General features: G+C 39.7%; 1 protein-coding gene across 1 annotated transcript; it reads left to right on the top strand.

Moving 5' to 3' along the window:
* The first annotated feature begins 27,988 nt into the window (after window positions 1–27,988).
* LOC144370105 (dynactin-associated protein-like) lies at window positions 27,989–47,068 on the top strand. The gene is made up of 5 exons (XM_078030689.1): window positions 27,989–27,992; window positions 28,198–28,277; window positions 28,495–28,560; window positions 32,784–32,948; window positions 45,916–47,068. Exons 1-5 carry the CDS (start codon window positions 27,989–27,991, stop codon window positions 46,297–46,299), a joined length of 699 nt encoding a protein of 232 aa, XP_077886815.1. The 3' UTR covers window positions 46,300–47,068.
* Window positions 47,069–72,089: the final 25,021 nt, after the last annotated feature.

Raw genomic sequence — 72,089 nt, 5'->3', positions numbered from 1 at the left:
CTCCCCGAGAATCCCAGATCTGACAATTCCATTTCAGCCCTGGGATTTACCAGGCCTTGTCTGTGAGCTCGTTCATCGCCTCTGATAGTTTGAGGATCCCTTTTACGTTGCTCATGAGTATCCAGTCGATTCCTCCTTATTTCCCAAGAGCGCTTGAGACCTTTCTTTGTTCTTTAGGCCTTATCTCTGGAGGCTGAGTCTTTTTCGTGAACTGCAGCTCCAGGGCCCAAGGTCCCGTGGACTTCTGGTAGACCTTGACGAAGCACAAAATAGCAGGGCTCTGGGTGGATTCCCGATTCCTGCACTCAGTGGGAAGACGGGCTTCTGCAATGGGGATGTTCTGGAGCTGATCATCTGTCTAAATCCCAGTCAGAGATGGTAGCATTTGCTTGGATGGGAAGCCTGGCATCCTCAACTGGATTTGTTCAGTCGTTGCTGTTACCTAGAGCGTGGACTCCTGCACCCAGGCCCCAGAGGATGGTCTGTTTTCAGTCCTTGGCATCTTGCTGCCTGGTCTTTATTTTTTGGCTCCGAGGATTGAACTTAGGGTGTTTAACCACTGAGCCACATCCCCAACCCTTTCTAATTTTTAATTCGGAGACAGGGTCTTGCTAAGCTGCTTAGGGCCTTGCTAAATCGCTGAGGGTGGCCTTGGACTTGTGATCCTCCTGCCTCAGACTCCCAAGTTGCTGGGATTACAGGTGAGTGCCACCACACCCAGCCAGGGGTGCCCAGTCTGGTTAAATCTTTGTTATTACCCGTGTTTTTATTACTCTGAATTATTAGCTGTGTTTTTAATCCTTTTCAATGTTTTTTTTTTCAGTCTCTTTTAATGGCTGATTTCTAAATACATCCACTCTACTTCTCCGATGATCTCTCCCTATTATATTTTCTCGAATAATAGCTTTTTAAAGAGATAAGCCACATATCATAAACTTTCCCAATTTAAAGCTTACGACTTCTCTCGTCCTATTATATTTAACAAGATTCTTAAGTAATTACAGAATGACTTTAATTAAATGATGGCTGGGCTAGTGACTGGGCAGCCTGAGACACACACTATGCTTTGCTTTGGACTCTTTGTTTCTTTAAGGTTCGTGGTCTCATGGACAATAACTCTTGTTTATTGTTTAGACAATAACTCTTGTTTCTTAGAGCGGGCGTGAGGACTAGATGATGGTCAGGGGGCGCCCAGAGCTCACCCTTCTGCACAGGAGTGTTGGTAACAGGGTTTGGCTGGCTGGCTGTGGGGCAGGCCCTGCCCAGGGCTGGGAGCCATGTAGGAGACTGCAGTGACATTTAGCACCGACAGATGGGGCTGTTTGTTTTCTCACCTGTCTCCTAAATTAAAAAAAAAAAATGATGATCAGACTCAGGTGAGAGTCAAACAGCTAATCTTTTAAGAAGACCCCCCCCCACCACCCCCACCACACACACACACACTTCTTTGTTTTTAGAAGTCTCGAATATCGAGGGACATAGTTGTGATGGCAAAATAATTAACAACCATTATTTAGAAGAAGAATTTGATTTACTTTCCGTGTCTCTCTAGAAAACAAAACCGCGGCAAACAGGTCAAAGTTACCGAGGAAAAGCCTTGGATTCAACCTAGCGAAGCCTCACAGACAATGTTGAACCTCAGGAAGCGAAGGGCTCATGGCCCCTGGATCCTTGAGTTGCCCCCAGAAGCTGAAGAGTAGAATTAATTCACTTCCATTCACTGAAGTTTGACCTCAGCGTCTCGAGTCCTCGTATCTCAAATATCATTGTATACATTGACAAACGCAAGGGGGCACGATGCGTGAGCAAAACGCAGTGACTGCTATTTAAATTGATTTAAACGTTTACCACCCAAAGGCAGGTAATACAGCATCACCAACTGCAGTCAAACCAGAATGCAGACTCCAACAGGAGAAGCACCTAGCTCTCTTCTTCGTTGCTGTGTAGATCCCCATTGTCCTGAAGGACGTCTGATGTTCACCAAGTGAATGAAAGAAAATAGAATTTTACTGATAAAAATACATTTGGCATTTTTAGTAGACTCAGCATGGAATGTAGTGTAACATGGGTTGGAAAAACCGCTGACATGGATCTAAAGGCGTTTTTCAGCCGCTTATTTCTACTTGAGTGGGACTAATTATTACTATCATAAGATGTTATCTAACGAATGCTTCATTAATTTTAATCTTCTGAAATTAATCCTGTCATAGATATTAGGAGTTAAATTGAATAAAATAGAGAACCACTCATCTTTTATGATAATTACATCACAGTATATAAAATTCTTCTTTTTTTTCCCGCTCTCCATTTAATGATCTTATTCAGTGCACTAATTGAATTAATACCAATTCTGATAAGACTTTTGAAAATTTCTTTGCATCCTCTGTGTATTTTTATAATGATTTTATGCATTTAAATTAATTGAGTGATACTGGAAATATAATTATCATTAACAGCACTATATTTTTAAACTTCTTGTCTGGCTTATTAGTTACTGTATCAATCAAGCCATGCAAACTCTTTGCCTCAAAATTGTCAAAAATCAGAGAAAGGGAGCTGTCGTACTGGTTCAACCAATCAATGATTCAAAGGTATGGTAATTACCATTAGATCATAGTCTATTGATATCTGCTAAGGAGTGTTTTTTTTTCCTTGTGTGTGTAGATAAAAAGTGTAGCAATTTTACATAGCACTAAAAGATGAATCTGAAAGATACCATTGCATTCTTTTGAATTAAGAATGGTCAAATAAAAGGTAGCAGAATACAACAGTCACTAATATGCCATTATGTAAAAATGTGAGTATGTAACAGAAGTGAGTCTGCAATTTGTATTTGGGGAGTTCAAAACCCAATTGAGTCAAATGTATGAAAGATGATATATCATGAGCTCTGTAATGTTTTGAACAATCAATAAAAAAATGAAAATTAAAAAAAAGAATGGTCAAATAAACACTTATTAATTAGCAATTTTTGTAAATTTTTTTTTTTGTCTAAAAAGTCCACTGGAGGGAGAGCATGTAACAGTGAAGACAGGAAGACATACAACTGCAAGGGGGCTCTTTTTACCATGTAGGATGCCAAAAGTGCCCCCCGTGTTGGGTGAATCAATAATCCTGGATTTCCCCATGCACATTCTATTATTTTGGGTGCATTCTACTTTGTTTTGTTGAGCAATGTAGTATAGCTACATAAAGTGTTTTTTGACAAAGTAAGGATCACATGAATTTTACAATAACATGTATCCTTTAGTACTTTGTAATCGGATGTTGCAATCATTCTATCAATTAGGCATTTTGAAAGCAAAACATTCTAATGATTGCACAAGTATCAGAAACCCTTTATTCCTCCGTAGGCTATTAAAATAAGGTTTAATGCAAATGGACACCTTTGAAAGTTTATCTACACTGTGGTTATGATGCTCCAGGGCCAAATTAAGATAGTATCACTGTGCCATCATAAGAACACTGTGTGTCTTACTAAGGGTGTGATTCAGCTGTTGCAGAACACGTGGGTGCTGCAGTAGTTCTCCAAGCTTTTTAAGATCCAAACTTCTTCCATCTGGATGCCCTGCCGGTCCTAGGATGTTGCCCTTCTCTCTGTGTCACCCACTCCCTTTCCCCTTTTGCATTCAAGCAAAAAGGAAAGAAAAAAGGAAAGGAAGGGAACAATCTGGAAATTACACTCATCCATACATACCTTTCTCCTTCATGCTAAGGGCTGGACCTTAGTTATATGGCTACAGATTGTTTCCTAAGGGGCTGGGCAGTGCAGCCTTTATCCTTGGTGGGCCATGTGTCCAGTAAATACCGAAGTTTGCCTTCTGTGAGAACAGGGGAGAATGATTGGGGATTATTAGTAGCATGTCAGATATGAGGCCAGCTTGAAAGAAAAGCCCAACATATTGTCCTTTCCAGCAGAATGTCATTTATTTGCTGCTGTTATGATGAAAATTTTATATTATATAAATTTTGATGACTTCATCATCAGCGGTAACCCTTATTCTGAATTTTATCACCATGGATTGGCTTTTCCTGTCCTTTATCTTTACACTAGTGGACTCACATCATATATACGCCTTTGAATATGGCTTCCTTCTCTTAACAAAGGGTCCATGGCATTTATTTGTGGATAGGAATTTTTAATTATCTAAATATAATTTTGACTTTATTTTCCAGCTCAAAATGTAGCTATTTAGTTCATCACTTTTGCATAAAATATCAAAGGTCTCTTACTGTCATTTAATTTCTATTTCCATATAAGCATGTGATATATCTTTCTGATCTCAAAATAGCCTGTTGTGTACACAAACCTTCTGCTGTCCATCTTCCCTGATGCTTTGTCTTTTTGTTGTTGTTGTTATTGTGCTGCAGTTTGAAAGCCTGGTCTTTTTTGACTCTTCCTGAAATGCTCTTCTTTTTCTCCACTATCAGTCATGTCTATCATGAACATTAAGAGCTAGGTCAGAACTTGCTAGGGCCAGCCTTAAACCATTTCTCACTGCCTTTACTTTTTAAGAACATGACTTAGGACCCATTTATAATCAGTCCCAGCCAATTCTCCTTGATTGAGCTTTCCCTGGGTCTTCTCCATTCAATCCACTGAATCTCCTTGACTCAACCCACAGCCCTAATTTCTTCTTCAATTCCAGATCTATCCATGACTGAGAAAGGAATCACATCACAATGACAAATCCTAAGGCACATCACTAGAATCTTTCTGGTGTTCCTTTCTGGTTCTGGTTTCCATTGTTGTAGATTTTTAAAAATTATTTTTTTATTCTGATTTGTTATACATGATGATGGAATGCATTACAATTCATATTACACATATAGAGATCGATTTTTCATAATGAAAGCTCTGATTGTACACAAAGTATATTCACACCATTCGTGTCTTCATACATGTACTTTGTATAATAATGATCATCACATTCCACCATCATTTCTAACCCCACGCCCCCTCCTCTTCCCTCCCACCCCTCTACCCTATCTAGAGTTCGCCTATTCCTCCCATGCTCCCCCTCCCTACCCCAGTATGAGTCACCCTCCTTATATCAGAGAAAACATTTGGCATTTGTTTTTTGGGGATTGGCTAACTTCACTTAGCATTGTCTTCTCCAACGCCATCCATTTTCCTGCAAATGCCATAATTTTATTTTCTTTTATTGCTGAATAATATTCTGTTGTGTATATAAGTTTCTGTCCCCAAACCCCAACCTCAGATTTAACCTCAGATTCATTAAGCTTGGGATAGGAACAGAAATCTCTACTAAGAGCAATTGCCAGCAGGGGTATTTTTTAATGCTGAGAATTTAATTCTTGCATTTCTTTGCTTTCCAAAGGACCTGTTATTGATATTGATACCCACTCTACTAGATTTCTCATGAAATAGGAGATATGGGAAGGGAGCTAGACCAAAAACGAACGTTCTCTTTGATATATGGATGCTTATTCACCATAAGGGTGTGTGTGTGTGGGGTGGGGGTGGTGGAAAGACAAAGGGGAATGAAAGGAAGAAAGAAGGGATAGGAATAGGAGAGACCGTGCAATGAATCGGACATAACTTTCCTTTGTACATATATGAATATACCCCTGTGAATCTCAACACCATGTGCCTACAAGGCCTGGATCCTAATTAGAATAAGATCTATTCCTTGCCTGTATAAATATATCAATACAGATTCTATTGTCATGTATAATTAAAAACAAATAAATATAAAAATAGTTAAAAAAACATGGGATACACTCAACAGGGATTCACAGTACATGTGTAATGTTATGGTTTGGATATGAGGTCGCACCCAGAAGTTCCTGTTAATGCAAGAATATTCAGAGGTAAATGATTATATTTGAGAGCTGTGACCTATTTGGTCCATCCTAGTTTGAAGGGATCGTCTGGGTGGTAACTGTGGGCAGGTGGGACATGGCTAGAGGAGGCGGGACACTGAGGGCATGCCCAGGAAGGGTGCATCTGTCCTGAAGTCCCCCCACCTTCTGCTTCCTGACCCTTGCACGAGCTGATAAGCTTTCCTCCACCGGGCTCTTCCCCCATGATACGTTGCCTCACCGTGGGCTCAGAGCAATGGAGTTGGCCATCTATGGACTGAGACCTCTGAATCTGTAAGCTCCAAACAAGCCTTTCCTTCTCTAAGTTTTTCTTGTTGGGTGTTTTGGTTACACCCGTGAAAAAGGTAACCAAAATAGGTGGTGTTCCTTTTCTTTCTTAGACTTCAAGGTCATCATCTCAAATTCACTTGCAGCTGTCAGTCTTCTTTCCTGTTTTTTTTAAATTGAGGGATGACATCCATAAAGTGCATTAATTTAATACATATGCCCACGCACGCTCATACGGAACTGTCACTCAGATCAAGACGTGGAGCACTTCCAGGACCTCAGACATGCCTTCGGGTCTCTTCCCATCAGCTGCTCTCTCCCCTTCTGACGTAAACAACTATTTTCACCTCTCCTGTCATCTGGTTGCTTTTGTTCAATCTTGAACTTCATAAACTGGCCTTATCCATGTGTCTGATTCTCTCACTAAACATGGTGGGTGAACAGGCAACATTCTGCCTGTAGTAATGGCTGATGTTGAAGTGTATATTTCTGCCTTTATTTATTTAATATCATTTAGCATTCTATTGTATGAATAGAACTTTCTGTTGTGGATGTTGAGATCATTTGTAGTCTGTGGATATTGAGAATAAAGATGTGGACATTCTTGTGCATGCCTTTCACACACTCAGTCCACGTGGGGTTATACCGAAGGGTGGAATTGCTAGGCCACAGGGCAGGAGTGTTTTTAACACTAGCAGAAACTGCCAAGCAGCTTTCCAAAGCAGTCTCCACTCCCACCAGAATCCATGGGCCCTCCATTTGACCCACATCTCACCAACACTTGCAGCGTTAATCTTCTCATTTTAGCCTGTCAGGGGGTAATTTTGATCTGACAAGTTTGATGGATGTCTAGACAATGAATGATACTGACAGAAGCACTTCACAAAAAGAACAAAACTAATTTGTCTTGATTGCTTCATTTGCATAGTGTTACTTTTGATTACATAGATACATCTATTTGAAAACATTAAAATATTCTAGTGTTATTCTTGAAAAAATTCAAGCACCTTTTTGTGCTAGTTTTATGTAGGGTCTCCTTGGACATTTGTGTTTGATTCTGCCAGGTAGATTTTCAATTCAGTAGTTGGCTTATTTCTTAATTCCTACAAATGCCTCAATAAAAAAAAAAATTCCAAAGTGGAATCAAAGGGTCCTGCAATCAAAAGAAGAATTTGGAATGAATACCTGCCCAAATATCCTATATATATTTAATTTTTTTTTAGTTGTTGTTGGACAAGATGCCTTTATTATATATTTATTTTTATGTGGTGCTGAGGATCGAATCAGGGCCTCCTCGAATGTGCTAGAAGAGTGCTCTACCTCTGAGCCACAACCCCAGACCTAACTACATATTTTTTAAATGCCAAAACTACACCAAAAAACTAAAGGGTTAGTTTTTTTTTTATATATTATTCTGCAAAAACAATATAAAAGAGAAACTTCACAAATTCATTAGTAGTTATTGATTTATTCAGCTATGTTGCTCTCCCTTTAGCAAAGGGTTGGATATAAGAAATCATATACTGTTGAGAGCCACAGCCAAAGGGGCCCCAGCAAACTTCCAGCTGTCAGCAAACTTCCAGCTGCCGGCTGATGATTGGCTCACAGCAGCCCCAGCAACATCTAGCTGATTGGCTCCTCTGCTGTGATGTTCATTGGGCTGTTTCCCTGCCCTTCAGACCACAGAGCTGCTCATTGGGGGACTTCTTTGGCTCCGCCCACACGACCCAGCCAATCGGTCTCAAGAGCAGGAGGATTGTGGGAGGTGGTGAGGTTGGTGTGGGAGTGAGAGGCTTGTGGAAGCCGGTGGTGGCAGTTGGGCTCTGAGGGTTTTTTTCCCTGAGGAGCTGTTTTGCTTGGCATTTGTAGTTCTAAAAATAAAGTTAGTTTCTTTTGACAAGTGGCTCCTGAATTGTGCCCAGCCAGACTGCGGCAATACACAAGGAATTTTTCTTTGCTAGATGCTGGGACCACTGGAGTGGAAAGTTCAGAGCATTAGGGGCTGTTGGAGTCAAGGCCTTGGATGTCCCAAGAGGTGGTACCAGCAAGCAGGGAGAGATTGGTCGTCTTAGTTTGCAAAAGAAGCAACTGAAAAATTCAACTGTGTCAGTATTCTATCACAGACTAGCCCCAAACTTGAGGAATGGGTGTCTTTGGAATGAGGGGCAGAGGGGGAGAGGAGGAAGTATTAAAATTAGCACAGTTTGCTTCTGCAAGGCAGGTTGCTGAGTGGAAGGCAGCTCAGGGATTGGATTTCTTGTTTCTTAGTGTAATTAATGAATACTTCTGACTTACGGTGGGCCCTCTGTTGAAACTGATATTTAATATGTGATTTAATCACTTACATGGTGCATTTTGGTCAGTTTGCCATCCGTCAACTCAAATATTACTCAAGGTTGGAAGTATAAAGTGAATGACCAAAAAGAAAAACAGGGCTGAAGGTAACTTTGGAAACTGGCAGCTCAGGATGGATGGAAACGTGGGAAATATGGGGTACTACTGAGCCTTCTAGAAACCAGTTTGTGAGTATCTGTTACATTTTCGAATCATGCCTATATGGATCTATTTCTGGTTTTAAGAGAAAACTCTGTTGATTTTCTTTCTTTTTTGGTACTAGGAGTTGAACCCAGGGGTACTTAACCACTGAGCCACATCTCCAGCCCTTTTTATATTTTCTTTAGAGACAGGCTCTTGCTAAGCTGCTTAAGGCTTCCCTAAATTGCTGAGGCTGGCTTTGAATTTGATCCACCTGCCTCAGCCTCCCAAGCCATTAGGATTACAGGCATGCACCACAGTAAGCTGGCTGGATTTTCTTATAACATTATAGAAGTAATGCTTATGTATTCATGACAAAAAGCATATAATTATGATTGTTGAGGGAAAAGCAATGAATTAACTTTTCAACTGTTGCATGTTGTAAGTCAGAATTATTTTTATTTTCATGTCCTATGGTACTAAAAGAATAAAAATTTATCCTATGCATCCATTAGCCTAACATGTTAATATTTTTGTAATATGATTTAATAATGAACTAAAACAATAAGGTACAGTGGAAACCATGCAATCCTGGCTCTAGTTGCCTGAGCATTGTGGTGGCCCAGTTTCAAGGAGCCAATGTGGTGCTTGGAAAAATCAAGGCTCATGACACAGCTGGAGAAGGATACAGCAATCAAAAAAAAGTTAAAAGGTCAAGCCCGAGGTTCTCATTTCAGCCAGGGTGAGTTGGAGGGTAAGATGGCAAATAAGCCGGCAGTGAAGGACCTGGCTCTCAAATGAGACTCAGGTGGAAGACAACATTGTCTGCTGCGTCCCATCCCCAGAGCCCTGCTCTGTGGGAATCTGTTCTTCCCTCCCACTTCTGAGCCTTGCTGTGGTCCTTCTCTTTCATCCTTTAGTCCTCATGACTTGGTGCCTGGATTCAGATCTGCATTCCTGACTGCATAGTACCCTGGCTTCGTATCCTCATGTCCGAGTCCTTGCACCCAGGGAGGAATAGGATTTTGACTGATTGCTGAGAACGCCGGGCTGTTTAGTTGAGTGTTCTGGGCTCCAGCATTGGCCACACCGAGTGCTCCATCCCTGCTCAGAGGCTCATTAAGGAGGACCTGAGCTTAGCTCTTGATGTAATGTAAAAATTCTTCTATTTCATATATAAGAGAAGTGAAGAATGACCTTGATCTGGTGGAGTTAGTTCAAGTGTTCTTGTTTGAAAATCTTATTTACCGCTGAGCAGGAGATGGTAGTCACCATCTGGTCTTCCAGTGTTTAACAGATGGAGAAAATATCCTTCTGGAAGGCCTATAATTTTGCACAGATTCATATGTCTAGTTAGTGGTGGACTCGGCCTTGGAGCTCAGTTGTGTTGCAAGGTTCCAACCTGCCTGCCCTCCAACCGGCCTGCCCTTCTATTTCTGTTTTTGACACATACACAAATAAAAATACTGCTTATTCTGAGTTGTGGGGGCAGCACTTATTATGCTCTTGCTACAAGCTTCCTTTTGTTAAGGCACAGACACCTTGGCCCTTGATGCCCACGAATGCCCCTTGTTTCCCTGGCCTTGGTGATCAATGTCCGCTTCCAGTTCTGACTCTCCAAGAGCTACCACCTGGGCAACCAAACAGGGTTCCCCAAGACCAGGACTCTCATTTTTTAGCAGTAAGACCTACCCCATTCTTCTCGAAGATATCAGTTCTCACTCCCCTTTCTTACTCCTCTGAACTCACAAAGAATGACTTTGAGCTTGTCAGTGATTAGTTTCAAAACTGTCAAGCATTGTACCAAGTGCCTTATAGACATTATCATTTGGCTTAATCTTTACCATTAGCCTTTGACATAGGATAGATTTTCTTATGAAGAAATAGAGGCTTCACCTGTTAAGGAAATTGCCAGCTATTTTAGTCTGCTTACAAATCAGATAAAATGAACCATCAAAATCCAAGCTCCTGATCATTATGCTGTAGAGTGCTCTAATTCAGGCAAAAATGAGATAAAATTACAATATCTTTTAAAATATTTCATGTTAAGAATAAGAAAATTGAAGACTCAAAGGGGTCAGGAAACTCACTTTACGTCTCAGAGGTTTGGGATTGAAACTCAAGTTCATTGGATTTCTTTTTTGTAGTCCATGCTATCTGCCCAATAAATCCAATAACCTTTATTTTACAACACCTGCCTCATCTCACAAATATCTATATAGAATTTACTACAGGGAAGAGGTGCATTCCACCTTTGCATACATAGTCCTATTTGAGTCTTACAAAAGCCCTGTGATATAAGTTCTGCCATCATCCCAAGTGTATGGACGAGGACTTCCAGTGACAGGGACGTTCATTCAAAGCTCACCCCATGGTCTGGCTCAGTGTCCATCACAGAGCTCTAGCAGTCCCCAGGCACCGTGCTTCATAAATCACGAGCTATTCTATTGACACTAATCTTTATGTGATTTCTGTACGTCACGTGTTTTTATTATCAGTATCTTACATACGATAAAACCGGTTAAACGATTCTCCAACTGAAAATAAATCACAGGAGCTGGACTCCGACAGGAGCAGTCTCAACTCAGTATCATGCAGTTCAATAGTGACCCGAGTTGAAACACTAAGCCAGAGAATGTGTCGGGCACAAGACCCAACCTTGTTAAAACGCACAGCGCCGCGAGGCTCCTAGGGAACCTAATAGCAAGCACCTTCAGAAACTGTCAGGATCAGAAGGGAGGGGATTTTGGTCAGTCTTCCAGGGTTCTCCAGATGTAGGGAGGCCCCTGCCCATTTCCTGATTTCACGACGGCTACATGTAAATGTTCAACCAATTTCTATCAACTCTTGGTTGATTTTTAATGCGGTGGTCCAGGTACAAGAATATCTGAGAAGTTGGTGGACATTTCCTCCTAGTGTTAGGCAAAGCATAAGACCAATCATTTCCCAGGATGAAAGCTTAGACATCAGTCTCTAATATGTATTACTAGAAAGTTCTCCAATTTTTATCGATGTTCATGTATTTTTCTGATTAATAACACTTTCAGTAACATGGACAAAGAAAAAGTTTTCTTTGAAATGTTTGAATCCATGCTCAGTATTTTCCTTTATATCCCTTGCAGGCAAAATATAATTCCTTAAGTGTCTACTTTCTGTGGAAAATATCTCTGGCTTGCTTCCTTAACATGGGATTACAACCATAACCAGAGTACTGAAGCTGGGCCTTGTGCATAAAGGGGGAAATAATACTGGCCCAGTTGTTATCCATATGCCCACCAGTGACGCCACGCCTGGAATAATCACCCCTGAACCTAGAGTGACCAGTTCAACAGCCACAACACCAGCACCAACACTGAGCTCCACAGCCTGATTCTCCACTGCCACCAGCCCCACAGTTGGAATAGTCAGGAAACCCACACCAGGTGAATAGAAAATTGAAGGCAGCACTCATCGACTCTTAGCTACAATTAGCATCTCTTAACCTGTGCAGGCTACAAAATTTTAGCTGAAATTAACACCTATAGTGGCCACCCCTATCCCCCTTGCCATTAAACCAATTATTGCAATAACTTCCACTACAGTAACTGAACTAGTGCCTGGCTGCATTACACCTCAATCTGTAATTAAAAATAGGAACAACGACTTTATCTCTGCCTTAATACTACAAAGACCTCTAACCCTGCCACCTCTACACCCATCAGATACAATACCACAGCACTACCACTACCACTTCAACTGGGTTCAAGTTTAATTGACTGACGGTCAGTTCAATGGTGGTAGGAATTAACGTTGGGGGTACTGTGACCAATGGATAGGTAAACCTGCCTACAGTACCATCTCTGTGGAAATGGCAACAGCTGCTTAAAAAAATCAGTTACCACTTCATCTTCTACTGACTATGAAGTCATAATAGTTACCACTACCACCACCATTTCCCACTCACCTACTATGACACAGAACACTAACCACACTTTAACCACACCTGTTACCAGTCTCCAATACCACCACATCGGCTGAAGTTATAACCTTAACAATGACTACATGTCAATTAAACCTGAAGGTAGCACCACATCAACAGAGGATCCACTAGTAGTACACCCAACGCTACTATTGTCTCAACTGAAACCACAACTACCAGAAAAACCACCGCTTTCACCTGAACCAGTTACCACTAACAACTGAATTGACTGGCGTAACAGGCATCCCACAAATATACTGTCACAATGGCTATGACTACCACGTCAACTGAACCTAGTGCTACCACAGATACCAACAGGTTAGGTGAGGCTCCAAGTAGCTTTACTTTACTTGAAACTTTAAATGCTGTAATTTCTTCTAAGCTAATAACCATGCCAGCCACCAAAACTTCAACGAAACCTACAAATATCAATTTCTAATGGACCGACAGCTGTTTCATCCATGAGGGCTCCTTCAGCGGAACCTATGACTGTAGCATTCCACGTAGCTCCAACGGCACCACTAAAAGTCGACATGATATCTGCTGGATGTATGGCCAAAATAATAACAACGCCCTTAACTGAAACTACAACCACAAGTAGCCACCGTGACCTCATTGCCAGTTAATTGAAACCAATACTCAATCAAAATCATTATACTATGCTGACACATGCATACCAATGTTAGCACAATTAGTGCACAATTCCTAATGGTCAAGCTATGAAACCAGTGCAGGTGCCTGTCAACAGACCAATAGGTAAAGAAAATGTGCTATATATACACTATGGAGTTTTAGCCATAAATAAGAATGACTTCTGTCATTTGCTGCTAAATGGATGGAACTGGAGAACATTTATGAGAAGTGAAGTAAGCCAGACTCAGAAATCAAGGTTCAAAAAAATTTTTTTCTCATATGTGAAAATTGCAGAGAAATAAGGAATGCTTAAAAAGGGATCTCATGAAAATAGATGGAAGAATAGTGGAAGAGGGGAGGGGGATCAATGGAGAGGAAAGAGGGATAGGATCAGCAAGGAACTGGGAAATGAAAGTGATCCAATTGTGTATGTGCATGTATGAGCATCACACAATGGATTCCAGTTTGATATATAACTATAGTGTGCAAATGAAAAAAAAACACAAATAAATAGAAGGAAGACAAGTGGAATAGAGGAAAGGATTTAGGGGGAGGGAGGAGGAGAGAAGTACTTAAGATTAAAATGGAATGAATTATATGCATTTATGAACATATAAAAATGAACCCACTATTATGTATAACTGGAATGCACTAATAAAAACATGAAAAATCTATTACCACAACAGTAACAGGAACACTTTTGACGGATCCTGTGATCACATTAGAAACATCATCATCTCAGTGAAACCCATAACCACACTAATTGCTGCTGATCCTGCTACTACACAGCGGCTGAGATCACTGACAGGTCAATTTGACCATCTCCTACCAGTAATTCAAGTGAACCTTCCACTGCTTCCGCTACCACAATGGCTCCTGAACCAGTCACTGCTGTCACGTCAAATTAAACTACCACTGTCATTTCAACTGAGCCTGCAATTGCCACAGCTACTGTCACGCCCATGGAATGCACATTTGCAAAAGGAACCAGCCCATTTTGCTGAGACCCAGCCAGCACAGCCAGGAGTCTTGCCTGCAGTGAAGCCACACAGTGTGAGAACTCATGCCACCCTTGTCACAGAAACCTCAGCCCCACCAGGACTTCCTCTGCACCAGCCGCACCCCTGGGTTATGTGACCTCTAACCACCCCCATGGGTGCTCCTACCCCAGCTTTGAATCTACAAATGTTATCAAGAGTGATTCTTTGGCTAAGCAGATAAACTCCATTGAATTCTGTAGCAACCGACACTAAAACTACACCAACATGAACAATTTAGTTTGTCACCCATGTGCCAGTTCCAAAATGACACCCAATTCTACCTCATTGTATTCTGTCCCTATTAGATCTTCTGATCATTAGGACTGATACTTTGTTTTGTAAGAGTTTGATCATTTCTCTAAAGTTTTAGATCATATAGCTTCCCAGAAAAGTAACTCAAATTTAGGGATGATTGTGAAATACTAAAACCATAAAAAATAAATCAACTTTAATTAACATGAGACCTCAAAGGCAAATTCTTATTAATATCCGTTGGTATTCATTTCCAACATTGTTGTTGCTTTGATAAGATTAAGCGGTCCATCAGGGGGAATGGCAGGCTTTCGCTGTTCAAAACACTTTGTCTTTTAGTAATAATAAATGTTATGTATTTTAAGCATACACAGAATAATTTTTAAGCACCACCTTTGTTGTCTTTATGTGTAACATTAGTTTATTTTCATGATTTTTCTTCAGGTATTTTTGCTGCTTAGCACCACAATTGTTTGCGACTCTTGTAGATAACCTTAAAGGCATTTAGTTAAATGTAAGACATTTACCAAGTTTCAGTCTTCCGAGACACTGAAGGATATGCAGAAGAAATAGCGATGTAGAAAAATTACTATTGTTATTAACTGAAACACTCACTTTTTGTTTAGAATTCCTGGGTATTAGAGATGTCTACATTGCTTTTGATGCTGCCTGGGCTTTCTCCAGGCTAACGGTATCAGATCCAGCAAGAGTAGGCCAGGAGTAACGTACCTTTATAAACACCCCCAGGGTTGATCCTAATGCATAGCAAGGTTTGAGTTATGAGTCCAATCAATAAGTCAAGGAAAGCATTCTGACATGTTACATCTTACTGGTGGGTTTGGTGAAATTTATACAAGGTATAAAACACATTTTACATCATACAAAGGAAAAAACAATTATAAGACAAACAAGAACATAATGAAAAAAAAATCAATATTAACTTTAATTTAATCCATGAAAAAAAAAAAGATTGCTAGAAGGTATATAATCTCTTACAAAAAAGAAACAAATATACTTTCAAGTGGAAATTTAAAGGATTGTTCCATAGCTACCGTAGCCAGAATTCAGGGAGATTAGTGAGGCCATTTGTTCTCATGACCCGGCAGATGCAGAGAAGCCCCGGCAGGTTGTGGGAGACTGAGATGCAGAATCTAAGCTCAGGAAATCCCAAGTGAATAAACTCCATCCTCTTCTGCAAGTAACTATTCACTTTCTGGAACAGTTGTAGTAGTAGCTCCCTTCAAAGTATGTGCTGTAAGCCCACCCAACATCACTGACCTGATGGAGCAGATAACACCTTCTCAATCGGACATCCAAAGGGCTATTCCATAGATGAGTCAGAGCAACACATTAAAAATGTTTACATAGGGGCTGGGGCTGTGACTTAGAGGTAGAGCGCTTGCCTAGCATATGCAAGGTGCTCAGATCAACCCTCAGCACCACATAAAAACAAATAAATAAAATAAAGGTATTGTGTCCAACTGCAACTAAAAGAAAAAAAATTAACAAAAATATATTCATATAGCTTCCAAAATTCAAAAAGACCCACCAAGCAATGTTCCCCTGACAGTGGACATGAAGGGTCAAAGATAAAGCAACTTGCCCCCTCCCTTTACACTGTCTCCTCCTGTCCGTTTCCCCAGACTTCAGAGCATCCAGCATAGTGCTACGCCCATGCAGAGGATTGCATTTCTCCTTGTGTGATGAAAAGCCTTGGACTCTGGGTCTTCCAAGGGAAATAATGATGGGGTGGGTGAGAATCTCACCCAGGAGGAACCCATTGCAACATATCTATTCTTAAGCCCTTGGCCATTTATTTGTTTTACACTTTATCAAAGCAGCTTATTTTTTTTCAGCTCCATTAGATGTAATCAACTCTGTCCAGGTTTTATGCAATTGAGGAAGCAAACTATTAAAGCTACTCCAAGCTCCTCAAGCTAATACACTGAATCTAGAGACTTGAGCAGGAGTATCGGTATCAACACATCTCACACAATCTAATGCTGTGATTCCTTCTTTCTGGAACAGTGCTCTAGGAATATACTCCCATGCACATTTCCTATGCTCCTGCCAAGTATTATATAGCAACATACGGCAGATATTTTGTTGTGATCTAGATTTGTATTGCTCCTTTTGGGGCAGGCTGAAGTTTGACGCTTTATAAATCTGGAGGCAATTATGAGTGACAAGCTATCCTCAAGATTAACCGGTGTGTTGGGGTTCTCCAGAGAAACAGAACAAGAGGATGTATATAGAGCTGGAGAGAGGAGAGAGAGGGGAGATGGATTTATTTGTAGAACTTAGCTCGTACAAGTCTCAAGACCTGCAGTTGTTTAAGCTAGAGACCCAGGAAAGTCAGGAAAAGCTCATGTTGGGTGTAAGTCCAAAGGGAGAGGAAAAAATGATATAGCAGCCCCAAAACATACAGGCAAGAGGAATCCCCTCATGCAGGGAGGACAGCCATAGTTTCCTATTTGGCTTTTCACCTGGTTGGACAAGGCACACCCACACTGGGGACTGTTTTACTCAGTCCATTGATTTAAATGTTACATTTTATCCAAAACCACCCACAGAGAAACACCCAGAATAATGTTTGACTACAGTGGACACATGATTAAGTATAACAAATGGCAAGCCAATAAATTTAGCTTTTGTGTGATTTGGCAACTTGAAGGACCAGAATTTTGGTTATATAATAAGGGTTGAATTTATAATATCCAAAAGCTTCTTTCTGGGTAAATAAAAAGCTTCTTCATTTTCTTGTTGTAAGCTTAGATTTTTTTTTTATCCTTTAGAGTGTTGTTTTCTTTCTTTGCGTTTTCCAAGGCAGTTGGAAAGAACCATCCCATTCTCGTGAGTCTTGTTTCCACTTATTTATCACCGTGGCGAGCAGTGCCAGGTTCCACTGTGTCTTCCAATGCTGCTCCTGCCACAGACTGAGCATGCTCCATTCTCAATGGAGCACGAAGTCATCATGCTTCAAACTCAACCACATCCAGCAGTGGATAACCAATCCAAGAGTCTTATCTTTGAAGCTTTGTTTTCTGTAATTATTCTTTCGTTTTGATTACACTTTAGGAAAAGAGAAATTAATTTATGTAGTATAAGAAGAAAGGAATATAGACAACAGGTGCTCACACAACTATCAAGAATCTTGGAGGACTGAAGACAGTAGGTTGTTTCTAGATTTTTCCTGACTTTTCATGTTAGGAAATTAAAACTGGTCACAGTTTCCTGTAGCTCCAACGTCAATGGATAAAAGGACAAAATCCATTGGTCACAGTAATAACCACTGTCTGTTGGAGCTCCTATGACAGACAGACCCACTGCTATGGTGAGAAATGCTTGCTTTTCCCTTTGACTTTACGAATCTCATGCAAGTAAGTCATATTGGCAGAACTTGGGGTCCTGGGATGTCATTTCCAGGAATTCAGTTCTTAGTGTACACAGCACTGCAGAGAGGGGAAGGAGGACTAATGCTAGCTGCCAATCAAAATCTCTACTGTCTCCCCAGAGGAAAAAAATCACTTAGTTGAGCAAAAGCATGTTAAAAACAACTATTTATGAAGATCTGAAGACCTTCTCAGACTCAATAGTAAAACATATAATTTCACTTTTATTTAATTAGTGCTAGGTACATTTACTCAACCCTTCTAATCATGTATTTAAATATGTGCTTAATAATTTTTGGCAAATCAAAAAATTTACAGCATTTTGACAAGTAGTTTGTATACAGGGTGATAAAATACTCAGACCCCGAAACTGGGTGATCCCACTTTCTAGGAATGGGTGACTGGGAAATAGCTTTGAATAGAGATAGCAACACCCTCTAGCTTGACTCATAACTGAAGACATACAACAACCAGACAGGTAGTTACTAGAGGACAGGTTGGCTCTCTGTGTCACACCCTGCCCGACATGATTGCATCAGCATTAAATGTGCTGATTCAAAAACAGTGAGATAGGAAGACAGAAGCTTTCTGATCCCTGCAGCATGAAAACAGCTCCCTAATTCTGAATCTCCCCATATTTATTTCTAAAATGCACTCACCCCTCCACAGAAACAGGCATAAAATTTCTCACAGCAATAACTGTTTTAATGCAAAATAAAGAAGTCTTAGAAACTCCAACTTCTATGTAATCAGGGTGGAAAAAAAAATGAAACAAGCTGAGTATTTTTTATTCCATATACATTAGAAAAGTTAAAATCTTGACAATACAGGGAGTACTTGTGAAAAATACTTGGATGGGAGCAAATATTCATATAACCTGGGAAACAATTTTGGGAATATGTGGTGACACTGGAAAAAAAAAAGACACTCGATGATCCTGGAATTTCACTCTTATACAACTAGAAATATTTTCATATTCGTAGGTATATATTGGAATATTCACAGTACCACTGTTCATAAAAGTAAAAAAGGAACCAAACTCCATTTCTATCAATAGGAGAAGAGATGGCTATTATGCAGATTTCGGTTGGTAAAATACTATGAAACAGTGAAATGAATGAAATAGAGTGTCCATGTCATTGGGTTTTATAAATGTATTCAGAGCCAGCTCTCCATATGATGGAAAATATAGTAGAATTCAAATAAGTTTAGTATTGTTTATTTACTTATTTTTAAAAATTGCTCTTATTTTTATTTTTATTTGTTCTTTTTAGACATATACGGCAGTATAGTGAATTTTGACATATTGTACATACATGGAGTATAAGTTATTCTAATTAGGATTCCATTCTTGTGGCTGTATGATGTGGAATTTCACTGGTTGTGCATTCATGTGTGACTATTGGAAAGTTATATCAGATTGATTCCACTGTCTTTCCTATTCCTGTTCCCTCTCCCTTCCCTTCATTCTTCTTTGTATAATCCAATGAAATTCTATCCCTGTCCCCGCCATCCCCATTGTGTGTTAGCATCTGAGTATCAGAGAGAATATTCAGCCTTTGGTTTTTTTTGGGATTGGCTTTTTTCAGTGACCATGATAGTCTCCAGTGTTATCCATTTACTGGCAAAAGTTATAAAATCATTCTTTTTATGGTGAGTAATATTCCATGGTGTACATTTACCACATTTTCTTTCTCCATTCATCTGTCGAAGGGCACCTAGATTGGTTCCCTAGCTTAGCTATTGTGAATTGAGCTACTATAAACATTGATGTGGCTGTGTCCCTATAGTGTGTTGATTTTCAGTCCTTTGGATATAATCCAAGGAGTGGGATAACTGGGTCAAATGGTGGTTCCATTCCTAGTTTTCTGAGTAACCACCATACTGCTTTCCAAGGTGGTTGCACCAACTTGCAATCCTACCAGCAATGTGTGAGTGCTTATGTTTTTTTGATAATTGCCATTCTGAATGAAGTGAGATGAAATCCTAGTGTAGTTTTAATTTGCATTTCTCTAATTGCTAGAGATGTTAAACACCAAATAAGTTTTAAAACACGCAGACATATATTTCTGGAATGAGCTAAGACATAAAATCATGGGCAATACAAACGTCACATTAAGGAGAGTGATTAGCTGTGAGAAGGCCAAGAGGACAATGTATTCAGGAGTAGCTACCAAGGTAGCTCTTATTGTACATACAACACTGTTCTCTCTTCGGCTGGGTAACGGAATTTGCTTATTTACCAGTTATTCTTTATAGAGAGAGATATGTATCTGTATATTTGAAATGTTTCTTAACACACTTTTTAAAAACAATATGGGGGATGTGGTACATGGGATGTGAAATAGTGCAGGATGAAAATTCAAAGAGGCACCGAGGCCAGAAAATTCTGAGACTTGTAGCCTGTGGAATGAGTTTGGGATTTGCCCCAAGGAGCATAGGGCACCATTTAGGATTTTGACAGGAAGTCAGGTAGGTGGACATTTTGATGGGCTAGACCAGGGGAAAACTTTCTGAAGAACTCTTCTGGCTACCTTGTGAAGACGCAAGTGGGTGACCAACATGGACGTTGGGGGACACATTACGTTGGGTCCTCCTCAAGGTGGTGGTGGAAATCATTGTTCATATTCAGCAGAAAAAGCAGTCACCGGTATGAATGATATCATTATACTTGGAATGAATATAGTGACATTCATGATTTTTTCTTTTGTATTGGTAGAGTGACTACCAAATTAGTCACTCCCATGTAATTTCCATTTATTTTCTTGCACCAAAGACGACTCCTAATAGTACTCATTTCTCAATTCATATTTTAAAGTTGACATCTTGATACCCCATCTCTTCCCCATTGTCTAAGTCCCATCTTACACCACCTGCATGCCTAGGCTCTTTCTGCCACTCCATGTTGGGGTCTGCTGCTCTTGTCCACAATTTCAAACCCTTCCTCCCCTTTACCCATCCATCTATGATGAGGACCTGTAAGATCTGCACCCAAACTTACCTTTTCCAAACCGTGACCAGCTTCATTCCGCGTCGAAAACTTCCTCTGCTTCACCACTTTGATGATTTGTTCTCGTTTTGCCTCACTCCCCCGCGCCACTGCCCCTCCCCACCAGCTCCTGAAACCTGGGTTCACTCGGCCTCCTGGGGACCCGGCTCAGTTCCCACCACTGCCTGGTTGCAAAGCTAAGATGGGGGTTCCGTGTGCTGCTCCGGCTCCAGTTCTCTCATCCTCCATTCCAAGTGAGGTTGAAGAAGTAAACTAAGTCCTCACTTTGAATTCTGGGGTGGAATCCTGACTGTGCATTGCACCCTGAGTTGTGGTTGTGTGATGTGGAGTTTCACTGGCTGAGCCAGGGCACTGTGGTCCTGAACAGGGCTATGGTCTACTACCCCTGAACCCTCTGACCCCAATCTAGGCCCCAGATCTCAGAACTCAGTTTGATTCTGAAATTTACAAGCCCCAATTTCTTTTTGTCCTGTCTTATTCGTCTGAGATTTTTCTTAGATCGCCATCCTAGGTTTCCATTCTAATAACCAGTTTATTTGCTGCCTTGAAAACAACAACAACAACAACAAAAACGACACCTGCATCTCTATCTTCTTCTTTTTGTGCCCATCCTGTAAATGAGAGTCCCTTCCGTGGATAAGAGTTAGCTCCAGATCCAGGGCTCTGATGTCCTCCAAAGGCTATGCTCTGCACAGCTGGTTTTCAATGCCTATGCTTGCTGAGCATCCTGAAATCTGTCCAATGCTTGGGCAGAAATTGCAGGGTCGACAGAGGATGAACCATGCCTCCATCCTGGGAGCTGTTAGGTCCTTGCTGCTGGACGGAGCCTGAGTTCCAGCAGTCTCTGTCTCATGGGCAGGGCTAATTCCAAGTGGAACTCCACCCTGACCTTGCTTCCAATGAACAGCCATACTTCCCCAGTACATCTTAACACGTCAACAGGGTCTCTCTAGGTTTGAGGGTCACATTGTCTTTACAATAAATTCAAACTCTGACTTGTCCTCATTCTTCTTAGAACACAGCATGGAGCACGGTAGAGATAAATACATGGTTCTGTGCAATAAACAAATGGGAAATCCGTGGGCCACACGGGGGGTCCAGTCTTAGGGTGTGTAAAAGGTCACTGAACACATGCTCGTCTCACCCCAGAAGAGGAAGTAATATTTAATTCTTGTAGGTATTATAGGGATTAGCTATGAACAATGGGTTATACCCTCTGGAGTAGGCGTAGAAATCTCTAAAATTCTGGGAATACTAATTTACTCAAACTTATGTCAGAGGCTGCCCAAGGTTAGCACCATTAACTATGATACGAACTTGGTGAAAGCTATTCTTGTTTTGTTTAAAATTTATTTTTTATTAAATTGACTTTATCTTTTTGAGCAATTTCAGATCCATAGTGAAATTGAGTGGAAAGTACAGAGAAGAAAAATATGTTTTAGACCTATCAAAATACTTTTGGTGGGGCTGGGGATGTGGCTCAAGTGGTAGCGTGCTCACCCGGCATGTGTGTGGCCCGGGTTCGATCCTCAGCACCACATACAAACAAAGATGTTGTGTCCGCCCAGAACTAAAAATAAATATTAAAATTCTCTCTCTCTCTCTCAAAAAAAAAAAAAATACTTTGGTGTCCCCATCCACACAAGGTCTCCCTCAGTCTCAACATTCCTCACTACAGGGGACATTTCTTATAATTGATAAACCACATTTTCTTCTTCTCATTCATATTTCAGAAGTGCCAGTTGTGAGAGTCATCTCACTAACTGAAATCTTTAATGCGATAGCTTTTCAAAGCAATATGAATAGAAAGGGACAGTTGTCTTTTAAAAATCATACTATTTCAATGGTAAGCTCATAACCCCTCACTTGAAAACCAAGCCTCCAGATATATTACATAATTTAGATTCTTAAAATTTTTGTAAAGATAATATGGTACATAGTGTAAGGTCCTTGCTCAGCATCTAGACGGCCACCTTAAGTGACAGCTGCCCTTTTAAGAAAAATTCCGCTTTTCCACCCAAGGGCCTTTCTGAGAAAGGCTCACCACTCCCTCATGTCAACCCAACCCTTTACCACCCCCAGCTCTGATCCCTGAGCCTGCCCCATAAAAGTCCCCAACTACAAGCCTGTGTTACCTCTCTCCCTCTGTGGAGAGATGGCCGCGTATCCCTGTCCTGTGTCTCTGCCTGGTCTCCCGTCTCCTGGTGCCTCACTTCCCTTTCATCAGTGCTGAGACCTGGGGTCAGGTTCCCTGGTGTGCCCCCTCCCCTCTTCGAGGGTCACTGCGTGTCGCTGGGCCCCGATCCTAATTCCACCGTGGGACCAGGCCCTCCATTCTGCCCAACGCCCTCTCTGCACCCACCACTGGACATTTCAGGTAAGAGCCCTGTCTCCAACCCGTATAGACACCTGGCCTTGTTTGCACTTTTGGCTCTCTAATTTTTACCCACTCCTTTTTGGTCATCCCACAGTGCCCTGTTCCCCTTTTGGGAAGGGACACCCTCACAAAGTTGGGGGCTACGCTTTCCTTCTCCCCTCATACAAGCTTCCATCCAGACTTGCCAGCTGCTCCCCTGATGGAATGGTCTCGACCCTACTGTTCGGGGACGGGCCCCTTGCCTACAGTTGGCCACAGCCTCTCTACTCATTAATGAGTCAAAGAAACGCACCTTTGGGGCCCCACTCACCATCCTGGCTCCCCATCACCTAAAGGAACTCCTCACCTACAAGGGCTTACCTTCCTCACCCCCCTGCCACCTTTTATCTCTCCAGGTTTCCCTGGTGAAGATCCCAGTCTTACCCTCCACACGTGCTCACCTTTAAACCCTGCTCCTCTCCTCCCCGCTCCTCAGGACGCTTCCACCTCTTCTCCTCTTACCCATTCATCATCGAAACTCTGGAGGAGCTTCTTCCACATCCCTCCCGCGTACAGGAAGGCCTCTTGCTCCAGGCAACACGCACCTGGTTCACAGATGGCTCCTCCTCCCTTCAGGAGGGAGTTCTTCAGGCAGAGTTGGCTGCAGTCTCTCTAACCTCGGTTGTGGAAGTGGCTCTCCTCCCCAATAATACATCCATTCAGCAGGTGAACTGGTGGCCCTCATCAGAACCTTCACTTTGGCAAAAGAAGCCTCCCTCCATGTCTACACCGACTCTAAATACGCTCTCCACATACTCCTCTCCCACTCTGCTATTTGGAAGGAGTGTGGATTCCTTACCACCAAGGGAACTTCAATGACCAATGTCCCCTTTATCTCTGATCTCCTTCAGTTCTCGGAGCTTCCCACTGCCATTGGAACTGAAGGATGGCAGCTAAGTAGCCCCTTCTCCAGTGGGCACTCCCTTTCCTGGCCTCTCTCTTTGTCATAGGCCTTTTGCTAACGCTTGCCCCCAACCCCTACCCCGCGTCATTAGAGTTATTCAAGACCAGATTCAAAGGATCTCTAACCAAACCATGAACCGGCTTCTGTTACAGGACTTCCAACCCCTCACCAAAATTGGGCTGTCCAGAGTCAGCATCACCTGGTGCCTTCTGACCATCACCATTGACTCAGTGACACCCCACACCCCTAACAAGGCTTCAGATGCTGCCCCTTCCCAGCAGGAAGAAGCTACAGAAGATTGATCTATGCCCCTGTCTTTAAGGGGCCCAATAACAAACAAAAAAGGGGGGATTGTAAGGTTAGCATCTAGACGGCCATCTTCAGTGACAGCCGCCATTTTAAGAAAGATTTTGCTTTCCCACGCAAGGGCCTTTCTGAGAAAGGCCCCCCACTCCCTCATACCAACCCAAACCTTCACCACCCAAATTGGGACCCGTTGGACTCTAATCCCTGAGCCTCCCTCATAAAAGTCCCCAACCACAAGCCTGTGTTGCCTCTCTTTGTTTATGGGGAGATGGCCTTTATTTGTCAGCTCTGACAGACTCTCCTGTGCATCTCTGCTGGTCTCCATCTTTCGTTTCTCGCTCGCTCGTCTCCCGGTTCCTCGCTTTCCTTTCACATAGAGTGTACCCAACACATGTGGTCGTACATATTCATATTTTTATATTTGCACATAAGTATGAGTGTGCTAAGTTTATTAAAGATAAAATGGCCTATGGCTCTGGATTAATTTTTACTGCCAAATAAATTTGGGCCAAACATAAAAAGTAGTTTTCAGGATGGGTGTGGTGGCTCACTTGGTAGAGTGCTTGCCTTGTGTGTGCTGGGCCCTACCTTTGACTCCTCGTGGGATAAAGACAAACAAACAAACAAATTCCCGGCCCCCACCTGTTTTTAGTTCTCAAAGCCTTTGGATTTTGAAATTGTTCATCAGGGATCATAACCTGAATCCAGGTGGTGAGACCAGCGGATAATTCAGCCAAGGGACCGAGGACAATTATGGTTTAGTAGGGGAAAGAAATTTTTACCACAGTAAAGGTCACCCTAAAATCTCATATCAACCCCTAAAAACAAAAAGTCACCAATTCAGTGACCCCTCTCTGCGGTCAAAACGGGATAAAGTTTGCACATGTCCTTTATTTTCTTGAAATTGGTGTATATTTAACATGAAGGTCCTTCCTCACATTTCCACAACATCGTAAAAATACCCTTAAATCAACCCAAAATGTATCTTCTTTGATTAAATAAAAAAATACTATATTTGAAATAAAATTGAAAATTAAAATGTAAAAGCTAAATATTCAATAAGCAGGGGTCTTATCAGTCTAAGTCTCTCACTTGATGTTCTGATCCCAGACAAGTTAGGTGTTCACATTCTGTCAGTATATTTAAAACTTATAAGTGGGAATTGGAAGATCCAGTGATATGTGTTGCAGTAATTCACTTGCAGGTCAGCATGGGAAAAGAAAGAAGCAGCAGAGCAAGCTAAGCAGCAGCAGAAAAAAAGTCCTTTATTGTGTACAAGCAATCTTTTTATAGTATTGTGAACAAAGAAGGCAGCCTTCCAACCTCAATAAATCAGGTCTTTCAGCTAATTAAACATAGCATACAGAAGTTTGACTTTCTAATCAGAAGTGACCTGCTTCTCATGGCTAATCTCTTCTTGGCCTGGAGTATATTGAGCTCTGCTCTTTATTTAGAACAGATAATAAAATTTTTCTTAGCGCCCTCTTAGCCCACTTGGCAGAACATCCCATTTGCAGGAAAGTCCTCCCAAGGACAGAGGACACCTCGTTTTCAAGCATGTCCACTGTTACCTATCTATACCTTGACAGAATATCCCGTTTGCAGGCAGACTCCATCAAGGACAGTAATAGTGATGCAGTTACATCTGATTCTCTACAGATATGCATGTTTTTCCTTCTGAAGTTTCTATTTTGAACAAGGCTTATTATTTTAATCCCATTGTATTGCCTACATACCTTTTGATCGCTTTTGATTTAATTGAGAATTACCTGCTCCTGGTATTGGCTAAACATTGTAAAACAATACGTACGATAAGGAAGACCCTTGACAGTGTTATGACAGCCACACAAAAAAATTCACAATGTTTCAGTTTTTTAAAAAGTTTGCTAATGATTGCTTTCAAGTGCTTTGATAATTTTGATAGGACACTTGAAAATATATTTTTCAGTATCTGTTTATTTCATAGGGATCTTTCACACTTTTGAATTGATTTACCTGTCAGTATTTGACTTTGACTTTGAAACTCTGTATCTGACTGGTTATAATATCAACAACACGACCCCCAAAAATAAGATATAATAATCCCTTTCCCTAAAATATTACCTAAGAGATGAAACTGTCATGTTGATTTTCAGATTTCCAATAAACCAAAGAAATGTTATTCAGAAAATACTCAAATTTCAGGTAAGAATTTTTTTTTTGCATCACATAATTTAAAAATAGTTTTGACTTGATCTTTGAGGCGACAATATAATTCATCTCTCTGTTAGATAACAGAGAAGTGGCTTCCACATCTTTTCATTCCTTATTTTGGCCAGCCAAGTGTTCTTTCTCTCGGCTCTGTGTCAGTCAAGACTTTCAGATTTCTTTTTCACAAGAAAATCCTGCTGCCAAGAACAAAGATATTTCACATCAGATAATGACATGGCAATAAAAGATACGTGAGCTCTCTGGTCACTGTAACAATCCAGGTGTGTCCTGCTTTTCTGATAATCTTTGGTCTGAGACATTCACAAAATTATTATTTATTTTAAATTTTTTAATATTTATCTTTTAGTTGTAGTTGGACACAACACCTTTATTTCACTTGTTTATTTTTTTATGTAGTGCTGAGGATCGAACCCAGGGTCTCGCACATGCAAGGCGAGTGCTCTACTGCTGAACCGCAACCCCGGCTCCCCCCCCCCCCCCCCCCCCCCCCCCCCCGCCCACCAACCACCTCCCCACCCCAGACATTCACAGAATTATTAATATGCATGCTGAAGAAATGTTCTTTGCAAAACAGAGTATCTGATTTCTTCATGGTAAATTTAGCCACAGAGTTGTTTTTATTTTATATGTTGTTTTTATTTTTTTTTTCTGTTACTATTTTTCAAAAATTAACAAAATCAAGTCGACCAAACTTTGTGATGGGGGTCTTACAACTTTATACAACTTCTTGGTCAGTCCAAGATAGTGAGGGTGAGACTCAAGTGGCAAGAGTGATGTGTGGTCACTCTTGATCTATGTACTGTGTGGAAGCTGTGAAGAGGGGTGCGGGGTTGGCATGGCTACGTTGCTCTGGTGCCAAATTAAAACACGTGCCTCAGCTGGGAGCCGTGGTGAAGGCCCGTAATCCCAGCATCTTGGGAGGCTGAGGCAGGAGGATTGCAAGTTCAAAGCCAGCCTAGGCAACTTAGCAAGTGCCTCAACAACATAGGGTGATCCTGTCTCTAAATAAAATATAAAAAAAGGGGCTAGAAATGTGGTTCAGTGATTAAGTGCCCCTGGGTTCATTCCCTTGTACCCCACCCCCCCCCAAAAAAAATAAAGACTCTGCAGAATAAAATTGCATTAATATTTAAAAAATATATAGTTAACTCTATAAAATATTAAATATAAAATATTAATGCAATTAATAATTAATGATAATTATATCATCTTGGTTTTCTTATTTGAAAGTCATGTTCCCTTGTCCCTCTGGCCGTACAAACTGGCTTTGTTTCAACATGGGTAACTCTATCATGTGTTTGTTTTTCTTTGCAATTTTTTTTTATTATAGTAAAATACACGTATCATAAAATTTACCATCTGAACCGTTTTTAAGTGAACAGTTAAACGGTGTTCACTACATCCCTGAAGTTGTGCAGCCATCACCCTCTTCCGTCTCTGGTATTTTTCATCTTTTATGCCCATTAAATACTAATTCTTCTTTTAGGCTCTGGCCACCGCCATCCTATTTTCCGTCTCTATGAATTTGTCTGCTCGAGATACCGCATATACATGGGATCCGGCAGTGTTTGTCTTTCTGTGGCTGCTTTACTTCACTTAGTATCATATCCTCAAGGTTCCTCCAACAGTGAGCAAACTACCCTGGCTTTAACTAACTGCTCTTTGGAACAAATCCCTTCCCAGCTCAGTTTTCCCATGTTCTCTAAGCTCCAGGACTTAAGGCAGTTGGCTTTGGTTGAACCTGTAAAATGCCTTAAGCTGAAGGTGTTGAATACCTGCACAGGGACATTTAGACAGGTCAAACTTTCGAAAAAAGAAATTCAGCATCCAGAAGTGTCATGCGAAAAGGGTAAGAAGAGTACGATCTGTTTTGTTTGCTGCTGAAATTTTTGCAGGAGGAAAATACCTGGTACCTTATAGGAACTCGGTATTCTCACTGTTTGGGTGAATAAATCAATAGAAGAGTTCATCCTGTTTTCAACGTAAGTCAAAGCAGACTTCTTGATTTAAAAAAAAAAAAAAAACCTCTTTTCCTGAAGCATTTCACTATTCATCAGTCCTTTGCCATTATGGCCCAGAAAAATGGATTCTAATATTTTTTAATGTGTATGAACTACCTGAGCAACTGACCCAGTGGATTTCCAGAAACGAAAGAGAAAATAAAATGGTGAAGCGTCCCTAAGGATTTGGTGCCTAAGAGATGGTGCCAACCAGGGAACTGGAGGCATTTGTGCCTCAGTGGAGAGAACATTGGCAAACTTCTCCCTCAGACCTTTTCCCCGATTTACGTCAGTTCTAGAACAGAAGGCAGGTATGGGAAAGGGCTAGCTAGGAGAGAAGGAGGAATTATGCAAGACCATATTTCTTTCTGTCAGGAGGCTTGTTTGGAGGTAGCTGCAAGAGCTCTCAGAGTGAGTATTGATCTTGTGTCATTTCCTCCTCTGAGGTGGATCCTGTTTTGTTGTTTAATTATGTATTATCTGGTTTAATCCACACCTGTTGTGGATGCATCATAGTGATTTCCCATAAGTTTTTTTTTTCCTATGATTTCTCATGGTCGCAGATATAAAGGGCAACGGACAAATTGAAAAAAATCTTCCTGCAGTCTGGCTTTTGATACTGGCAGCTCAAGAATGGACAGAAAACAAGGAAAGTATGTAGTGAATGTTGAACTCTCTGGAAAGCAGCCCGTGAGTATTTTTGCTTCATTTTGATATTTGGCCAATATTATAGTATCATTTTCAGCATTTACAAACTATTTAGTCTCTTTATGACTGTATTGGCAAGGTCATAGTTTTATATTCTTTTCCAAGAGGAAGAGTGGCCTTGGAAAGAATTTCTGCTCCAACTTTCCTGATATATTTTTTCTATATTATATTTTGACAGATGTAAAATATTTGTAGATGTAAAATATTAGGGATATTTCTATGCCTTTGTAGATGTAAAATATTAGGGATATTTCTATGCCTGTGTGATATACAACTAAACCCATTCAACTTTCTGCATTCACTATCATATGAACATAAAACCCAAAGATGTTATTGTTTGTTAAGTTATATATATTTTTTTCAATTTGATGCTTAGATTTTTATATATAATTCCTGGACCTGTCAGAATGCATATTTCTACATAGACTGGAAAACCAGATGTTAATCCTAGATATAGCCTTTAGGCCTAGGAAATAAATCTGCTAAAAATACCTGCTTCTGGGCTGGGGTTGTGGCTCAGTGGTAAAGCGCTCGTCTAACATGTGCGGGGCCCTGGGTTCGATCCTCAGCACCACATGAAAGTACATAGATGAAATAAAGGTATTGTGTTCAACTACAACTAAAAATATAAAATAAAATATTTAAAAATATCTGCTTCATGGAAAAATATGATCTACATTTTTTTAGGCAAGTATTCTGTCCCCGAGCTACATCCCCAGACTTCTATGTTCTTTTTAAATTTTTTTTAAAATGCTTTAATACCAAGAATTAAGCCTTCATTGTATTTTCTTCACAAGTGCTTGTATTTATCTGGTTATGTCTGACTAAGTGATCCTTCATGTCAGTCAAAGGAAGAGCATAGTTTTGGAAGTTTAACTCCTCATTTCAAAAACGAGAAGTGAACATTTCATTGCCCAAAGAATATGTGAAAATTAGGTGAAGAAATACTTGGCCTTTGCTATGTGGAGCTGTGGGCAGCCGGTCTGCACTGTCCTGAGATAAACCAGGAAGGGAGTCCAGTGTCCCACCAAGTGACAGCTGAATGAAAGAGCGTCTCGGGGGACTCCTGGTTCAGCACAAGAGCAGAGTCCATCTTTTTGCATCTTTAAGCAAGGGACCCTCCTGTGGATGTTCTCTTTCGCTTCTGAATTGGCCACTCTCTGAATCTTCAAGATGCCAAATACTCAGAGAGGGTTCATCATCTCGGTAATGTCTCCAGAAAACAGCAAACTTGAAGTTGTTTACAAATAGTATCTCAAGACCATGTTTACAGTACATCTGGATAGCTGGCGGCCTGTTTCACTTTATTATGGGTACCTAGAGAGAGCTGTACATTTTTATCTTAAGACCAAATTCCATAATGAGATTTGAAAGTTATTGGAAGGTTACAAACAGACAACATAAATTTTGGTGTTTTGGTTTTCTGCGAGATGAGATCTTAATCCTTACAAAATTAGGGGGAAAAATAGCCTACTGAATTTCCTTTGGTAAATACGGTGACTGCATTTCAGTTGCCTATGGCTATCATTAGCTAATTGTGATTTTCCTGTTATACATTATCCAGAGCTCTCCACATGGAGCAATTTTGTTAAGAGACTCCACCTATACTAAGAACCATAGCAACTCCACAGAATGAGATCATCACCCAGGCTGCTCTGTCGCTCCAAAGCTGGGCCCAGATCACAGGATCATCACCCTTGGTGTAGACCCACCCACTGCTTTCCTTCTTTGAAAGGGCTGGGATTCTGACAGGGCCAGAAAATTCTGGAAAACTACTAGCCTGGTGATTGAGTTTTAGTTTGTTTACAAAGTGCATTGAAATGTCCAAGTTCACTAATCATAGGCAAACTGAATATAACTAATGAATCAGAATCAGCATGTAGGAAAATGAGTAAGGTTGTTAACACAGGTGTGTTCAACTTTCTTCAAATGTGCTTAGTGAGCAACAGGTGGGTTTTGTTTAATTTTCTTCATTAAAAGACAGAGATATTATTTATTTCATTGACATACACTTACAGAAAAAATTAATTTAGCTAATTTTTTCTTGCCAGCAGTATTACATCTTATTTATACTTAATGACAATTATATTCTTTGAATTTTTAATGGTAGTTACTGATGAATCAATGACTGTATACAATTCTAGTTTGATTGTTTTAGTGTGTGTGTATGTTTTTTTTTTTTTAAGTTTGACAGTTTTAATGGAACTCATTGGTTGGTTGACCTACAATTTCTCTAGCTATTTAGTAACGGGTTACTGAATCATGATCAAAATCTGCTTGTGGTTGTAGCTATGGTAATAAATGTTCTAATGCTGCTAAGGACAATAATGATAGCACTTTGTACCCCAAATTGCTTTTGTCATTTTGTAATTACTGACTGATTAATCATCCCAGCAATTTTACAAGTGGTTAATCTTTTGAAGAGGAGCAAAGAGTGGCAAAGATGCCTTTGATTCACAGTTACAAAGTGAATGTTATCATCTTAGGAGAGGAAAAGGCCCAGGCAATTCTGCATTGTTTGGGAGATGTAATGACACTTTTGTCCAAGATGCACAGACCTGCTCTCGTTTTCACTTTGTTCTTCCCTCTTTTAACCCTTCTCTTCCCAATATCTTCCCCACCAAACTCACTCATGGTCAACCCTTATTCATCCTTTCCTCTCTACATTATTTTATAGTTATGCTTTTGTTAATTATACACAAATTCTTTTTATTTCCTGTTTATTAGCAAATAAGTTCCTTGTGAGTAGAGATTTGGTTGTTGTGAAATCTTTTTATCTGTTTTATGCCCAAGAGGAGCCCAGTAAAGATATATCATGAATGACCTGGACAAGTGTCTTGTCATTCTCATGGATCACAAGATCCATTGGACAGATTATATATATATATATATATATATATATATATGGTTCAGTGTGGCCTTAACACTGGCAGGTCTGGGCTCTAGTGCTTGTGTCACGATGACAAATCACTTCAACTCCTTTTTCTTCAATATTCCTTTTCCAGAGGACCTGAGCAGGTAGTACCTGAAAAGCTGCAAGGACTCTTTCAGCTCACCCTTCCTATAGCTTATAGAGCAATCTAGATGCCCACCCACAGCAGTTTGCACCATGAGGATATTTACTACATCCCTGCAGGGTGGTGAGGAAGAGGGGATGCTGTGCATTCCTCTGCTGAAACATTGGTAACTTAGAAAAATTAGTCAAAATGAACTATATAATAATCCATCTGGAGTTCTTCATTCTCAGAGGTTAAGAAAACATTTATTCCTTTAAAAAGTCACATTTGTTTACTTTGGGGAGAAAAGTTCAATTTTAGAAATTCCATACCATGGCTTCCTATTGACTTATGCTTCATCTTTGTAGCCAAGCACGTGTCCAGATGACCAACAGGCTCATAGTTCCACATCCTTGTGTCCACCTTCTAATGACGTAACCGCTGATGTCTCCTCCAGCTTATCTGGGGTGTGGGTGAGCCCGGGAATCACTGCTCATTCACAATGCCCACACCCAGAATTATCCACTATACAGGTAATGTTGGAGCTTGTTCTCCGTTTGGAATGTGCTGTATGTAGCAATGCACTTGGTCTGCTCTTTCCTAGGAAAGGGAGTCAATTAATTAATTGTCTACATTCGTGTGAACGTTTAGTATAATTACAGGTAACGTTAAGGCAATTTATGGTAAGTCCCTGTTTTCAAAGAGCTAATGTTCTAGTTTGGAAATTCAATTTACAATAGATAGAAAGCATCTATGAAAGAAAGTCAAAGAAATACATGTAAGGTACAAATGCATGGTTGGGAAGTGGTAGGGGAACATACATATTGGTCCTCTAAGGTTTAAGTCACTAATCAGACTCTCATAGGAAACTCTCCTATTTAAAGCTTATGGATCTGACTCTGTTGGTGATTACCTTATTTTCTTAGACAGTTGCAACTTCTGAACCTGTGTATGGAATCTTATTTAACTTTCATGTGACCTTATATGATGATCTTGACATAGAAGTCTGTCTTCTCTGAAGCTTCTGCACCAGCTTTGGAGTCTAGGCTGAGCTCTTCTTGGTTCCTAACCTCACATCTGGTTGACAGAACTAACTTTTCCTCATGACTGGCTTTAGCTTTTATATAGCAACTTGACCTTGACTATAAATTATTGATTTCATTAGACCATTTGGTTGGGTTCTGTGAAATTTCTACTTATATCCCGGCTTAATCTTGCTATAGAGGCTCAGAAGAGTTTGAATCATCTTTCTTGATCCTGGATTAAAACTATCAACTCTTTATATTGCTTCTGGGGCAATGTGAAAGAATGAATGAAGTCAATAGGATGTAGTTATAAAATGCTTCTTTTATGTTTGTAGAGGTTATTAAGTCATGTTAATCATAGAATTGAAAGATAACAATGGTCTACTGGTTCTTAATGCTAACTGCATGATAGAATCACCTGGGAACTGTTTAAGACATACCAGTGCTTCAGCTGCATTGTAGACCAATTAAATAAGAAGCTCTGGGTGGGCACCGTGAAGTTATAGTTTCTAACAACTTCTCAGGTGAATCTGATGTGCAACCAGAGATAACAATGACTGAAGCAGGTGTCTTCCATCATTAGGTCATGAGGGGAAACTTGCCCAGTGAGAGTCAAGAGACTTCCAGAATCCTGTTTTTGAGGTGCCAAGGCAAGAGAGGAGGTTGGGTTTTCCATTGTTTGTGTGCAATTTACTTCATGAAAGTCCTCATGTGTGTTTAAGGCAGTGTTAGAGGCTCCTACCTGATGTACATAAGCCTCGTCCCACTTCCTTTTCTTAAACCCCCAGTGTCTTTAGTTAGCATCAATAAGATGCTATTTGTCACAGGGCTACCTTGGCCTTGGTGATCAGCACACCTGGCCCTCATCCTGCTCCTGCTGTCTTGGTGCCGCCGTGCCTTTCGCAAGCTGAAGATATTGACAGAAAAAAGATGCTGATCTCAAAACGAGAATGCAAAGAGATGACAGCCTGAGAATGTCAACAATAAGGCTTGCCAGGGTCCTGCCCCAGCGGGGTCCAGGGAGTCCTGAAGGATGAGTGGCCTAGGCGAAAAGATGAGACAGGAGTCGTTCCGTTGGAGCAATCTCCAGAGAGAGAGAGCTAAGCAGCTTTCTCTGGGTCATCGTTTATTACAGTTTTTCTCATCTTTATAGCTTCAGAATACGTCATTGATTATACAATTGAAAACTTTGCCCAGACATGACATTTCCTTAACCATGATTGGGGGGGGGTACAAAAAAATGTAACATTAATTTACATTTTTCCAGGATATGACCTTCAGTTATGTAATTATTAAAAGTACAGAATCATTAATAAAATACGTCACTAATTTACATTTTTCAGATTTTCCCAAGATTTGCTATTTTCTTATTAACTAATGCCAAGCTACGTAACCAGACTCTAAGTCTCCTAACCAATCATTAACCTAAAGTACACTTGTACTTTATTTCTAATCTAAAATTCCCATCTAAAAAAGTCCCCTTAAATCTTATATTTAAAACATCCTAAAGTTTATAAATCATTCTTAAAACATATCAGAAACCTCTACAACTAAAAACTTAAGAATTTCTAAACTTAAGAATCTAAGTAAAATAATATTTCTAACATTTTTCTAAAACTGTGTCTTATAAAGCTATTTTAATCAATTCCTAAATTTATTCTCATAAAACTGGTTGAGCAGCTTTCTCAAAAGAGTTTCTTTGTTTCTCACTCAAGGTGCACTAGTTCTCCTATCTTTATAATCTTTATCAATAAATAGAAAGTAAGTTCTAAACATCAATCCACTTTCCACCGATATTAACTGTGCTCATCATATATCCCTATGTAAAGTAAGAAAGGGTTTATAAAAAGAGAAGAATATATCTTTATATGTTTTAACTTTCCTAAGTGTATAATATAACTTTCCTTAATCAAAAATGAGACTGCATGTGGTGAACTTTGTAAAATAAGCATACTGATTAGGTTTTCTAAGAGGCCGGAAATGTGGGCTTGGGTTCTTGCCGAAGTCTGGCTTGGCACAAATCAGGAGCCACTTGTCAAAAAGAAACTAACTTTATTTTTAGAACTACAAACGCCAAACAAAACAGCTCCAGGGAAAAACCCTCAGAGCCCAACTGCCACCACCGGCTTCCACACCTCTCTCTCCCACACCACCCTTTCAACCTCCCACAATCCTCCTCTCTTGAGGCCGATTGGCTGGGTTGCGTGGGCAGAGCCAAAGAAGTCACCCAATGAGCAGCTCCGTGGAGGAGCCAATCAGCTAGATGTTGCTGGGGCCGCTGTGAGCCAATCATCAGCTGGCAGTCTGAAGGGCAGGGAAACAGCCCAATGAACATCACCGCAGAGGAGCCAATCAGCTAGATGTTGCTGGGGCAGTCTGAAGCTTGCTGGCAGCTGGAAGTTTGCTGGGGCCCCTTTGGCTGTGGCTCTCAACATCTCCCCCTCTCTGTTTAAACAACAAGCATGTGGCTTAGGGACCGTGCCTGCCTTAGGTTGTCCAATACATATGGTCCTTACCCGTCTTCGGATGAGCTGACCTCAGGGCGTCAGCCTCCTGTCTTAGGTTGGTACCATTGTAATTGGATCTTACCCGTCATTGACTACCGGTCCAGTATACAGCCACACCTGTGGAGAGGTCTCAGCGGGGGGGGGGGTGTGAGGTTCTTTGCCTCACCTCTGTTGACCCCCAAATTTTAGCTGAATGATCATGACAAGCAGAAGGGAGGAAGATATACCAAGTCAATTGACGGCTCCTTTTGGGAAAATTGTACCACCGATGATATCATCAGCAAAAATATCCCAACACTACACAAGTCGCTGCACCAACAGATAGTTCACAATGCATACAAGTGACACATAGTTCTGTAAGCAGTTCAGTGTAAGTTCTGTAAGCAGTTCAGTGATGGCTATTGCAGAAACTGTAGATTAGTTTTATCTTTGTCTTCACCGGCACAGGGATGATGATAGGAATTCTGGCAATAATGACTAAAGAAAAAATTAGGTAACATTCCAGAAGACACTAAAAGAAAACAATTTTCTTAACAATTTATATTATCTTCATTGGCACTGGGATGAAGATAGAAATTCTGGCAATAATGGCTAAAGAAAAAATTAGGTAACATTCCAGAAGATACTAAAAGAAAACAATTTTCTTAACATTATTCTGGCAATAATGGCTAAAGAAAAAATTAGGTAACATTCCAGAAGGCACTAAAAGAAAACAATTTTCTTAACAATTTACATTATAGTGAAGAGAATTATTAAATATAATGAAAATGAAAGGTGACAGTAAACAAACAGATCTGTTAACCTCCTTTTTTGTTTACATATTAAAACAATTCTTAACAGTTATTTACCCAATTTAAATTAAACCATTTAAATCACGTGAATAAAAAAAAAAATATTTGGATCCATCTTTTCATGAGCGCTCATCATATATGATATATGGAAATATGTACATTGGACATACGTACATTCAAACATATAACACAAAACACAAGTGTGCACACATAATATAATACATACAACACATAACACAATAGTAAAGGCCTTATAACTTTTTACAGGTAAAATCTCTATTGCAATGTTTAAAAACTCTATAGTCAAAAAAAAAAAAAAAATAGAACTGATCAGCAAAACATTAACCTAGGTCTGTATGAGCTCAAAAAAATAAAATAGAACTTCATGATATGGGAAAGGGCAATAATAAAATAGATATTGAAAAAAGCATCCTGGTTCTGTCGCAGATGTAAGGATAGCCAAATTGGAGTTTTGGATATCAGCTATTATGGATTTGAGCTAAATCATCTTCTTTTTGGTCTGTAGAAATCGCTTTAGTTAATCTCTCTGGAATCCAAATCGGCTGCTGTTCTCTCTGTGGAAACACAAAAACAGACCCCCGACTCCAGACAATCACTGGGTCAGGATTTTAGTTAATCTCTCCGGAATCCAAATCAGCTGCTGTTCTCCCTGTGGAAACACACAAACAGGCCCCCGACTCCAGACAATCACTGGGTCAGAACCTTGGTTAATCTCTCTGGAATCCAAATCGGCTGCTGTTCTGGGTCAGAACCTTGGTTAATCTCTCTGGAATCCAAATCGGCTGCTGTTCTTCCTGTGGAAACACACAAACAGACCCCCGATTCCAGACAATTACTGGGTCAGGACCTTTCCATTGTCCTGTTAGAATATCTTTCCAAAGTACCTTGGGCTTATGTACATTTTTTGGACACATATGCCTTTCTGCAGCACTAAGTCCTGATGAATCCAAATTTAAAAAGTTTAGAGTAAAAAGCGTTATTTTAAGTTTATCTTTGGGGAATATATACCCCTTCCCAATTCCATCTTTTTGCTTTAATAAGTACATTTTAATAGTTTGATGAGCTCTTTCAACTATGCCTTGACCCTGTGGATTGTATGGGATTCCTGTTATATGAGTAATGCCAAATGATGAGCAAAATTGTTTAAAAGAAGTAGACGTATAACCAGGGGCATTATCTGTTTTTAACTGTTTTGGAATGCCCACAGTGGCAAAATTTTGTAAGCAATGAGCTATAACATCTTTAGTTTTTTCGCCGGCATGAAGGGAGCCCATCAAAAATCCAGAAGAAGTATCAATTGTAACATGCAAATATTTTAATTTTCCAAATTCTGGCAAGTGTGTGACGTCCATCTGCCAAATATGGTTAGGCATCAATCCTCTAGGATTGACTCCAAGATTAACTTGTGGTAAAAAGGTCACACAATTTTGACATTGTTTTATTATTTGTCTAGCTTGTTCCTTAGTTATTTTAAAACGCTTTTGTAAAGTATTAGCATTGACATGGAATCTTTCATGAAAATTTATAGCTTCTTCTAGTACAGAGAAAATATGTATGTCACGTGTAGTTTTATCTGCTAAATCATTGCCTAAACTAAGGGCTCCAGGCAATCCTGTATGTGCCCTGATATGTCCTATAAAGAATGGATCTTTTCTGTCCCAGATTAAACTTTGTATAGTGGAAAACAAAGAGAAAACAGTAGAAGAAGGGGAAATTCTACCAGCATCTTCAAGGGATACTATAGCATTAACTATATACTGGCTATCAGAAAATAAATTAAATACAGAATCTTTAAACATCACAAAAGTTTGTAATACTGCATTAAGCTCTACCTTTTGAGCTGATTGTTTGGGTACTAAAAATGTAAAAGTTTGATCAGGTGTAACTATTGCTGCTGTACCATTATTTGACCCATCAGTGAATATATTTGGAGCATTCATGATAGGTGTTTTTCTTGTCATTTTTGGAAAAATTACAGGATGCAATGACCAAAAAGACAATAAAGGATTAGATGGTAAGTGGTTATCAAATGAAACATTAGATTTGCACATTATTATTGCCCAAGTATTTAACTCATTAGCTAATTCATCAATTTGATTCATAGTATATGGAGTAATAATTTTATGGGGAGAAATTCCAAACACTGCCTTTGCTGTTTTTATTCCTTTGAGTATTAATTGTCCTACAGCCTCAGGATATCTAGTAAGAATAGTGTTAGGAGAATAAGATAAATGTATCCATAATAATGGACCTTCTTGCCAAAATACTCCTGTAGGAATATTTTTTGTTGGTAATACAATAAATAATAAAGGCAAACTTATATCAATTCTATCCAAATGCATATTTTCCATATATGTTTCAATGATTTTTAATGCCTTTCTTGCTTCAGGCGTTAACATTCGGGGTGAATTTGGATCTGATGGACCTTTTAGGATATCAAATAAAGGTCCCAATTCTCCTGTTGGAATACCTAGATAAGGCCTTATCCAATTTATGTCTCCTAATAACTTTTGAAAGTCATTAAGTGATTTGAGTTGATCTACTCGTATTTGAATTTTTGGTGGACGGACCATGGTTGAGGATAATAGAACTCCTAAATAATTAATTGGAAAATTTAATTGTACTTTATCTATTGCTATCTCTAGATTATAATTTTTTAATAAGTTTGTAAGTGTGGCATAACATTCTAGCAATGTGTTTTTAGCTTTGTGTGCTAATAATACATCATCCATATAATGAAATATTTGTAGTTCAGGATTTTGATTTCTAAGTGGCTGGATTACTTTGTTAACATAAATTTGACACATAGTTGGACTGTTAGCCATCCCTTGAGGGAGTACTTTCCATTCATATCTCTGATCAGGACCTTCATGATTTAGTGCAGGGATAGTAAATGCAAAACGTGGACTATCCTCAGGATGAATTGGAATTGAAAAAAAACAATCTTTAATATCTATAACTAAAACATACCAGGTTTTTGGCAAAGCAGACAATTGAGGAATCCCCGATTGAGCAGGTCCCATAATGACCATTTCATTGTTAATGGCTCTTAAATCTTGCAGTAATCTCCATTTACCAGATTTCTTTTTGATGACAAAAATGGGAGTATTATGGGGAGATACAGAAGGTTGTATATGTCCTTCCGCTAATTGTTGTTTGACCAGATCATGGGCTACTTGTGTCTTTTCTTTAGTCAAGGGCCACTGAGGAACCCATACTGGCCTTTCTGATTTCCATGTAATTTTTATTGTCTCAGTGGCCCTTTGTGAAAATCCAACCCATGTCTGTCTGTTCCTTGATCTATTTGTATTGGTGCTGCTATACATTGTTCTTGTCTTTCTAATCTTTTTCCTTTCCTAAAACCTTGTTTAGCCATAATAGTGGGTGCATTTTGATTGATATTATTTGTTAATGTCAAACCTAATTGATCTAAGACATCTCGTCCCCATAAATTTACGGGAAGATGATCCAATACATATGGCTGTATAGTTCCTTCACATCCTTCAGGATCCTTCCAATCTAATAGCATTGCACTTCTATCGGGATTAGTCGCCACTCCTAGGCCTCGAAGCGATTGAGTGGCTTGTTGTAATGGCCAATGTTTTGGCCATTCTTGACGAGAGATGATGCTAAGATCTGCACCTGTATCCAGTAGCCCATTAAATTCATGTCCTTGAATATTTAGTTTTAGCATGGGGCGAGAATCTAAATTTAAAGAAAGCATAGCCCAATCTACACCTGTGGAACCTAATCCCTTGGAACCTCTTTCTACAACATGACTGGAAAATTTATCATGTAGGCTTGGTATTATTAGTAACTGTGCTATTCTATCTCCTGGTGAAATTACTGATATACCCTTTGGAGAACTGGCTATAATTTTTATTTCACCTTCATAATTGGAATCAATTACCCCAGGACTTATCAAAAGTCCTTTTAGAGTAGAAGAGCTGCGTCCCAATAATAAGCCTACTGTTCCTTTGGGAAGAGGTCCTTTTACCCCTGTGGGAATGATTTGAACTCCCATCTCTGGAGTTAGTACTGATTTGGTGGAGGCGCAGATGTCCAACCCTGCGCTCCCTCTGGTTTGTCTGATGAGGGATCTGATGTGCTGGGCACTACCCTGATGGGGTTGCTGGGGTTGCTGGGTTCCTCCAGTGCTCCGTATATTTGTGGTTTGGGGCCCCGGAGCATTGGGGCCCCCTGTCCATTTTTTGGCAACGGAGCCTGATGCCTTTGTCCACGATATTGTGGATAAACACCTTGTCCTTGTTCGTTTTTTGATAATGGAGTACCCTCTATGGTGGTTTGAGGACGGTATTCATTAGCCCAATATAATGGAGTACCCTCTATGGTGGTTTGAGAACGGCATTCATTAGCCCAATGTCTCCCTCTACGGCATCGTGGGCAAATACCCGGTATTCTACTTGTTTGATACCTAGTTTTGTTAAACCCTCCTCCTATGGGGCAATTCCTTTTAAAATGTCCTGTTTGTTGACAATTGTAGCATGTTCTTGGCCTGGCATCTAAAGCCTGTTTTACTGCAGCTGCCACAATTTGCCCTTGTTCATTAATGTCTCTGGCATCCAAAACCTGTTTTACTGCAGCTGCCACAATTTGCCCTTGTTCATTAATGTCTCTGGCATCTAAAGCCTGTTTTACTGCAGCTGCCACAATTTGCCCTTGTTCATTAATGTCTCTGGCATCTAAAGCTTGTTTTACTGCAGCTGCCACAATTTGCCCTTGTTCATTAATGTCTCTACATAATTTAATATATGTGTTTAAATCTTCATGTTTCCATGGTCTAATGATATCTCTACACCAACGATTCGCTTGGTCATAAGCCAGTTGTTTTATAAATGGCATTGCTTGTTCTGTATTCCCAAAAACTCTGGTAGCTGTTTGAATAAGCCTATCTACAAATTCAGCGTAAGGTTCATTAGCTCCTTGTATTATCTTAGATAATTGACCTTGTAAACCTCCAGGTTCTTGTAAAGACTTCCATGCCCTAACTGCATCTACAGCAATTTGTAAATATACACCAGGATCATATGCAAGTTGTTGCTGCCGATCCTCATAAGGTCCCTTTCCTAACAACATATCTAGATTTCTCTGAGGATAACCAGCTGCTGCATTTCGACTAGCCGTCTCCTTGCAAAATTCCTCATTGGCAACCTTCCATAACAGGTATTGTCCTCCATTTAGCACAGCTTTACACAAACTAGCCCAATCTGCTGGCGTCATGCTTAAGTTGGTAATGGATTCGACCAAGCTTACAGTGAAGGGTGCTTGAGGACCATAGGTTGCTACAGCCTCTTTTAGCTCCTTCACTGATTTGAAATTTAAACCCTGGTAAGTTCGCTGCCCTCCTACCTCAAATACAGGGCATACTTGAGATCCTGTCTCAGGATCCAAACTATCAACTGCGGGGGTTGGGAGTCTCTTAGCATATGGAGGTGGTGCTGTTGATTGGACACTTATGCCCTCTGGTGATAGAGTGCTGTTAGTAGCAGTCTCCTGTAGAGGCGGTGCTGTTGGTTGGACACTTACGCTCTCTAACAAAAGGGTCTTATTAGCAGTCACCTGTTTTAACTTTTCCCCTGATAGATTTTTCTGCTCTAAACTTCCTTCCTCTGTCTCACTATCTCGAAAGACCTTCTCTTTTACTTGAATCTTTTCCTCTTTCTGACTAGCTCGAGCTTTTACTTGAATCTTTTCCTCTGTCTGACTAACTTGAGAGACTTCCTCTTCTACTTGAATCAATATGTCTTCTTCTTCCTCTACCTCTGTCTGAACTGAAGGCTTTGGACTAAGCAAACTAGATACCAACGTCCACAATGACAATGTGCCAACTGGCAGAGTCCCTGGGTTGTTCTTTTCTATTCTTTTTAAATCTTCACCATGATGGTTCCATTGTGATATATCTAACAACTCCTCCTTAAAAAGCCATGGGCTATATTCTTGTATTATATCAACGTATGCCCTGACTGCTCTTGATTTTACTGGGAAGCTTCCTTCCTTTAACAATTTACTTAACAGTCTTTCGGTTTGTTTTTTACTAATTGCTGATCCCGTATTTCTACTATAATACAACCCAGCAAGATAACAGCAAATAAAACCGAGACAGAATCCAATAAAAATGGAACCACACAAAATCATTATATCAGCCTTTCTATCCTCCTGACGTGTGCATCCGTCCTTTCTCCCTATCTGTTCCTCAGACGCAAATAGTTTTTCCTCAGATGTGAGTGGTTTTTCTTCCCTCTTACTCATCTCCAGGGACAGGAAAGTTAAAACAAAAACGAAGCAAAACAAAAGAGGAGACTTAGAATGGCTCCCCATCCTCTCGCCCTGCCCTCAGGGGCGAGCAGTTTACTTACCCTCAGTTGCTCCCCGTGCGAGCCACCAAATGCCGAAGTCTGGCTTGGCACAAATCAGGAGCCACTTGTCAAAAAGAAACTAACTTTATTTTTAGAACTACAAACGCCAAACAAAACAGCTCCAGGGAAAAACCCTCAGAGCCCAACTGCCACCACCGGCTTCCACACCTCTCTCTCCCACACCACCCTTTCAACCTCCCACAATCCTCCTCTCTTGAGGCCGATTGGCTGGGTTGCGTGGGCAGAGCCAAAGAAGTCACCCAATGAGCAGCTCCGTGGAGGAGCCAATCAGCTAGATGTTGCTGGGGCCGCTGTGAGCCAATCATCAGCTGGCAGTCTGAAGGGCAGGGAAACAGCCCAATGAACATCACCGCAGAGGAGCCAATCAGCTAGATGTTGCTGGGGCAGTCTGAAGCTTGCTGGCAGCTGGAAGTTTGCTGGGGCCCCTTTGGCTGTGGCTCTCAACAGGTTCTAGTTGATATAATCAATGTGGTGCCTAAAACTCTCATGACCTTTCAGAGGATGATTGTTGTCCATTATCAGGTTTGTCCACAATGTATTGAGATAGAAGAACAGCCTTCTACTTTGTCCTTGATATGCTGAGGGGTAGTAGAACAGCCTCCGAGGCATGAACTACCTGTTCTGTTCTAGCCATCTGAAATTTAATTTGTTTGGCATTTAACATACTCATGCCTCCTGTCAGAAACCTAAGCATGAAAATGAAAAGTCCCAGTTACATAAAAAAGGGTCTCATGGTTTCTAGTAAATAGATGATTGTGCAACCAGCACGGCTTTGCCAGCATTCATCCTCACTGTGACCCTGTCAAGACGGTGAGTGGGGGATCTCCTTCACCAAAGGCTGAAAGTGGGTAATGAGCCCCCACAAGGGAACCGATGATTCTGGGGAGTTTGGAAGACATGAAAGAGAATGGAGTGTCTCAGAAACAGAAAGAAAGACATGTTGTAAAACAGAGAAGGGATGGTGTCCAGGGGCAAATGTGGTAGAGGACTTCAGTAAGAAGAGCGCTTACACGGGCATTTAGGCTTTAGTGGATGAAGATAATTGATGACTATTTCAGGGCCTGATCAGGGGAGCAGAAGCCCAACTGGATTGGGCTGAAAAGTGTGCAAATGGAGACACTGCATTCAAATGACTCTCAGGAAATTTTGTTTTTCAGAGAAAGAGAAAGGGTGGTTGGAGAGTGATTTGGAATCAAAGGAGTTTTTTCTTTTTCTTTTTTTTCTCTCTTTTTTTTTTCTATAAAGTAGCTTTTGTTTCTTTGGTAGTGTTTCTTTGGAGTGTGATTAAATGTGGAAAGTGGTGAAGAAACTCTCTCCAGGGTAATCAAAAGAGAAAATCTGCTGGGAAGGGCACAGAGGATGGAACCCAAAAGACAGGGTGGAGCACCAGCTTCAGGTGGTAGAGGATAGCTCTTCTGTCAAACCAACAAAGAGGTGAAGTCCAGGTAGCTTAGGTTTGCAGGTTTGGTACTTGGTGGAGTTTTCATTTGATGGGTTCAAGTTTTCCCACGAAGTAGGAAGGAGGGCAAAGGAAAGTCATTTGACTGGAATGGGGAGGGATGATTTGTGCACGAGGAACGATGGGTGGAGGCTACAGGTTTGAAGAGTGAGAAGAAGACTGAGGATGCACTTGAGATTTGAGGGAGTATCTTGATCCAGGATCTGTAAGACGGGGGTTTCAGAGCAATGCAGAAAATCCTCTCGAGGAGGGGATCTGCCCAGGGGCTTGGCTTTTCACAACAGTGTGACTGCTCCAAAGTCCAGAGAAAGTAAATCGTCATTTATTGGCCAGCCAGCGGAGATGAAAAGAGGGAAATCAAGAGACTTTAGGGAAAAACCAAGAGTGCTATTAAATAATGGGACAAAATGTGGACAAGGAAAGATGTAGTGAAGGACTAACCACTGAACCAAAGTTTTGTTTTTTTGTTTTTTTTCTTAATCAAACCAAAGACAGGTCATCATGGAATGGCTGGGTGAACAAGCTGGAGGGAGAGGACATGGTGGTGAGGAGACAAAATTCTTGAGGAAGTGATAGATATTGGTAGTGGAGCAGAGTTTGGGGGTAATGGCATTGAGTGGAGGATCAAGTGTGTGAAAGAGAATTTACCATTTAAAAATATTTGTCTGCCCACATGAAAAGACAACGGACAGTGATGGAGGAGGGAGGAATAAATGGAGCATGGGTGATTTTTAAGGCAGCAAAACTACTTTGTGTAATGTTGGATATCTGTCATTACGTGTTATACATTTATATTTTCCCAAATCCATAAAGTGTTCCATACCAAGAGTGAATCTTAGCATAAACTGTGGACTCTGGGTGACAATTAGCTGCCAATGTGGAATTATCAATTATAACAAATGAGCCACGGTGCAGGATATTGATAATGGGGGAGTTATGTACCTGCAGGGGATGGGTGTGTGTAGGTTATCTACATACACTTGGCTCAGTTTTCCCCTGAATTTAAAATAGCCCTAATATATAAGGTCTATTAAAAGAAAACAAACAAACAAAAAAGGAAAATAGAATAACAGAAGAGATATTGGCAGATTTGTCTTTTTTCTAATGTCTGGGAAAGCATGACGTTTCTTCCACCTGGATGAACATCTGGATGTTTTTAAAAGTCTAAACTCCAGAGTCATATAGTGATTTAAACAAAGTCAATACAATACATTGTAAGTTGGAAGTAACACAAAAAGGATGACCCATTGCAGACATTTTTGTCTTTATAAGTGATATTTTGATTCACACTCTTCTTAGGTGCAAGGAAATAGCGGCAGTGAGTGGTCTCTGTGGAAAGTGTTTCTGGCCTGCCTCTTAGCCTGTGCGATAACAACAGCAATTGGAGTCCTGGTCATATGCCTGGTGAATAATCGAGGAAGTAATTCCTCCGTTGTTATCCAGCTACCCACAAGCAATGGAGGGGTGGTAGTTAAGGAATCTGGAACAGCCTCTACTACTTCCCAACCTACAGTGACCACCACTTCCACTGAACCTTCAGCTATCACCACTTCAAGAGAATCTACAACCACAAGGGTCACCACCAGTTCTTCAACTCAGCCTTCAGCCACAACACCCCTCACCACAACTTCGAGTAGAACCACCACTGCCACAGAAACCATGGGTACGGTGGCTCCTCCATAGCTACTATTTGAAGAGCCACAACCATCACTTCAATGGAATCTACCCCCTCTACCCGACAAACCCAGCTCATAACCGCAGCAGCTACTCCTACTCCTTGAAGTTGAACAACAGCTGGTGCCACTTTATCAGACTTGCTGTTGTGACTTCATAGCACCAACTGCTAGTGCAACTGATGCTTAGCTGACAGCCAGATCCTCACCTCCACCCACCATCTTTTCAACACAACCCATGGCTACCTGTGCTTCAAGTGAAAGTACAGCTACTGCCACATCCACTTAACCTACAACTACAGGAACTTCTACTTACTCTACAATAAGTGTTGATCACCCTCACCAGGAATCACAAATGCCGCCGTTAACATTTTAACCTTAACCGAGTTACTATCAGTCACCAGAACAATCTCTTCTATCTCGTTAACCTTTAGTCATTACAACTACAAATTAACCTCCATGATGCCACCATGGACCGTGGATAATGGAATAATTACCCCAATTTTTATGAAATCAACAATTAGGATTTATAAAATTATTAAAACTGTTTTAGAATAATAGCAGTTAAGCTGTAAGAATCTGATCTTGGTTCTCTAGTTCCAAATAATATATAGCTTTATATAAAAAAGTGACCATTTGTTTGCTAGAAATCATCATGAGATTTTATATAAACTGTTATACTAAAATTAGCCATTTGGATTTTAATATATATTGGTTTCAGTTCAGAACGTTGCATTTCTGTGAACACAAATTACATGCATAATGAACAGGGATTTCATATGCAGGGGATTTAAACAAATTTATACAGAAAAATGTTAGAATTTATAACAATTATTTCTTCTAGGGTGAAGTTTGTTGTGTTTTTTCAATTTCTGTTTATATTGTAACTTGCTTTTAATCAATAATATTCTTTTTTTGGACTAATATTACTAAAAGTGCATTTGGGTTTTTAAATTTGTATTTTAAATTACTTTCTTCAATATTGTAAGTCACTCAATTGACATTTCTTGAGTCATGGCTAGGTACTACAGCACTGAAAGGGTATACCAGAAGAAAAGAAAATGCACATTAACTAATAAATTCATTAATTTAGAGTGTTAATATTTAATTCTTAATGACTTTGGAAGGTTTGAATTAGAACTGATAATGATGCAGACTTTCTAAATCAGGATCTTAGATTGTAACTAGTAATCTGTACTTAAAAAAAACTGTATTGATATTTGAAATATTCAGGGAGTTTGAGAATTAAAGATTCAAAGGTCATAGTCTAATAATGACATTAGTTAGAGTGGTGTACATTACAATTAAAAATGTTAAAATCAGAACTGTGTTCCAAGCAGGCAAGAAAGAGAAGTATAGAATTATAGATCTAGGTAAGCTCCAAATCATCTCCAGCAATTTAGTGAGGCCCAAAGCAACTTAGCAAGACCCTGTCTCAAAATGAAATATAAAAAAGGTTGAAGATATGGCTCAATAGTAAAGCATCCCTGTGTTCAACCCCTGGTACCAGAAGGAAAAAAACACCTAAAAACTCTATGTATAAAAACTTATTTAACCAAAGGAACATGAGATCAATAGGGGAATGTTTCATTTACCAAATAGCAAAAAAATATTTTTAAGACAAATCTTAAATTTTAAGTTTCTCTGAAAATCTTAAAGTACTTGGTTTTTTACCATTGGACCTAAGCGAATATTTTCTTATATATGCTTAAAATTAATGACATTTTATAACTACTTAATTTGAATTTTTAATAATTACACATTGGTTTTCTCTTCCTTTCTTAATTTTTTGATTAAGAATATTTTTTGAGATATTTAAAACATCAGTGACTAGATAGTTCATTTCTTAGTTGGAATTACCATTTTCTAATCCTTTCACAGTCGTGCTAGACAGAAGAATGATAAATAATTTGAAATGCATTCATTTGTCAATAAATACAAATGCAAATACACCTATTTTATTTCTCTCTCTTTATTTTACTTGTTGTTAGTTATACATGACAATAGAATATATATGTACATATTACACATATATAGAGTGTAACTTCTCATTGTTCTAGTTTACATGATGTAGAATTACATTGGTCATGTAATCATATGTGCACACAGGAAAGTAATGGTGTACAGTTACTTTATAAGGTATGACAAGATTTCCTTAGTCGATTACATACTTGATGCTTAAGAAATAGACATGAAATAAGTGAAGAAATGATAACTAACTTGTACAATATAGGATTCTTGAGAATAGAACTGCCAAATTATTTATTATTTTATCCATTCAGCATGTAGTAGACCCCAATAAACACCTATAAAATGAAAGATAATTTTTAAGGCATGATTCTTCAAGAAAAGACTATTAGACATCTTAAATGTTATCATTAATAAAATAATTTAGCCTGTTTTTTTTGTTTAGGTTGTATCATTTAAATTTTAAAATCTTTTTTTCACAAGACTTATGTTACATATTTTAATAATAGACTTTTGAATGCTCAAAGTTTTCATAAGTTTGGAGTTCCTCCTTTTTCATGACACAAGTCTTTGAGTTACTTTTATTCTTTAGAAGAGGAGCTATGGTGGTGTTGGGGGAGACAACAGTAATTATTGTTCAAATGTCACATACCAGGTACAATTATAAAGCACTTTCATGTACTTGACTCATATTTATGCTTTTCATTGCGTTCTTTTCACCGCATGGTCAATTTATGATCCACTCTTTGCCCCAGTATCCCCCCCATTTCAGTTAGTTCCCCAAAGACCAGAGAATAACAGACTATGTGCTTTTATGTGTTTTTCTTCTCAGCTTTAGTATACTTAATCAACATTCTTTGGAAGTTTTCTCCCATTTAAGTTACTTGGAAGAGGTCATCTTTTTTTTTTAAAGAGGTCATCTTTTAAAGTTAAAAAAATTGGCACATAATACTTGTATATATTTATGGGGTACGGTGTGTTATTTGCATTCATGTACACGATTTGCTGTGATCAGAGTAGGTTATCACCTCAAATATCTATCATTTCTTTGTATGGAAACATTCAAGATTGAGTCCTGCTTGGAAAATTTGCAGATTTTGTCTCTTTCTTGCTCTCTCCATGATGATTCTGCAGCACTAGGGATAAAAATGGATCCCTAATCTTCTGGTCCCTGAAAGTGGGTTCATCTCGGGGTTTTCTGGTGACACTGGGGTTTACTGTGGCCCCGACAGGAACCCCCGCCATCTTCTTCTAGTGTTCCTCCTTGGATAAGAGAATTTTCCAACTGTACCCTCTCAGCACACTCTGGATCACATGGAAACCACTGGATTCCTTCCAAGATATACAGGATCTGAGAGTGCTCGGGGTCAACAGACTCTTGCCCATTTAACTACCCTTCTCTGTTTTGCATTAGATCTTTGAGAAGCGAATCTTTTAGTAATTCCTTGCAATGATTCATTTCTCACCATTGTCTCTTGGGGTAGTTTTAGTTAGCTCTTGCATTGCTGTAACCAAAATGCCTGACATGAGCAACTTAGAGGAGGAATGGGTTATCTGGGGCTCACAATTTCAGAGGTCTCAGTCCATAGGTAGCTGACTCCATTGCTCTACGCCTAAGTTGAGGCACCACATTATGGGAGAAGAGGCCAGCTGAAGAAAGCTGCTCCCCTTATGGCAGCAGGAAGTGGGCTGGCAGGCCACAAGGAAGATGGATCTTTCTAGGGCACACACCCCCATGACCCACCTCCTCCAGCTACACCCCACCTGCCTCCGGTACCACCCAGTCAGTTCATTCAAACCAGGACGGGCTGATTAGGTCACAGCTCTCATAATTCAATCATCTTACCTCTGAATACTCCTGCAATAACACTTTTGGGGGGACATCTGTCTTCTGAACCACAACAGGTATAATGCAAGAGTTCTTACTGTCCTCTTCCTTTCTATTCAGGCCAATTTACTATTTTAAATATTCCTCTTTCTTAGGTGGCACCAATCACCTTTTATTCCTGGCCTCTAACAGTGGTCCAGATGGGAATCAAGAAATCAGCCTACTGAAAATAGTTAGCTTTAAACAATTGTGCCTAGTATGCATGTCAGCACTAATAGCCTGTCTAGCATGACAACTATGAAATTAGATACATGTACCTATAGTATACATTAATTATACTATAGCTACCATGTCAGTAGAAATCATTTAAATTTTCTTAATTCAAATAAATGAGAAAGTACTTGCCTATGTACTTTTAGTTTAGTTTCTATTTCTGCATGTTTTTGGAAGAATTCCTGCATATTGTTAGAAGTTTGGATGAAATTATGGAATTTGAAGATTTAATTCCTATTTATGTGTGACTTTTGGCTAGTTATTTGACCTCTCTGTGTTTTGGTTTCTTCATTTGTAATTTGAGTAAAATAATAGCATCTCCATCGCACATTTCTAGGAATACTTATGAATTAATGTATGAAAATATTAGAAACATAATTGAAATTCAATCAAACATCTCAGCAAGATTCAGAAATAAAATGGGAAATGTTAAGGGTAACCTTCTGATGTTTGATTTAAAATTTATGTGTCAACATTATTCTTCAAAAATACGTATTTCTTGGATCTGTCCATTAAAAGGTCCGTAGAAGCAATGAGTGCACCTGACTCCCAGGTCTTGGTTGCTAGATACCACTCCTCCTTGAGATAAGGCAGAGCTCTGGAGAACTGATGGATTCCAGGAAAAACACACAGTGAGCCTTGGACATCTTGTGCACTCAACAACGAAGCTCTCAGAACCCAGAGGGGATTCTTCACAAGAAGAGAGAAGGCTGGCTGTCTGAATCGGGAACAGTGGGAGTGTCAAAGAGAGTAATGACTCTACATGATCATCAGATATTAAAACAATGAAAGTCCATGGGTCCAGAGTGATAGCAAAAGCAGAGGTGAAAGAAAGCATTCATTTTCTATCAGTGAACCAATATTTACCCAATTCCTAACTCCAGAATTGTGTAATTAAATGGAGAAGATTAAATATTTAATCTACCTTTTTAGGAGAACCTGAAGTTCCTCTCCAGCTGATGAAAGATGATTTTCTTATACAGAGACTATTTTCAGAGCAAACATGAAAGAAAACAATGGAAATGATCATTTCACAATCCCATGGAAATAATCAATTCAGGTAAGGATAATCAGCTGATACTAAAAGCATAGGATGAAAGGTGGCAAGGAAAGAGTGCACTGCGCGATGTCCACGTATCACTGTAGACAACTCTAAATAAAAAGACGGACATTTTCAGTGATGAGATCTGAGAGGTTGCCTCCCCCATCCCCCACTCCCTGTAATTTTTCTTCAAACCAATTCACCCTTCCTCAACTTACCTGTGAATCATCCATTTGAGATCTTTTAAAATCCCTAGCAAGAGTCTTCTGCTCAGGAGTCCCATGACGTTATTTCAATTCACTGTCTGCCTTGCACACTTCATTTCTAATCTCCCAAGTCTCTGCTTGTGGTATTCACTCTTCTGGAATACTCTTCCAGATTTTATTTACTAACACTTCATACATATTTATTTTTTTTATTTTTTTGGTACCGGGGGATTAAATTTAGGAGCACTCACCACTGAGCCACATCCCCAGCCCTATCTTGTATTTTATTTAGAGACAGGGTCTCACTGAGTTGCTTAGCACCTTGCTTTTGCTGAGGCTGGCTTTGAACTCACGATCCTCCTGCCTCAGCCTCCTGAGCTGCTGGGATCACAGGCGTGCGCCACTTCATACACATTTCTTGTTTTCTGTATCTCTTGTTTTCTTCTCACAAATTTCCAGGGTTTGGCATTTACTACTTTGAAACTTTATGGTATATTTTCTTCACCTGATGACGTTGCAAGATACTCACATTTGCTTTTCAAATGGGTCTTGCTATGTTGACCATGAACTCCTAGATTCAAGTGATGCTCCTGCCACAGCCTCCTGACAGTTGGGATTACCATCCTGCACCACCACACCTGGGTGCTACAACATTTTTGTGGATGTATCATAGCTAAATACCCAGCATAGTATTAACTAGTTGCTAGACGCACTTCTGAATGCAGCTGCTTTAACACAAAGTATACAGCTTCCCAGATCAAAGGAACACAGACATCTAAGACTGAGCAACTGGCTCAAACCCTCCCTCTTGACTTTGTTTCAGGACCACACCTAGACTCTGCTCTTTATATTTAGCTTCAGTTCTGGATGCTTCTGCATTTCTCTTTTCTTTAGGTACCTTGGCAAGTTTTTCTGGTTTTCACATCTGAGTTAATGTTTCTGACAACGATCTTTGATTTTCTTTAAATATTTCTTTTTTTTTATTTTCCCTTTGGATTTGCCATGTCTTCTATCCCACTTAATCTTGGTCTGTGCATTCAAACTACTTATTGACTAACTTAAGACAACTTGGCCATTTGACTGGGAAGACAGAATGCCATCGGAAGGAAATGATACCAGATCCTGCTCTGATCAGCAATTCTGCTCCCTCTCGAGGGTAAAAGGTGGAGACATTTGCAGCAAAGCTAAAGACCTGATACAATTTACTCAGGATTTTTATTAACTGACTCATAGCAACTTTATCAGGACTTGAAGTTTTTCACCAGGAACCATGAATTCAAAAGTAACATTAAAGCCCTACTTCCCAAGCCGGGGCTGCAGCTCAGTGGCAGAGCACTTGCCTCGCATGTGTGAGGCACTGGGTTGGATCCTTAGCACTACATAAAAATAAATAAAATAAAATAAAGGCATGGTGTCCATCTAAAACTACAAAAAAATGTAAAAAAAGGTCTATTTCCAGAAAGTATTGCCGAAAATACTTTCATATCATGGTAATAATACTCGCATGCTGGGCCATTGTCAAGATTGGTTGAATTTCTTTTGAAATGTCTCAGTGCAGACAAGAGGCTCCTGTTTCACCCTGCATAGAAAACATGACAACAATTAATAAGTTTGGGGATATATTTTCAGCAACTCAATGTTGTGTTAGGATTAAGTCACCATAAAAGGACGCAAGAAGGTCCCTACTAACACTCATTTTCATCTTGAGGGAAAAGATTTTTGAATAAATTACCTCTTCCAGTAATAATTAGCAGCTCAGGGGCTCAGCTCTGAGCTTCCGGTACTGACAGCCCTGGGAGAGTTCATCTTGATCTGGATGACAAGGTGGGGATGGGGGAAGCTCACATGTGTGCACACCAGACCCTTTTTGAGAAGGTGCCTTTTTTGCTGCTGCCGTGCCTGTGGCCATCAGTCTCCAGATTTCTCAACTTTAGAACAGGAACTTGCACCAGCGACCAGCTAGGGGCCTCCAGCCTCAGGCGGGAGCTGCATTGTTGGTACTTCTTGTTCTGAGGCTCCAGCTTCTTGAGCTGAGCAGCTACTGGTTCTTCCTGCTCTCCAGCCTGCAAAGGGCCATTGTGGGACCATCTAGCCTCCAATTATGTAAGCCAATTCAATAAATCCCTTCTTATAATTATATATCCCCTCTCATAAATATATATAATTACATACTATATATAATTTGTATAATATAATGTATAATAATAATATATAATACATAATACAATATAATTATAATATATGATTAAAATATATAATAATATAAATACAATATGATTTATATACTATTTTTCCCCCTATAGCTTTGTTCCTCTGGAGAACTTAGTACACAAACTCTTAAATTTGTAGAAACACTCCTCTTTTCCATTCCCATTTTCTTCCAGATACACAAGAAATTCCAAAAAACAGGAGTTGTTCTGCAGTTCTGATTTCCTTGGATTTGAAGAAAAAACCTCAACTTTTGAAGTAGGTAAAGTTATGCTTTTTCCTTGGAAGACAAACTTATCAAAGCTTAAGATAATTATTTGCTAAAAAATTTACTGAGATTCAATTATAGGTACAAAGGATATGAACAAATAATTTGGAAAATCAGAACTATTACTTGCTAATCAAATAGCTTCAACAATAATAACAAACACCTTTTTTTTTTTCCTTAATGGTATTAGGAAAGATTTTTTGAGCTAAAATGTGCTCAATTCTGGTGAGCATGAAGTAAACCCAAGTGTGCTGGAAGGAAAAAAAAATCAAAACCCTCTGCAGTATGTCCTGAGAGATTTAAAATTTTATATCCTTTATAAGAAAAAGTTTAATTGTTGGAATCTATGCGAAATGAATACCTGAAATACAGAAGAATAACTTTAGGGAACACAGAATTTCTTTATACTTTTACTTATAGATTACGTTTTTAAAATGTCCCAAAGCAGAAGGATTATATAATGAAATGTAATATACCCTTGAAAATGTTGCAAAAAAAGTTAATAAGACATACAGTCCAATCACAAGGTACAAAGAATGGGATTCTTTCAATTTAGTGAGATTTCAGGTGATTTTTTTTTTTTGGTGATTGATTTGATGTCTGTATATTTTATAAGCCTTCTATGATATTTTCATCATTCAGAAAAAAATGTTACTGAAGAAACTTGTTACCTTTTTTAGGAAATAGGTATCACGTATCTAGCACATTTATTTTTCTGTTACAAATAGCTTTATGCATTTTGCAAAAATGCCATCCGGAGCACTTTGGTGGGCACCTGTGCCCGGGGCAGCTGTAAAGACAGACAGTGATGACCGGTGTGGTTGAGGCTGCTCAACACGGGGACTGAATCTTGGGGCAGATGGCAGAGGAGTGGGGTACGTAAAGAACACGGCAGCCCTGCTTCCACGAGAAGCTCTTCGGTAGTGCATTCTTCCCTTTCTTTAACACAAAGCAGGAACTTAGTCATTCGTCTGACTCCAGCATGCCACCTCTTCCTTGTACTCTGCTGCCATCTTCCTCTGCACATATTTCCAACTGCTCTGAACTGTCCTACCTAGTCATGAGCACTAAGCTAAACAGTGACATAAAGGCCAGACTGAAGCACTATCTAATTCAGCATTTAGAAGAGTTTAATTTCCACTGTTGAATATATGCACCAACTGGATGAGTGAAAGGCAAAAGAAATCCCATGGGCTCGTTTCTATCATGCACCTATTTTCATCAGAGGCATTGGCTAGAATCTTGGCCTTGAAATAACTAGTTTACCCTGAAAAGAATGAAGAATTCCATTGAAACATCTTTTTTTCAAAAACTACACTTAAAAAATCGCCACCTCATTATTAGAGTGTGTGGAAAAAATATGATTTATTCAACAGAGATTTTATGAGTCCCTACTTAACACCAGTGGCAATCTGGTAACAGAGGACACCAGGTAAGTAGTAACTGTGGGCTAGTTGCTCTGCATCTCAGAAAATCCTTGTAAGAGCTCAATGAGGTACGCACTGTGCAAAAATTAAACTCAAACAGATAAAGGCAGATTAAGTCCCTAAACCACTAGTTGGAGAGAATATGAGAGACGAGGCTTTGGTCACATCTACCCCCAAGTAAACTTTTAATCCCAAGGAAGCTCCTACCCAGTCCTTTCCCTACAAGACAACTTGCGACCTTGCTTGCATCAACTTCAATTCTTGACACACAACTGACGTCATTTCTGTCCCCACTTGAGGTTTTTTATTTTAAGTTCAGTTTGAAATCATGAAATCTCAGAGCACACGTTCAGCTTGCCTGAATTTGTGTCTCCTGTGTTGTAACTCTGATCAGTTCAAATAAACTTTTTTTTTTTTTTTGATGATCAGTTTGTGCTGCTATTGCTGGTAAGGGTTGGTAGTATTAATATCCCTGTGTTATAAAGGAGGAAATTTGCAATTTAGGGTAATCATGTAATTACTTAAAACATCAGAGTACTAACATGTATAAAGCTGAAAAGAACATGACTTTCACCCTAACAAGCAATTGTGTAATCCATCAGAAAGCTGGTATCAAACTACCAGCCAAAACTTCAAAGAAAGATGAGTACTTCCAAGGGAAGACGGAGCCATGTACTGTTTTACCTATAGGAAATCATGGAAGGAAGAGAAGTTCTCCACACCTGCAGGTAAAAATCCAAGTAAAATTTTTTATCAAATCGGCCAAGCACTGTGGCACACGCCTGTAATCCCGGCAGCTGTGAGGGCTGAGGCAGAAGAACTGTATGTTTCAAGCCAGCCTCAACTTATCGAGACTGTCAGCAACCTAGTGAGACTCTGTCTCTAAATAAAAAATTTAAAAAGGCTGGGGATGTGGCTCTGTGGTTAAGCACTCCTGGGTTCAACCCCTGGTACCATCTTGTTTTTAAACCACATTGCTAAAGACCAAGTGTAGGTTACCACAAGACACTGGGAGTCACAGACACAAGGAGCATTTGTACTCCCCACACAGGATCTTCTCTTTGAGTTGAAACTGGGTGTGGTGTTCATAAGAAAGACTAAGGACAGAGCAGGAAATTGAAGAAACACCCTTCTTCATGTGGCAGGTGTGAAGGAAGGAGAAAACCTGTCCTTCAGAATTCTTATTACAGAGACGTACTAAGCTACACCTGATTTGTTACCAGCTTATTACAAATGGTGTCACGCACAATATATCTGAAAGCATTACTGCTTTTTCTAGAACATTTTCTCTGTAGGAGTTGCAGAGAGGATCTTATGACCTCACTTAGGAAAGCTCCTAGAATTGGGATGGAGAAAGTCGTTCTCTGAGAGTTGCAATAAGGTGATGTGAGAAGAACAGTTCACTCAGCGTCTTATCAGAGGAAGTTCCGTACACTTCTGCAGCTGGTTTGAGAGTTAGACTCCTGTCAGGGTAAAATAGAATCGGAAAACAGCTGGCTGAGAAAGTCTGAGTGCTTGTTTGTTTTTATGACTTGTTTCTAATTTGTTTTTCAGTTTCCACTCCTCAGCAGATTGAATAATCTCTAAAGATTGGCAATAAAGCCCAAATCTGAGGAGGTCAGCAATATTTTTCTTGAGCGTGTTGGAACTCCCAGCTCACGGTACTTACAGTTAATCCCCAGTGCTTAGTATGGTGCCAAGCTCCTAGTACGTGGTTAGGAAATGTTGAGAGTGAACTGAACCAGATCTTTACTCATTCTGTCAGCGTCTCTCTATCTGGAACCCTGAGACGTGGGCCTTGGCTTGTAGGTGGCTAATGCTGCTTTGTCCAGTGTTTGACCTTGAGATCTGCAGGTTCAGCTTGGCCTATGACTCAAGAGAAGGCTTTCTTATCGCCACCCTTGACCTGACTCACGTCCCCATCTCACCCTCCACTTCCTCTCTCCTGGTTGACACTCAGTTCCACTCCTCCCTCCTCGTATTTCCCATGGTGCCCTCGGAAACCTCCCTTACCAAGCACACAGCCTCCTCTGCCTTCCTGTCTTCAGACAGTGGTTTCCACCATCTGTTTGCTCCCATGGAAGCTGTCTTTGCCCACCGAACAGTGCTTCCCTTTGCCTTCTTTAGTGACTATTTCTCAGGGCTCTGTAGCATTGACAGCATGTTTTGGTCAGGTCCCAGCTGGCAAAATGGGGAGTTGAGAAGGTGAAGCTTCTAGTTGCTCATCCTTGTTGGCAAATCATTCCTCAACTTATTAAAACCCACATCATTTGAGGTTCCTGCCATTGGCTCTTCCCCCCTCCCCCACTTCTTTGTTCCTGGGCACTGTTCAGTCTTTCTCAACTTCTCAACGTCTGTTGCGCTCCTAGTGAAACAGCCCCCGCCCAAAGCTTCTCCATAATTAAGCTTCTCCAGCTCCCCCTGCTCCCCACCATTCTTCTTGTCAGAAAGATTTTTACAAAGAGTGTCAACAGGATTTCTGCAGAGAACTCAGTGTGGTCTGAAGCTTCTCTTTCTTGTAAATACCAGGTTTGCAGACCAAAGGTGTGATGGGCCCTGTCTCAAGACAGCTCACTGTACAAACATTACTCTCTCTGTTTTCCAAGGTCAAAACTCGTGAAATCTCTGTCTGACCTAAAATATGGGACAAATAGTAACTGTTATGTAGCCACCCACTGTCCTATAACCACCCTACTGAGTGTAAATCTAAAAGGATTTCCAGACTCAAGGTCCAGAGATTTTTTTTTTAGGCATTAGCTCCTCTGGACTGCTGCAGCTTAATTAAACTGGCTTCCTGAAAATTCCTTGGAACCCAGCCTTCTCTGTCCTACATCAATAGTTCTCTGTTCGACTGTAATCCCACTGAGCGTCACTTTGTGCAGTTAGTGGCCATCCAGTTTCTAGTTGCACATAGCTCCACCCCAGACCTTCATCTCTAGGAACAGCCAACTCGCTGAAAATGTCAATTTCATATTTTTTTCTCTCACCACCAACACCCAGTTTTCTGCATACCCCTGTTCCAGTTTCCCATTATCTCTTTCTTGGCCCTCCATAAGGCCACTTGTCCCCTCGGTTTTCCCCAGTAGCCCATCCTGTTTCAGAGAGCATGGATTCCTTGATGATCTGTTCTAGACCAGTGCCCCTCTTTAAGAGAAGCTGGATTCTCCCATTTCTTCTAGAACTTTCCCAGGAAACCCACTCTTCAGGTGACACCAAACCATCTGTCTCCCCCCTGGTAAATGTTTCTGGAGAACAGCACATGACTTTGTGTTTGGGGCTAAATCAGGTTCAAGAAGCCCACCTCCAGCTAGTGTACATTGCAGAATGCAAGAGAGACTCGGATGTGTAGACTCTGGAGGGATATCCTGGGCAGGAGACAATGGTTTGGGAATCATATTCTCACCTAGATTTCTCCCTTTCTCTCCAAAGTGAAAATTGTCACCTCCACTAGGTTACAAGCCAGAGCACTGAGGTTCACCCCCATCTTCTCCTCTGCTTTACCCTGCCACTAGTCCGTGGTTCTGGACCCTTCTACCCATGCACTGTTTTTAAAATTAATTTCACATTTCCCAACTCTACTGGCGAGGTTTTAGTTCTCTTGTCACCTGTATTATTGTCACAGGTCCTGACTGGCTTTCTGGGTCTCTAGTTACCCATGTACCTTCCCTAGTCATGCCTCCTGGGGAATTTTTCTTTAATAAAAAGAATACATTCAGGGACTGGGGTTGTATAGCTCCCGTGGTAGAGTGCAAGACTTGCGTGTGTGAGGCACTGGGTTTGATCCTCAGCACCCATAAAAATAAATAAAGGGATTTTGTGTCCATCTACAACCAAAAAAAAAAAAATTTTAAAAGAGTACATTCAAAGTGCTCTCTTCACAAACTGAAAAGTCTATATCACTTTTCCATTTTCCTTCTAAATAGCTGATAAGGCCTGGCATAGTCTAAAACCCACATGCCTGTCTAGCCTCATCTATATTTCTTTTCTCCTCCATGTACCCTACTGCACCAGCCTTCCTCAGATCCCCAGATGCACATGCCTTCTCCTGCCGCTCCTGCACAGCGCATGAGCTGCCTCTTCCTGGAAGGCCTCCCCTTAACATGAACCTCTTGCAAAACCTCTGGCTACCTGGCCTCTGCTCAACCTGGGAGAGCCTCACCTCAAGCTGCAGTGCCAGAACTAGCCCCATGTCTGTAGAGTCTCTCACTGATAGCCAAAAAGAGAACAATCCCTACTTATTCATTTGATATATATCAGCTTTAAAAACTTTCTTGAACAGCAGTAATTTTCCATATTGAGAAACCTGACAGGCCTATTATACTTGGGAAGAAAAATTGCTCTTATTGCAATAAACTTTTATGAAGTTCCATCATTGTGACGTCTTTGGATGTAACTCAAGTAGCAAGGTGAGTGTGCTTTCCTCACAGCTAGCACTTTGTAGAAGGAGAGCAATGCAGGCCTGCAGATAAAAATAGTGAAAGAGAGTTTCTGATGAGCGCTTAAGTCTGTGAATCAATAAAATTCAAGGGGGACAGAGGAGAAATGCATTATTCACAAGTGTCTGCCCCATCTATGTGACCTCCTCCCGTCATTCCCTCACCCCAGTGGCCAAAGACACTGCATTTCCTGCAGCAAATTGTGAATGGGTGGGATTGAACCATCAGGTGTCTGTGCCCAAGCGTAGACTCTGCCGCTGGTCCCCATCACATCTGGCACGACCACTTGTGGAAAAGGTGTCACATTTTCTGAACTTCCTACAGCAACGAACACACAAACCAGCCATGTGGATATTTCCTAACCAACTCCACCTTAGGAATACAGCCACCACATCCACTTACCATGGTATAGGAAGAGAAACAAGCGCAACTACTCTGTCACTACTAAATCAACTGACATTTTAGTTTCACCTGTTACCACTAACCTAAGAACTCGTGAAAGCAGATGATTTCATAACAGGATTTGCTACAACCAAAACACTCACGTTGAACCCTACCACTCTGGAAAGGTTTCAATGACAAATGGGCCTAGGACATCTACTAGTACAACAGTATCTGGAGCAGTTACTGCTCCTGTGACATTTGCTGAACAATTGTAGACACTAAGATTTTATGATCTGAATGTGTCCCCAAAGATTCATATACTGGAAGCCTATTGCCAATGCAATGGCATCGAGAGGTGGTGGATCTTTCAGAAATGGGTCCAGTGGAAGGTGATTAGGTAATGGAGATGCTACCCTTCAAAAGGATTAATGTAGCTCTTTTAGGACTGTGTTAGTGTTTTGAGAGGGGGTTTTTGTAAAGGGAAACCAACCTATGTGCTTGACCTTGTCTGCATATGTGACCCCTTTCAACTTCTCTGCCATATTGTGGCACAGTCAGGGGATCTTCTTTAGACATTGGTGCCATGCTGTTTGGACTTACCAGCCACTAGAAACATGAGATAAAGAATCCTGCTTTCTTTATAAAGCATCTAGTCCAGGTATTTTATTATAGCAATGCAATTCAGACTAAGACAGTAAAACACAACCTATTAATAGTATTCCCTAAACCATGTTACCACTGCTCCACTTCCTGCTGTGCCAGTATTACTTCATCTATGCCTGTCCAATTAGAGTCACAACCATTTTTGCACCAGTCCTTGTGATGGAAGCTGAATCCCATCATGTACGTTGCCATCTCTTCAGCTACCTCTGTGTTTCCGGAAGCTCTGACCTGCCTCTGATTGTCCTACATTTGACGTAGAATGAATTCTGCCCTAGCACGCACCACTGCATGGTCAGCCAGATGTCACATTCTTGAATGAGCAAGGACTTACAGCCAGCTGGCTGAATTTTACTTGGCCAAAGTCCAAGTCACTTGAAAGCCAGTTTTCCAAGAGACAAATTCATGAAATGACTAATTATTCAAGATTTTCAAAGTCATGTTTGACAATTTTTTCTCCCTGAAAAAAGAAATTCTTTTGTGTTCCTCATATAGACTGAATATTAATACCGTTAAAATTCCTACATTGAAACCTAACTCCCAATGTGCTGGTATTGGGAGGTGGAACCTTTTTGAGAGGTGATTAGGTCATGAAAAGTAGAGCCTATATCAGTGGATGAGCTGCCTCCTAAAAGAAAACCAGAGACCCGTCACCCTTCTATAAGGTGAAGACACAGCCAAAAGAGATCTCTATGAACCAGGAGCAAGTCTTCACCAGATACCAAATGTGCCAGTGCCCTGATCTTAGACTTTTATCCTCCAGAATTGTGAGAATTCTGTAGTTTTTAAGCCTACGGTATTGACTTAGAGAAGACTGAGTGGTCCAGGATGCTGGTCTTCTGTTTTGTCTTGTCCCACACTCTGCATTTGCTCTAGGAAATGGGCTCCTGTTAAATTGGCAATTAAGTTATTTAGCAGCTGGGCATGGTGACACATGCTTGTAATCCCAGGGGCTCAGGAGGCTGAGGTAGGAGGATCACAAGTCCAAAGCCAACCTTAGAAACTTAGCAAGATCCTAAGCAACTCAGTGAGACCCTGTCTCTAAATTTAAAAAGGGGGGGGGGTGTGCGGGTGCTGGGGATGTAGCTCAGTGGTTAAGCTCCCTGGGGTTCAATCCCTAGTACCAGAAAAAAAAAAAGTTATAGATATTTAGCAAATTCATTTTACTCAAATGTGCTCTTAGTAGAATCAGTTCTATTGTGGATGAGCTTTAACAAACGTTTGAGCAGTGCAGGGGAAATCGGGCTATAAATGAATTTAGAACAACCAATCACAAAATTCGGAAGGACTTGGCACGTGTCACTGGATTGCTTTTCGTGACTTCCTCCAGTCTATCCGCACATAGTATGGATGTCTCTCCAGAGAAAATCTAAGAACTGATGGCCAATAAAACTAGGCAAGAAGAATTTGACCGTTTTACAATACTTACTTGCATACTTATTTATGAGGCTCATATGGAGCCCCTGCTGCAGGAGGGCTGCAGCCAGTTTTCCTGTGTGGGCACCAGTCTCCTGTGAAGATGCGAGTGTAACTCAGGCTCAGCAGCAGCCCCATAAATAAGTACTTAAGCTTCAGAAACTGACATTGGTCAAATTCTTCTCGCTTAGTTTTATTTCCCATCAGTTTCTTTGGTTTTGATTAATTAGCTAAAAATCCAAAGATAGAATCTTTAGAAAATGTGGATTAGTGCAATTCATACCAGTATGCTTCATTGTTAGATTATGGTAGTTCCTCATTCTATTTAAATGTTTTCTAAGCCTCCTATTTGTACTTTTGCAAAAGACACCTTCTTAAATACCTTTGAGTTGGTTGTAAATTCACTCTATACTGAATATAAAAATAAGATGTTCTAAGCAACCAGGAACCACTAAAACACAGAGATATGTATTAATAACTGGCAGGGTCTTACATAAATAGGAATTTTCTGTCCTAAAAGGAGCCTCAATCTTTCTGGATCACCAGATTAATCAGAAAACATTAATTGAATATTAATATTTTCAAGGCATTATGCTAAGTATTATCTTCTATTTTGAAATGCTTGTCATTCCGTTTATTCCACGAACACTTCTTAGCTATTTTCTATGTGCCTGGCTTTGTGCTAAGTGATACTAACCCAAAGAAAAATGTGATGAGAATGAAGAGACTATTTCAAAGCCGGGTGGGAAAGACTGAGGTAGACATGGCCCGGGGCTCAGCAGAAGTATGTGGAAGAGCAGCAGCTGATCTGGAAGTGAGCCCTTGCTCAGGAGTAAACCAAGTCTAGAAACGTCTTCAATTCATTATTGAATATATTCAATAACATTAGCAGTTCCTTTTCCCTGTCTGGTAGGGAACTTTTAGTGACTGTTGTGGAAGGTTGAAGGATGTCCTAGTCATGTCCCATGTCCTAGTCCCTGGAACCTTAGATGGCAAAGGAGACTTGGCAGACGTGCTCAAACGGACCCATCCCGAGATGCAGAGATTGGTTTGGGTTTTCCAGTGGGCCAAATGTTAACGTAAAAGACAGGTAGAGGGTCAAGTAGCTGGGATGATGGAAGTGAGAGGGTAGAGAAAGGTGAGAGAGAATCATGAGCCAAGGGACACAGTGGCTCTTAGAGGAAAAAGAAGACCAGGGAATGCACTATTCCCCAGAGGCTGTGGAAGGACCGTAGCCAGGTGGACATCTTGACTTTAGTTCAGTGAGACTGATTTTGGACCTCTGACTCCAAAAAAGACTATGCATTCATTTTAAGCCACTACGTTCAGAGTAATGTGTTACAAGAGAAAACAAACACACCGTGACGGCTGTGAGAGCATTTTCTGAGGAGCTAGGAACAGGGCAGGCAGGACACATGCGGGAGTCTCCTTTGAAGTGGGTCTTGCAGCTCTGCAGAAGGGGAAAGGATTGATCATAAAATTCCTCCTATGGGGAATCATCTTGGCTCATTTTATTTTTGTAGACTGCATATTGTTATTTGATTGTTATTGTTCTTAAGAGGAGGAGTGACCCAAAAGGTAATCTTATATTTCTATATAACCTTCAGTTATGACAAGACCAAAGGAAAAAAGCTCCTATAATGACACAGGACATGTCAGAGGGAAATAACAATAATTTAAATGCGTTTATTTGGACTAGGTGTTTCAGGTGCGACAAAGCCAAATCTACTATGGTTTTGCCCTTAAAGGAATTGCGATTAATGGAAATGATATCCTCTTACAGTTGAATGTGCTAGAAGGCAAGATAAATTGGAGTAGGCTTGTGGAGACTGGTGACGCCTGGTGAAGGAATTTGGCAAAGTGTTTGGCAATGGGAGGTCCATTGGTGTCCTAACACCTGTATTTAGGGCCATTATCTGGAGGCAGTGCATAGAATGGACTGGAGAACAAGAAGAGAGAATATGGGAGGAGTCATTAAGAATCAACCCGAGTCATTCAGAGCCATGGTGGTGGAAGAGCCCTGCAAAGTCAAGGAAGGAATCTCGGATCCAGTCTGTCCACCTCTGTGATTGGCATTAGTTGTTTCCAAACGATGTTGGGAGTCACTGACACCTAAAGCAGACAATTCTAAGAAGGAAAAAGAGCAGTGTTTATAAAGAACAGATGAAGAATTAAGGCCCAGATAAATGCAAATGTCAAGTCTGAAGGTTCACAGAAATTAAAAGATGATGAAAGGATAGACATTTTACCGAGGCCGTGAGTAATGGGAGCCGAGGTTCTGGGTGTCGCATGGCATGGTGCACTGGCCTCAGGCATGGACGCTTGGACTTGGTCTAACACATTCACTTCACCTAAGCTATGGCCTGACACTACGTCCTCATCTCATCCCTAAACCTTATTGATAGTTTAAATTCTTATGTCCTTGGTGTGCCTAGATCACTGCATTTTGAATATTTTACTCATTTTTTTCTTTCTTGGCTTCTATTGTATAATTCTTTCCTGCTCCTTTTTTTCTTTTCTTTTTAACCTGTGACAATTTCTCCTTGTTTCCTCAAGACCACTGTATAGTGTTTTCACTCCTCAGCTTCAGTTCTGTGCCCGTTGCTCTTTGGACTCTCTTTGCTTCTTTTGGTCAGACGTACCAATCCGTACACGGTCATTCTTCAGGAGTGACAAACAGACTGTCTTTGGCTCGATTCATTGCGCTAGGGAATCTCAGACTGGTAAATAATTGCTGGGATTGGTGAATTACTATGAATGATAAGATCACCAGCTTGCAAAGAATGTGACAATTCACTGAACGACTTGCGATTCTCTAAGGAATCTGAACTATATTGTTGGGGGCGTCCGCCAGGACTCCAGGCCACGGAGGGCTCTTGCCTCATGTCATAGGAAATACAAATGGACAAGACTGTCGAGTCCTAAGATGGTCAGCCTCATTAATCATCAGGAAAATGCATTCCTCACTTACACCGAGTAAGTTTACATGTACCCACTATGTTGGACAATATTTTTTTAAACACTGAAACACGAAAACATGGCAGTGATCCAGAACAATGAAACAGGAAAATATTTCATAATTTTTCAGCAGATTTTAAATTTGCATATCCTGTAACACAGATATTAAACTCCTAAGTATATGCCCTAAAGAAATGCCAGGAAACACAGACAAGATGTTCACAGCATCATTGATTATCTTAACAAAAATCAAAATAAGAGCAAGTTCTGAGAACACAGTTTGATACTTTTATCATTTAAGTATCCAAAACTGCATAAATGTGGAGTGTAACTTCAATAAAAAATGAAAAGCCAGGGAAATGATAAGCAGATGATCTGGAGTGTTGGCTCTTTCTAGGGAAAGGGAGTATTATCTAAGGAGTGTACACGGGGGCTTCAATTTTATTAGTAATTACTATTTATTTTCATGACAGTGTACCCATAATTTCCTATACTTTTTATTTTTCATTAATTTTTTTGTGAAGTCCTAGAAGTGCCTAATCATGTCATAAATGTATTTACTGCTTCCCCTTCCCTGATTCATGCCACTATATGAATACAGGCTGCTTGAGTCACTTTTGTATGGGGTGGTTTTAAATATGGTTGTCCTCGTTGGAGCAATGGTCACAAAAGTTCTAGGGTCTGTTTCTGTGGGGTCTTCAGCTTCCCTTACTGCTAGTTAGCACAAAGAAGATGAGCCATAAAAGATGCAGGGATAAAAAACTCCTATTGGGAGCAGAAATGAGAAGCTTAAAATCTTCATTATAATGAATCATTTTGCAGGGAGGATAGAATTCTCAGGTTTTAAAAGTGACAATGTTTGCATGTACCAATTAACTTGTCGACCCAAGTCTATTAGCTATCAGGAATTCTCAAACAAAGGACAGACTCGTTATAATTATCATAAACTATGTATTTATGGAACTTGCTAACTTCAAACCAGTAATTTATCGGTCACCTCATATTAATTAAGTTCTTATAAATTGTGAAGTTGGGTACTAACCATTCAGGAAATTCATTTCAAATCATAGACCTGGTCCCCACCCTTGAGGAACTAATAATATAATCTTTTAAATTATAATTGCTTATGTGCAGCTCGATAGCATGGCTAACCCAGAAATATAATATTTGCAGAGAGAGAATTTGGAGTCACAGGATAAAAATGCAGAAATGCAGATGGTAATTAAAGTGAGACAATTTTGGAAAAAGGCAGTGTCAAAAGAAAGATGCCTTTCAAAAGTCAGATGCCCATATTACTTGACAAAAATCCAGGAAATTATTGGGAAGAATAAAGAAAGCAGGATGTAATTTGGATGTCAACTGGATGTACAAGCAATTAATGAAGAACTCATAAGACAGAGCATACATAGACCAATTTCTTCAAGTTGACATAAAGTATAAAATTTTGTTTGTTCATGCAATATTCATAAAAATATACATGCCATTCATATGGTATCCAGAGTGTCCACAAAACAAACTTTAATTATCTGAGGCTCTTGACTAAATAATTAAATTGCTCCATAGTTAGGAAAAATCTTATCAATAAGAACTTGAACAGGACAATGTGCAATGGAAAAACTCATGAATTGGAAGTGAAAAACAAATACATAATAAATGTTCTCAAAAATTGAAGTTGAGGATTGTCTGTGTTATTTTATTGTATTGTATGTTGTAAATATATAAAAAACATTAGTAAGCATAGGTATTCCACATAATGCCAGAATCATTAATACTGTGTGTGTGTGTGTGTGTGTGTGTGTGTGTGTATTTCATTTATTTTGGGAGTTTTCACTTCTATAACTTGGTTTATTATTATTTTTTTCTTTCTCGTCTGAGCTTCCAGATAGTTTTCTCAAAATTTTAAATTTCTCTACTAGGGATTTCATTAGCAAGTCAACATAGCAATGGAGGAAAATCAGAATTTTTTCTTTTTTTTTTTTTTTTTAAAGAGAGAGTGAGAGAGGAGAGAGAGAGAATTTTAATATTTATTTTTTAGTTCTTGGCGGACACAACATCTTTGTTTGTATGTGGTGCTGAGGATCCAACCCGGGCCGCATGCATGCCAGGCGAGCGCACTACCGCCTGAGCCACATCCCCAGCCTTGGAAAATCAGAATTTGATCTTTTCTTGAGGTATCTGTCTAGTCATCAGATCAAAAATTCAAATGGTCTTGGGGCTGGAGTTGTAGCTCAGCAGTAGAGTGCTTGCCTTGTACTGTGAGGCACTGGGTTCGATTCCCAGCACCACATATAAATAAGCAAATAAAATAAAGGTCCATCAACAACTAAGAAATATATTTTAAAAAATTCAACTGGTCTTTGTCTCCATGCTCTGTGGGAAACAGATTTCATTTTTTTATACCATTATCAATTTCTTTGAACTGTTCACATTCCTGAGATTTAACTTGGCTCCATAATTGCGATTTACAAATAAATTTTTCTTTTCAGAGTATTTACAACAGAATTCAGAAATGGAATCTCTTTACTTCTAATGATTCTGAATAATGGCCTCAACTTTTTGTTTCTTTGTGGTTAAAGCAAATTAAGCCCAGTTAATATCACCAGAAATCCGGATGCAGGTTGGCTGCTATGCTTTAATGCCTCATGGTCTGCAAGTGATTTCAGTTAGCATTCAGTATCTTGGAAAAAGGAATACCTCTACTCCCCGGCCCTCACCCCCACCCCCTCTGATGGGCAGCACTTCCATTTCCAACTGTCAAGGTAGAAATCAAACTTTAAGGACAGAACAAAATGGCTGAAGCATGAAAGCTGAGGATAGACCGTAAGGTTCAAGGATGGACAAGAATTGATACACTTGAGGAACCAGCCAACAAAGGAGATGGTGAATATGATCTCAAGGGTGCCCAATGATTGATATAACAATGCTGGTCCCATTGCCAACTTTGTTCTCTACTGGAAGGCACCAGAGTTTGGTGTTCTCAGTATTTTCCATAAAATGAGACTAGGAGTCCAGTATTAGAAGCCACGGAGACTCATGTTTGTTGAGGGGGGTGATCATCAACCAAATCAACCCTCCTAATTATTTAGAGAAACTGTACTTTTTTTTTTTTTGCCAGAACACAGGTACATGAGCTAGTTTATTTCATGTTTCATCGCTTACTGTGTCATCAGTCTTAAAAATGGAGTTTCAGTGTGTTAAGCCTAATCAAAAAGTAAACACATTCACAACATACATAAATGGAAAGTTACCCCATGTTTATGGGTTAGAAAAATTAATATTATTCCAAGTCCATACTACCCAAAGTGGTTTACAGATTCAATGAAATCAGAAATAAGGATTCTAATATTTTTTTCTACTCTTCACAGAAGTAGAAAAAAATAGCCTTAAACTTGTATGGAACTACCAAAGACCCTAAATAGCCAAAACTGTCTTGAGCAAACAGAACAAAGATGGGGCACCATACTACCGGTCTTAAAGTCAATTATAATGTTATGATGATTGACATAAAAACAGATACATTGACAATGGAAGAGGACAGAAATCACAGAAAATTTACAATCAAAAATAATACATTTGCAACCAGTTGGTTTGTGACAACGGTACCAAGAACCTATGGAAAGGACAGTTTTTTAATACATGGTGTTGGAAAAATTGGGTGTCCACATACAGTAATACTTCTATAATGAAAGATGAACCTTACCTCATCCAATGAACATGACTCAGCTCAAAATGGATTAAAGACTTCAACATAAGATCCCAAACCACAAAACCATGGAAAGAAAAAGCCACCCTACTTCTCAGTCTTATCCAAGGAATTAAGATGATTATGCTGAAGAGATATCTGCACTCCTAGGAGGACATATCTCTTCTTGAGTTAGACTATGAGTGTAAGTCTGCTGATAATTTGGAAATGCACATAACTAATGTCCACAGGAATGGTTGACCTAGAGGAAATGCATTATTAAGAGGAGTCTTTAAAGCCATTTTCTGTTTATTCTCTAGCATAATGCCACTCTCCCATAGGATCAGAGAGCATCAAATCTCTGCTTAATATGAACCATCACCTGGATTTTATGTTCTGCATCCTGTACATTTTCCCTTATGAGAAATGGAAAAGTACCTAAGATATTCTTCCTTCTTTTTTTCCTAGTTCTTTCTGATCTATAAGATCAGAATTCACCACAAAGTGATAATCATTACACAACCTAAAGCAAGATAATAATGCTGTAAGCAGCACACAAGAATCAGCTTGGGTAATCCTGGATTCCCATCATCAAGAGCTACTAAAATTCATTTAGCGCCTATTTTGATCCTTAGCTAAAACCATTTTAATACATTTTTTTCCTTGTCTAAACACAGCTACTGATTTCAGCAGTACAGTGGATTTTATTCATCATTCACCTAAATTTATTCTGAACCAGTAATCTAAACACTGCCCTTGGACAGTTTGGAAATTAATCACCACCATAATCCTTCTGTTTACTTAGCCATAGAATTCTGTAATATTCCTGGTCAAGGAGTGGCTTTGTAGGCTCCTTCAGAAGCACAACCAAATTCCCAACCTGTGAGAAATCAAATTTCAATGATTTCAAATAAATTGCATGAAATAAAAAGGCCAAGAGCTTACATCTATCTGCCCAGAGTCCTACAGTCAGTCACATAGACGAGATCATCCTCTGCATCTCATTTATTGAAAAGAGCAGATAATTGTACTTACTTTTATCCACCCAGTATAAGTTGTGTATCTTTTTGGTTAAATTTGGGAGTTTTCCCAGATGACAAAATAACTACTCTTTTAGATAAGCCATATTGAATAAATGAACAATTATTAATTTAACATAAACCCAGCATATTTTGTTTTTTACTTCTAATCCTCAAAGTCTGTACCACGTTTCTGGAATTGCATTTGAGAGACCAGCACTCTCAGAATGGTTGAAAAACGACAGCAGAATCTGGAAGATATTGAACAAAATGTCACTGAGCTGGTGAGTATTGTTAATAACTTCAAATAGCTTTTGGGTTTAATATTCTCTTTTCTCCCTATGATGAAAGGTATTTATTTTTGCCTTCTGACTCATGGGTATTGTGTGCAGTTTTTTTTCCCCAGGTTATTTTTTTTTACTCTGTTATTATTATTATCATTAACAACACACATTAATTGTAGAAATGAACGGGCTTCACCGTGACATTTCCACACACGCATACATTGCATTTTGATCACGTCCAGTCTCCCTTCTACTCTTGCTTTCAACATGTAACAGTCAACTTTTCTAGAAAATTAAGTCACTTTGTAATGATTTTTTTATGATGCAATGAATGGAATTTGGGGTGTTTATGTCAGTTAGCACAGGTCTGAGAGAGTTGTTTGGTATTCCAAATAGCACGATCGCATAGCTTGGAAACTGTGCATTGGACTTTCGGTTAAATTTTTACATGCATATCAAAAACCTACAATGAGGTAGACAAAATCTTGGTAGATGATTTGAAATATATTTGTAGCAAATATTAGCAATATTATTTTAATTTCTATTTATTTTAGTCCAGTGAAAGTCTCTATGGTAACTCTTTTCAACTAATTGTGGCTTAATTATATTTATTGAAAAATGTCTTATGGTGGGAGACCTTTGCTCAAAATGTGTTACTCTACTAATGTACCAATAAATCACATGTTTCTTAGAACATGGAAGCAAAGTAGTAAAGGTCTCATTGGTTGTTCAGAAGAGTTTCTTCATTTTACAAATGCGGAAATTAGAATTTATGAGTCTGCATAGCTGGTGTCAGAGTCAGAGACTGAATTCACAATTTCTTATATACCCCTTTCTCTATAAGAAAGCACTTTTCAAAGAACTTGGTTATTATGCTTCTAACCAAAACAAAACAAAACAAAACAAAACGACAAACAAACAAACAAAAAAAAAACGAATTCTAAGATTAAATTGAGGTTTTAGAATAAATAAAAACAAAGTTATGATTTGATATAAAAATTGTTTTTAGCTTGAAGTTTTCATCTATGACCAGTCTGGGTCTCAAAAACCAGACTACAACAAACTCAATTTATATTTGCCTCACATTCCAAGAAGACGGCACAATGCCAATGCTTTAACATTGTAGGTACCTCATTTTCTTTATTTTTCTATAATATATTAAATATGATATATGGTGTTTCCTCACAATAACAAAAATATTTATGCAGTCTAATCCATAAGTCAAACGACTAATTATGCTAAGAAAACAAACAGTAAGACAAAACTTCTGAGATTTACAGAAAAAAAAATCTTATTTTTTTAGTATTCTGGTAGACCACCTACAACCTCTTAGAATGCCGAAATTAGGGGCAGAAGATGCTCCTTTGTTAATTATTATATTAGTGTTATTTTCTTATTTTAGAACATTTAGAAAACATAGAAAATTACAAAAAGGAAAGAAAAAACAATCACTTATGATCTGCCCAGAGACAAATCACTAATGCCCTTTCCTTCTAATCTAATTTAATTTCAGTCTTTTGGTTCATTATTCTGCCATGAACTTCTTGTCAATTTACCTAAACATTTCCTCCAAAGATTCCACAAGGATATGGATTGCAATTCATAGAACTGGCAGCTGATACTACTGAAACTTTTTATAAGAGGACATTTATTCACATTCTTTTGGTTCCTCGGTAAAGTTTTATGGTTCACTTTATGTAAATCCTATTGCTTTGTATATGCTGAGCAGTTTTTAGGCTTT

The sequence above is a fragment of the Ictidomys tridecemlineatus genome, chromosome 13, assembly GCF_052094955.1.
Source record: "Ictidomys tridecemlineatus isolate mIctTri1 chromosome 13, mIctTri1.hap1, whole genome shotgun sequence".
Taxonomy (NCBI): Eukaryota; Metazoa; Chordata; class Mammalia; order Rodentia; family Sciuridae; genus Ictidomys; species Ictidomys tridecemlineatus.
Note: the sequence above shows the minus strand (reverse complement) of the source record. Positions and strands in the feature narration are given on the sequence as shown.

What these genes read in the sequence shown, in the direction of transcription:
- LOC144370105 (XM_078030689.1), top strand. An exon ending in TATACATGGGATCCGGCAGT is followed by an intron (nt 28,278 to 28,494) that starts GTTTGTCTTTCT and finishes ATACCTGCACAG; the next exon opens with GGACATTTAGACAGGTCAAA. An exon ending in AGAAGTGTCATGCGAAAAGG is followed by an intron (nt 28,561 to 32,783) that starts GTAAGAAGAGTA and finishes TCATCTTTGTAG; the next exon opens with CCAAGCACGTGTCCAGATGA.